This window comes from Chiloscyllium punctatum, chromosome 33, assembly GCF_047496795.1.
Source record: "Chiloscyllium punctatum isolate Juve2018m chromosome 33, sChiPun1.3, whole genome shotgun sequence".
Taxonomy (NCBI): Eukaryota; Metazoa; Chordata; class Chondrichthyes; order Orectolobiformes; family Hemiscylliidae; genus Chiloscyllium; species Chiloscyllium punctatum.
Genome location: NC_092771.1, coordinates 39,060,576 through 39,132,664, shown reverse-complemented (window position 1 = coordinate 39,132,664; position 72,089 = coordinate 39,060,576).

The following is a 72,089-nucleotide window of genomic DNA, read 5'->3' as shown; positions in this document are numbered from 1 at the left end:
CAAGAGATATCTTCTTATAATTTACACACATCTTTCCCAAACCATTAATCAGTCTTCATTATTTATGACTAAGGATGCTGATAGTAACATGGTTTTAAATATAGGCGAGTTTTCTGATAGGTTCCCCACCCCCCACCCCCAAGTCATCATAATAAAAATGTAATTGTGGCTCAGTACATTGTAACAGATCCCCATTCAACTGTTCATGTATTCACTCAGAGACAATGTTTAAAAATTTCCTCTATAAATGCTGTTGACTGTTTTTTGCTGTGATACCCATGTTCCTTGTTGATTTATTTTCTTTGTAATGCTGACACAAATGTCTGAATATTGATGACATGAAAAGTTGCATGGATTATATGTTGTAATTCTACAGAAGAAAAGCTGAGACAGCAAGTACAGATTGCAGGAGTATCTGAGAATGTTGAATGCCCAATAATCACTGTATATCGAATGTATTTTCCAAAACATCATGCAAGCATTCTAATTCTCAGTTCACTGATACTAATTATTATGTAATCAATATCACAGCAAACCCGTTTGGAAATATTGAATCACTTAATATGTCAGTTTTCTACAATAGATTACCAATTCATTGTTCGTCCAACAATCACACAGTAATTCAATTTAGGTTTTGTAACAAATATCGTGAGATTCACATTTCAAATTAAATCATTATTTCTTAGTGCCAATTTTACAAAGAAAAATTGATCTTTTATTCCAGGTCAACACAACCACAAACCAAGCAATGATTCATCATCCAACACTGACAGGAAATATCTATTATCTTCTCATTTGAATGTTCATAGAAATCATTGGATTAATATTCGGCCTTACAAATGAAGATACGTCTGATTGTTTTAGACTCCAATAATTAATGTTCAATTCTACATGTTACGAATTGTAATATGACATTTCTAATAAGTTTAAGTTTACAGTGACTTGTTTTAACATTAATTGTTACTTATATCTAATACTTATTCATTGATCAAATCAGTATAGTCGGCTATAAGTGTGGAACAAAGTCTCAGTGACGGAAGCATATTGCATGGCACTGTTTCCTAATGGTAGCGAATGTTGCTTTTTATTTTAGTGCTGAAATCCTTATTTATTTGCTGCTGAAGGGATGGCCCGCACAGTCTGCCTTGGAATTAAAACACAAAATGGTGGAGGGGAGATAAATAAGACTAACAGTCTGTTTCAGTCATAAGTTAAAAAAAGAACATTTTGTACAATCCTACTCCAAGTCCATAAGTATGCCATTCCAGACAGTGATATTCCAGATAGTGATAAGAGAATGCCAGCATCCAGAAAAATGACCAACCCTGACTTTCATTAATAAAAGAATGATTGCCCCATTGAATGAATAAACACCAACTGCAGGATAGAGCCCAGCTAACTTTCACAGCTGCTATCAGGGAAACAGACAGGCTTTGATTGTCAGAAATAGTTACTATTTTAAAGTTGCTCAGAACATTTAAAAAGTTTCTGATTACATATTCTTGAGAATCGTAAATAAGGCATAGTGAGAGTCCCAAAGCACTGCAGCAATTAATTTTGTCATGTGAGGAAATAAAATGCACAGAGAGATCACAAGGCCTGGAGATTATAGCACCTGTAAAACACCATGAAGCAATAGGAATGTCGGGCTATCCATAGCGATGTTCATTCAAGATTAGTTGTTCTACAGGATCGGGTGTCTGTATAAGGAGGGAAGGACTGTAACCACATTGCATGTGGACATTGTAATACAGAAAGTGTGTAAAATACTGTTATTTACTGTACACGTTACAGTATGTCATGGATCTCCCTTCCTAGATTGGCCTGGGGGGATGATTCCTGCATTAACTGATTGCAGCATGAGTAAACATCTTCCACTTGCCTGGGTTCTGCCAATCTCCTCAGTCTTCATTCCCTGCCAGGGGAAATCACTCCTAATGCTATTGGAGATTTAAATTCAATACAAACACTTATTATCTGTGAAATTATCCCTGGCAGAGCGATATCATTTTCATGTTATTTTTTTTACTTTTTTTGTGTGCAAGAAAACAATGTAGGTACATCAATTTGTTATTTAGTTCAACTTATATTAAATTTTAAATTATTGAAAAGACGATACATGGGGGTGGCGGGGGGAGGAACGATTCTTCAGCTCAAATGTCACATTAAGTTACAATTTCCGTTTTTCAAATCATGTGACCTCCAAAATGATGTTTATTTTAATTTCATTTTGAGATAGTTTCATTTTCTTCCAAAAATAGTTGTCGATGAACAATGATCACACAATTATTAGTCATTTGCTACAAAATGACTTCCTGTACCAAATGTCATTAACTCGATATTTAGTTCATAATAATACTCAATTTCCCAACCTCATTATTTTCTTCCTAGTTCTGACATTTGTCTAAACATTTATCATGATAAAAGTTACATTAATAAAATTGACATGAACCGACCAAAAAAAAGTTGAACTATGTTCAATTGCTGCTGAGATTTTCTAATTATTAAAGCCACGTTTTATATTTTAATTTTCATTTTATTAATCTTAATGAATATACAATCGGCATCAGAGCAAAGTGCATTCAAAATATTAAGTCAATTTATCTATCAGGATTTTAGAAAACATTATCAATTACAATAATTACGCAATACTTTAACTTGGGCTTTATAACAAGCACAATGTGCATTTAATATATTCCATATTTCTTAGTGTGAATGCTACAACATTAAAACCTGTTTAATAAGGCCAATACACCCACAAAAGATCAATAATTGCCATTGCAACATCATTTGTAAATATCTGACTTTTGCTCATTTGAAAGATCACTTTCTTCTCAGCCATTGAAATTCAGAGAACACCAGTTAATTTACACTGCAATATTTCTCTTTATTTCTGAACATTACTCAGTGGAATAGGAAGAGGAGATACCTCATTATTCTTAAATTCATTAATAAAAGTTTTCAAATCGATTTGTTGCCAATTCCTAATAATTGTTCAATTCGGTCAGGGGTGTACATGTGGAACTATGTTTTCATATAATAAATAATGCAAGGACATTGCAACGTACAATCCCTCAATCATTCTGAATATTGCTTTTCGTTTTAAACTTGGAAACACTTTTGAATTGAATTGATTGGAAATCACTTCAATGTTAACATTTGCTGTGGTTTTAATCACAATAACAATTGCATATTTTTCATGTGCAAAATCATTTAAATCCACATGAATTTTTTGAAGCACACAAAAAAGGGTTGGCATCTATCTTATTTCATTTAACAATCACAGGAAATGGTGACTTCTTAGAAAACGTATATTTTCAGAAAGAATGAACGTTGTCTTCAGCTGAATAGGCACATTGATTGACCATCATTGTGTTCCAATTTACGTGTAGATCAAAAACATTTTAATTTGCATTTCAGAAAATGAGAAACTTATTAACATATAGAATAATTAAATTCATTTTTATTTATAATGCACAGTAATCACACAATTCTGTCAAGTTGTCGTTCCACAAGTGATCATAAAAATCATGTTTAATTAAGATATTTGTTAACTCCCATCATTATTTTAAATTTCTACTGAATTTTCAGAAGATTACACACAGTATCCAACCATTTAATTTCAATCCAATTGTCACAATACACATCTGATTAGTTTTCAGCCCTGCCCAGCCTGGTTGGGAATGTTATGAAGGTATGTTGTGCAACTCTGGTCGTGTCTCAGTTACCAGACCGGAGGGTACAATTTCAATTCCCACCTTGTACAGGACTGCGCCAGAGCAGCTCTGAATGTTGATAAGAAAATATCTAAGAATCGAATGAATTGCCTTTCAATTCAACATTAGATATGTTTTCATTTGTTATTCATTCCAATAATCACAGTATACGCTATGTATTTTCTTCAATCCGCTAATATCAATCAATATTCTGTGCAGAATATTTGATAATGTTGCACTCATAAAGATGAAATATGCTAAGTAAAGATATTCCTTGATTTTCTTTTGTTCTGAAGAGCTGAGTTCAGACTGCACGTAGAACTTGATGCTTCAAAGTTATAAATATGAGAAAAAAATCAATTCTTCTTCAGTTAAATAAACAAATGCCACTTCCTACTATATATCAATTTTAGTTATTGATCTGTTTATGAGTTGTCTGAAATTTGTTTTTAGTTTTCAACTCATCTATTTATATTGAATGTAAGATTGAAATGCTGTGAAAATATCCGAGTGCGTTCATTTGAAAATTGAATTTGCATATTTCTCTCTAATCTCATTTATTGCATGATGACTTAACTGTATTTTGTTCAGCAAACCTACTTAATACTAAAAATTGTCTAATCTTAAATAAGATATTTCACACCCAGTTATCAGTTTGTTCCTAATTCATGTGAATATCTAAATTTATTGAAATCAATGTTCACACAAAACAGTGCACATAAAGCGACACAAAGATATTCATCATTATCTGATTACAATTCAGTGGAATAACCTGAGTAAGTATCTGTTTGTTCATATTTCAAATGACAACAGTAAGCATTTGTTTTCTATTCAATGCAGTTAATGCAATTGCTGTGTTATATTTCAGTTCAGTCGTTACTGTTGATTTATATTGTTTAAACCAATAATTCTACTTTATCACGGATATTGACTGTACTACAATAACGTTGAGAAGCAAATTTTTGTCAATCTAACAATCTTTACGCTCCTTTTTTGTTGTGTGAGGAAAAGAGACAATTCAAATTATAACCATTTTTATTACAAATTGAACAAATACTGCATTTTAAATTTCTGAAATTCCTACATTTTTGCAAAAGGGTTAGTCTTCACTGTATATGTCGCATTAAGAAACTGCTATTTCAAATCATGCGTGCTACAAAATGATTATTGTTTTCATTTCATTGTAAGAAAAGAACTGCTTTGACCATGTTGATTTTTTTGTCATTTCTATTCCAACATCATTCATCATTGTACAAGAATGACGTTATTATTAAAATCACTTGTATGCCACATGTCATTGACTACATTGTTTGTTCAGTTTCAAGCTCACTTTCATGAGCTACTAATTCTCTTCGTAATTCTGATAGAGATCTTTCAACAATGATCAAAATATTAACCATGTAAATTGATGTAACATATTTCAACAAGGAATCTTGTGGATGGAAATTCACAATTCTTATATTACGTACATTTTTTACTTAAAAAAGATGTATTTCGCTCAATAATCACTGAATGGCTCATTTTCCTTCAATCTATAAAGCTAGGTACTAAGTTGTATCCCTCAGTTTACTGATCTTAATAAATATCCAATCAACATCACAGCAAAGTGCTTTAGAAATGCTGAATCATTTTGATTCTTCAAAAGACAGTGTTAATTATCAAGTCATTGCCATTACAATAATGGCACAATTATTAAAGAAAGTCTTTCGAACAAGTATAATGAGATTCACATTTAGATTTAATCCATTATTTCTGAGTACTAATAGTACAGTATGAAAATGCATTTATTTTTCAGGTCACCTACCCCACAAAGGAACCAATGACTTCCATTCCAACGTCATTGCAACTATCTGAATTTTGCTCATTTGAATGATGACGGTAATCTCAGCCTTAAAATTCAAGAAAATGTAATTACTTTTCACTGAATTAATTCCAGTTTATTTCCAGACATTGCTCAATGACTTGCAAAAAGAGATTTTTCAATATTCCTTAATGCATTGACAGTCTGATAATTCAATTGTTGCTGAGTTTTAATGACATATAATAATTATTCAATCCAGTAGGTTGCGCAAATGTGGAGTTACGGCACAGTACATGAACCACTGTAAAGAAATTACAGTGCACAATCTCTCAATAATTGTAAATATCAATTTTTATTTTACCTGTTGAAACATAGTTGAATTCAATTAATTATGTTTGACTTCAATGCTCACATTTATTGTGTTTGTAATCATAATACGACTTACAGATGTTTCATGCAACAAAATGAAATGAAAAAGAATTAGCATCTCTTTATTCTTTCATTCAACAATGGCAATAAGTTTTGATTTTTATAATTTTGAACATTTTTGGAAATAAGGGATGTTGTCTTCAGTTGAATGCTTGCGTTGACTCACGAATTCACAGTGTCCGTTACTTATTCTGTGTGGGTTCCTAAGAACAGAAATTAACTAGTTCTGCTGTTTGTAAATTCCTGGAAAATATTTGACAATGTTGTGGTTTTAAAGGTGCCACGGTGATCGTAAGTGATCGTAAGTCATCAGTTATTTTGTTAGAAAGAGCTTGATTCAAGCATTTCGAACACACACACGCACACACACACACACACACACACGCACACACGCACACACAAACAGATTGTTATTCTGCTGTAACAAGTCTCTTTCTACGGCGTTAAGTAAATATATGCCACTTCCAATTATTCATTAGTCAGCTAATGACCTACATTTGTTATTAAAAATTGCAATTCGTCTAAATATTGTTATGACCTTTGATCAAATTAAAATTTTAATTATTTTTCATTCATGAATTGCCGGGATGTTTTTTTTATTTTCCATACACCTAGTCGTATTGAATGTAAAATTGACATGCTTTGACAATATCGGAGAGTGTTCATTTGAAACTTGATTTTTCGCATCTATCACTGATTTTACTTGTTGCATAAGATTACATGGTACCTCAGTGGTTAGCAATGCTGCCTCACAGCGCCAGGGACATCGGTCTGATTCCTTCCTCGGGTGACTGTGGGGAATTTGCAATACAACCCAAGTCTATGTTAATTTGCTTTGGTATCCTTCCACAGTGCAAGGAAGTGCAGGTTAGGTGAGCTGGCCATGCTAAATTGCAAATTGTGTTCAGGGGTATGTTTATTAGTCAGCAGTAAATGTGAAGAAATAGGATCGGGAAAATTGTTTGGGTGGGCTACTATTTAGAGGGTAAGTTTTTTCAAGCAAATGGCCTGTTATCACACTGAGGTCTAAGCCATGTTGGAACTGAAACGGAGGAATTGACAGAGAGGCTACAGAATGACATCGCGTCCATTTGCTTTTCTTTAAATCACTGACGAGCAGGAAAATGTAAACGGGGAGGGCGAGTGGAGAAGTGAGGCAGTTGAAGCTCTGGTGATAGTCCAAAGGATCCTCTGAGAGTGTAATTTCTTTCATTGCTGTTGCTGAATGAATGAGCCACGAATGTGCGAACTGCTCCAAGACATGATTCAGGACCTCTGGTGCCAATTCTCGCACGTTGCATAACGACAGACAGCTTCCAAATGAGGCATTTCAGAGACGACTTTGGGGTACATTTGACAGACAGAGAAGTTCAGGAAATCGTGGTGCACTGTTATACCAGCGCATCAGCTTCTTCCCTGTCTTTGAAACGAGCCGCCTGCGCAAGGAATGCAAATGCGGTAATGCTTTTCGTGGATAGATCAGAACGCCGTAACTACACTATCAAACAGAATGGCATATGATCAGAACCAGTTTGGAGAAAAACTTTACAATGCTTTGCACAGTAATTAAATGGAATTGCATTACATTTCACTACGAGAACAGATTTGTTCAAGCAAATTCGAAGGCAGGTTTGCAGATGGGAAAGCAAGCAAGAAAGCTCCGTTCTTGTCCATGTAAGAGGCTGCAGTTGAACAACAAAGCAGTTTCCACTCAGTTTCGAACTGGGAACTTTCGGGTGTTAGGCGAACGTGATGACCACTTCACTACACAAACAAGCCTGCGGCACCGCTCCTGCAGCTCAGTGGCATCCAGCACTGAAAGTTGAAGCGATTCTACGTTTCACCTTCATGTTTCCAATCGCTCGTTGTTGTCCGGCGTAATTGACATCACGAAAGCGAAAAAAAACGATACGTGAAATTGATGACAAAATATAGACAAGGATGTCGTCAATGTTTGGAACGTAGGGCGAGGTGGAATAGGCTGGGACGACTTTCCCTGCAGCATAACGGCTGCGACATGATCTTATGGAAGGGTTGTAAACTGAGTATTTAAGTGTTTTACCCAAGTTGGGAGTGAGTTGAAAACTCGAGAGCATAGTTTTAAGGTGAGTGGGCTGAAAAAACAAAGGACCTGAGGGACATTTCCCACACAGAAGGTTGTGCGTGTATGGAATGAGCTCCCAGAGGAAGTGGAGGAGGTTCAAAAATTGCAAAGGTAATCGGATGAGTTTCTGGATAGGATGGGTTTAGAGGGAGTGGGACCAAATGCTGGGGAACGGGACTTGTTTAATTTTGGCTATGTGGTGAGCATGGACGAGATACACCAAAGTATCAGTTTCCATGCGGTGTACACCAATAACGTTGTGTTACTTACACCTGCTTTAAAGGATTACTTTTTAGCGGAGCTTGCCGTCGCAGTCTGTGGCACAATCATTTAGTTTGTTCGACTGCTCACGGGAAAGGTAGTATTGTGAAACACTGCAGAAACGAACGACTTCCTTACTTTTGCTCCGACCGAACATACTCTGTGAAATTTTCCCAGACCCTCAGTTGAGGATTTTTGCTGCTGAAATTTACCTCAGAAACCCTATTAAATCGTAATGTATTGAGGGAATCGCAAAACAGAAAGCATTTAACATGGAACACAAACAAAACTAGCATACCTAATGCATTTTCAGACACAGCAAAGCATGAATGCTAAATGTGAGACAGTGCGGGGGCATGAGCTATAAAGTAATCTCACAACTAAGAACAGGGCAATTCCAAACTACTCTTTCAAACATACTGCAGTCTGAGTGCACCACCAATTCCCAGACACGGCTGAAAAGAGAGAAATAAAGAACATAATAAGAATGGGCCATAAAAAGTGAATTTCACCAATCAGTCTCGATTAGATTACCTTTCTCTTCCTCCAGGAACGAATTGAAGGAAATGGGAGAAATTCAATAGCATATGACACAGAAATTCAATGGAACGATTTTCCCATTCGCCAGAAAACCAAATAATGACGAGTCGAGTCAGCACAGTACTTTGTCTGCCAACAGTGATGAAAGAACAGTCTCCAGCAGCTTGTGTTAATACTGACATTTTAGAATATCTTACTTCAAGTCGCCATCGAGCCTTGGTTGTTTGATTTCGCTTTTGCCCGATCGTCCTATCAACTATTGGATAAAAAGATGTCAACTATTAGGTTTCAACCCTTGAAATACCTTTGAGTTTTGGGGTCAGAAGTGTCATTGTAGTGGGCATGGCACAGTACTACATGTGGTGAAAGTGAAACAAATGTTAGAGGATGTTCACCCACAGAGTCCCACTCTGAACAAGTCCAACATCTGCATATTCGCACAGTTCTGGGTGTGAAACTTTAGGAAGTGGGGACGTGAAATGATTGAAAACAGCGCTGAACAGGTTGATGAGAATGGTGTGGTACATGAGGACTGTCAAAAATAAAGATCATTTGGAAGTTGGGACAGGTCTCCTTGGAGAGCAGAACGCCAAAAGCTGGCCTTGTTAAACTTTTCCAAGACATGAGTGGGTTAGACAGAGGGAATAAGGAAGGGGGAATGCTCCCTACCCCTGAAAGGATCGAGAACGATTCGGCAGAGTTTTGAAGACATTAGTAAAAGAAGAAAAATATACATGAGGAGAAATGTTTTCACATAGGGAATGGTAAGGGTCTGACATAGACAAAGACGCAGTTCCAATCGAGTTGTTGAAAAACTAATTCAATGTTGAAAGCAAAAATAAGTCGAGTTACAGGGAGAGGGCAAGAGAATGATACGAAAAACGAAGCACATTTATCTCTGTCGAGAGCCAGCACAGCTAAGGTGTTTTGTTACACATTTGTGATTCTGACTGGAATCACAGTTCGACCAACAGGATGTAGGGTGTTAAAAAACGGTGATATTGGCAAAGCCGGGACACATGACACAACAGAATGTTATCCATCACGTAAATGTCACTGGGAGGATGGCGCTGTCTCAAACTACTGCAGGGTCTCCTGCGGATCAGACACAGGAAATTTCACTATTCGAACCGAGTCAGCCCTCTGAAGGGTAGCCAAGGAGCTGGAGGCTCCAGTTCAGAAATCAATGACTAAAGAAGCTTAGGCTCGAGTCCCCCAAACTGCAATTTCTGTGGCTGCGGCGTGTTCAAATAAAACGCAGGATTGGGAGTTTGCTTTATGGAGACGGGGGTCAGTGTCCATCTTGTCATGATCGTGTTCGCCTCCCACACGGTAAATCGCGGGATCAAGCTGCTTTACGTTCCTGGCAAGTTGAGGTTTAAACAAATTGGGTACGATTCCTGGAGAGTTAACTGTGGTGTGGGAGAGTGCAGATTTTCTCAACGTGTGTGTGCTGTCATGGTAGTGCTTGCCTCCCGCCCGGAAAACCGCAAGCAGCTCTACTGTTGCTTTATGTTCCAGGCAAGTTGAGCCTGTACTGGAACCGAATGGAGAGTGTTCTTTCATCACTGTTGGGAGACAAAGCCTGCGCTGACTCGACTCGTCATTATTTGGTTTTCTGGCGAATGGGAAGATCGTTCCAATAAAGTTCTGTGTCATATTTTATTGAATTTCTCCCATTTCCTTCACTTCGGTCCTGGAGACATCGCAAGGGAAAGGTAATCTAATCGAGACTGTGATTGGTGAAATTCACTTTACATGGCCTATTCTTATTATGTTCTTTCTTTCTCTCTTTACAGCATTGTGTGGGAGGTGGTGGTGCACTCAGGCTGCAGTATGTTTGAAACAGTACTTTGGAATTGCCCTGTTGCTAGTTGTGAGATTACTTTATGGCTCATGCCCCCGGACTGTCTCACATTTAGCATTCATGCTCGCTGTGTCTGAAAATGCATCAGGTTTGCCAGTTTTGTTTGTGTTCCATGTTAAATGCTTTCTGTTTTGCGATTCGCTCAATACATTTCGAGTCAACAGGGTTTCTGAAGTAACTTCCAGCAGCAAAAATCCTCAACTGTGGATCTGAGAAAATTTCACAGAGTATGGTCGGTCGGAGCAAAAGTAAAGAGGTCGTTCGTTTCTGCAGTGTTTCACAATACGACCTTTCCGTGAGCAGTCGAACAGACTAAATGATTGTGTCACAGACTGCGACGGCAAGCTCCGCTGACAAATCATTCTTTAAAGCAGGTGTAAGCAACACAAAGTTATTGGGGTACACCACGTGGAAACAGATACTTTCTTGTATCTCGTCTATGCTCATCACACAGCCAAAATTAAACAAGTCCCGTTTGCAAGCATTTCGCCCCAAATTCTCTAAACCCATCCTATACAGAAACTCATCTGATTACCTTTTCAATTTTCTGAGCCTCCTCCACTTCCTCTGGTAGCTCATTCCATACACGCACAACCTTCTGTGTGGGAAATGTGCCTCAGGTCCTTTGCCAATTTCAGCCCAGTCACCTTAAACCTATGCTCTCGAGTTTTCAACTCACTTCAACTTGGGTAAAACACGTCAATACTCAGTTTACAACCCTTCCATAAGATCATGTCGCAGACATTACGCTGCAGGGAAAGTTGTTCCAGCCTATTCCACCTCACACTACTGTCCAAACATTGACCACATCCTTGTCTATATTTTGTCATCCATTTCACGTGTCTTTTTTTTACGTTTTCAAGATGTCAATTACGCTGGACAACAACGAGCTATTGGAAACAGAAAGGTGAAACGAAGAATGGCTTCAACTTTAAGTGCTGAATGCCACTGAGCTGCCGAACGCACGGTTGAGGCTTTTTTCTGTAGTGTAGTGGTCATCGCGTTCGCCTCACACGCGAAATGTCCACGGTACGAAACTGGGCAGAAACTGCTTTGTTCTTCAACTGCAGTCTTTTACATGAGCAAGTACGGAGCTTTCTTGCTGGCTTTCCCATCTGCAAACCTGCATTCTAATGTGCTTGAATAAATCTGCTCGCGTAGTGAAATGTAATGCAATTCCATTTAATTACTGTGCAAAGCATTGTAAAGTTTATCTCCAAGCTGGTTCTGATCATATGCCATTCTGTTTGAGAGTGTAGTGACTCCCTTCTGATCCTTCCATGAAAAGCAGTACCGCATTTGCATTCTTTGTGCAGGCGGCTCGGTTCAAAGACAGGGAAGAAGCTGATGCGCTGGTATAACAGTGCACCACGATTTCCTGAACTTATCTGTCTGTCAAATGTACCCCAAAGTCGTCTCTGAAAGAGCTCGTTTGGAAACTGTCTGTCGTTATTCAACGTGCGAGAATTGGCACCAGAGGTTCTGAATCATGTTTTGGAGCAGTTCGCACATTAGTTGCTCATTCAATCAGCAACAGAAATGAAAGAAATTACACTCTCAGAGGAACTTTTGGACTTGTGCTGTCATAGCGTCGCTAGTATTAACGTGCGCCCCGAGTTTGAAGCCATGTTGGAACTGAAACGGCGAAATCGACAGAGAGGCTACAGAATGACATCGCATCCATTTGGTTTTCCTTAAATCACTGAGGAGCAGGAAAATGTAAAAGGGAAAGTCGAATGGGGAAGTGTGGCAGTTGCAGCTCTGGTGAAACTCCTTCTTTGTGACTCACTCAGAAACCAGAGACGTGAAGGTAACTCAGAGGCGTGAGAGCTCTTCACATCGTGAACAAAAAAGCACTGAAGTGCAGTGAGCAACTTTTCCGGAGTGGGGTGGGGTGAGGTAATTACCTTTTAACTTCTGTTACTATGCTCAGAAACTGCCTTTTAGATTGAGGTGAACAGAAACTGCATTTCTAATAAGCACCATGGAATTTAGCAAAATGTATTCAGTCGCTTCTCGTCGATTCCCACACAGGTTTCCAACTCAGTTGGTATCCATGTGGCTGATATCCACGAATGAACATCTCTGCAGCAAATTGCACGGTTTAGGTAAAAGGCAAGGAAAGTGTCATCTCGAACTGGCCCCGAGGTCAGACCTTCCTCACAATGTGATCTGTCGTTCTCGGATTGTAGTGCTACCTCCGGTTTTAGGGTGGAGAACATTCTTTGGGACTCTTATTCTGCAAAACAGACACAGTGACTGAAACTATGCTGCACGGTATGATGTGGAACATGGCCTGCTCAGCTTTGTGCATTTTCCCTGTAGTCCGATGTGTTTCATGTTCCGTGTAAACGTGAAAGTCGTCCTGTTTCGAGCAATGGGTGAAATCATTTAGCAAAGCAAGAATCGAAATTGCAGTAATGTCATGGTTATTTGACCAAATCATAACCGAACATATATTCTCACAGATACATTTGGAGCTGAAAAGAGTCTGAGAAGATAGACTCAACTTACCATTGATTTTTGTTTGGATTGATGGGCTATCATTATCTGCTGCGAAATTGATATTGTAGACGGGCACATCCCAGCAGCTGTGCGAGTCGGAGAGTGATCATGGAACCCTTTTCATGTGACTTGGCATCTGTTGTTATGCAGAAGAGCACAATTGGATTTGCAAGAAAATGGGTTTCGCAGCTGGCTGGTAGTGTGACCGAGCGGTCAAAGGCGCTGAATCTCATTTCCAATCTCAAAAGGGGCGTGGTTTCAAATCCCACCGCTGCCTTTTCTGCTGATCAATTCCAACGCTGCAGCATTGGGAAAATGCTGCTTCGGTCCCCACCACATTGATGTTAAAAACTAAAGAAAAATGGGTTTGCTTCCGGGGGAATTAACTGTGGGGTGCGAATAGTGCCGAATATTTCAAAATGTCTCTCTCTGTCATGATCGTGTTCGCCTCCCGCGCAGAAAATCGCAAGCAGCTCTGCTTTTCGAGGCAAGTTGAGCTTGTACTAGAGCCGAATGGCGACTGCTATTTCATCGCTGTTGTGAAACAAAGTCCTGGGGTGACTCGACTTGTTGTTATTTGGTTTTCTGGTCAATGGGATAATCGTTCCAAAGAATTTCGATGTAATATGTTATTGAATTTCTCCCATTTCCTTCATTTCCGTCCTGGAAACATCGGAAGGGAAAGTTAATCTAATCGAGACTGTGATGGTGAAATTCACTTCTTATGGCCCATTCTTATTAGGTTCTTTCTTTCTCTCTTTTCAGCATTGTCTGGGAAGTGGTGGTTCCCTAAGGCTGCAGTATGTTTGAAAGAGCAGTTTGGAATTGTCCTGTTGTTAGTTGTGAGATTACTTTATAACTCATGCCCTCGGACTGTCTCACATTTAACATTCATGCATCTCTGTGTCTGAAAATGCCTTCGGTGTCCCAGTTTTGTTTGCGTTCCGTGTTAAATGTTTTCTGTTTTGCGATTCGCTCAATGCATTACGAGTTAACAGGGTTTCTGAGGTAACTTCCAGCTGCAAAAATCCTTAACTGAGGATCTGGGAAAATTTCACAGAGTATGGTCGGTCGGAGCAAAAGTAAGGAAGTCGTTCGTTTCTGCAGTGTTTCACAATACTACCTTTCCTGTGAGCAGTCGAACAGACTAAATGATTGTGCCACAGAATGCGACGGCAAGCTTCGCTAAAAAGTAATCCTTTAAAGTCGGTGCAAGCAATACAACGTTATTGGGGTATACCGCATGGAAACAGATACTTCGGTGTATCTCGTCCATGCTCACCACATATCCAAAATTAAACAAGTCCCGCTCCCCAGCATTTGGCCTTAAACCCTCAAAACCCATCCTATCCAGAAACTCATCCGATTACCTTTTCAATTTTCTGAGCCTCCTCCACTTCCTCTGGGAGCTCATTCCATACACGCACAACCTTCTGTGTGGGAAATGTGCCTCAGATCCTTTGTCAATTTCAGCCCACTCACCTTAAACCTCAGCTCTCGAGTTTTCAACTCTCTCCAACTTGGGTAAACACGTCAATACTCAGTTTACAACCCTTCCATTAGATCATGTCGCAGCTGTGACGCTGCATGGAAAGTCAACCTAGCCTATCCCATCTCACCCTACGGTCTAAACATTGACAACATCCTTGTCGATATTTTGTCATCAATTTCATGTGTCTTTTTTTGATGTTTTCAAGATGTCATTTACGCTGAACAACAACGAGCTATTGGAAACAGAAAGGTGAAACGTGGAATGGCTTCAACATTCAGTGCAGGGTGCCACTGAGCTGCAGCAAGGGAAGCTACGGCTGGTTTCTGTAGTGTCGTGTTCATCGCGTTCGCCCAACAAGCGAAAGGTCCCCAGTTCGAAACTGGGCAGAAGCTGCTTTGTTTTTCAACTGCAGCCTTTTACATGGACGAGAACGGAGCTTTCTTGCTTGCTTTCCCATCTGCAAACCTGCCTTCGAATTAGCTTGAACAAATCTGCTCTCGTTGTGAAATGTAATGCAATTCCATTTACTGACTGTGCAAAGCATTGTAAAGTTTCTCTCCAAGCTGGTTCTGATCCTTTGCCATTCTGTTTGAGAGTGTAGTTACCCTCTTCTGATCCTTCCACAAAAAGCGGTAAAGCATTTGCATTCCTTGCGCAGGCGGCTCGGTTCACAGAAAGGGAAGAAGCTGATGCGCTGGTGTCACAGCGCACCACGAATTCCTGAACTTATCTGTCTGTCAAATGTACCACAAAGTCGTCTCTGAAAGACCTCACTTGAAAGCTGTCTGTCGTTATTCAACGTGCGAGAATTGACACCAGAGGTCCTCAATCATGTTTTGGAACAGTTCGCACGTTCGTGGCTCATTCAATAAGCAACAGCAATGAAAGCAACAGCAATGAAAGAAATTATACTCTCAGAGGAACCTTTGGACGTTCACCAGAGTTGCAACTGCCTCGATTCCACACTCACTCTTCCCGTTTACATTTTCTTGCTCGTCAGTGATTTAAAGAAACCAAATAGATGCGATGTCATTCTGTAGCCTCTCTGTCGATTTCTCCGTTTCAGTTCCCACATGACTTAGATCTCGTTGCGTACCTTAATACTAGCGACGCTATGAAAGCACCCCTCTTACCTCAGTGCGTGAACAGACCATTTGTTTGAAAAAATGACCTTCCAAAGAGTAACCCATCCAAACACTTTGCCCGGTCATATTTCTTCACATTTTCTGCTGACTAATACACATATCCCTGAACACAATGTGCAATTTAGCATGGCCAGCTCACTGAACCTGCACATCTTTGGATTGTGGGAGGACACCACAGCAAAGTCACATAGACTTGGGGCGAACGTACAAAGTCCACACTGTCACCCGAGCAGGGAATCAAACCAATGTCCCTGGCGCTGTGAGGCAGCATTGCGAACCACTGAGGAACCGTGTAATCTTATGCTATCAGTAAAATCAGTGAACGATTCGAAAAGAAAAGTTTCAAATGAACACTCTCCGATATTGTAGAAGCATGTCAATCTTACATTCAATACGAATAGGTGTGTGGAAAACAAAAAAAAATCAAATTCCCCCAATTCATAAATGAGCAATAATTAGAAATTTAATTTGATCAAAGGTCATAACAATATTTAGACGAATTGCAGTTTTTAAGTACAAATGTAAGTAATGAGCTGACTAATTGGAAGTCGCATATATTAATTTTACGCTGAAGAAAGCAACTTGTTTTTCCCCTTGTTACACAGCAGAATAATAACGTGTGTGTGTGTGTGTTTATTTGTATGCGTGTGTGTGTTCGATATGTTTGAATCAAGCTCTTTCTAACAAAATAACTGATGACTTACGATCACTTAGCCGTGGCACCTTTAAAACCACAACATTCTCAAATATTTTCCAGGAATTTACAAACAGCAGAACTAGTTAATTCCGTTTCATAGGAACCCAACGAGAATAAGTAGTGGACACTGAATTAGTGAGTCAATGCAAACATTCAACTGAAGACAACATCCCTTATTTCTAAAATGTTCAATATTTAAAAAAACAAAATTTATTGCCGTTGTTGAATGAAAGAATAAATAGAAATAAAAAGAAATCTTTGTCATTTGATATTGTTGCATGGAACATCCATAAGTCGTATTGTGATCACAAACACAATAAATGTGAGCAATGAAGTCAAACATAATTAAGTGAATTCAACTATGTTTCAACAAGTAAAATAAAAATTGATATTTACAATGAATGAGAGATTGTGCACTGCAATATTTTTACAGTAGTTCAACTACTGTGCCGTAATTCCACATTTGCACAACCTACTGGATTGAATAATTATTATATATTATTATAAATCAGCAACAATTGAATTATCAAAGTCTGTCAATGCTATACGGAATAATGAATTTTGCAAGTGATTGAGCAATGTCTGGAAATGAACTGGAATTAATTCAGTGAAAAGTAGTTACATTTTCCTGAATTTTACGGCTGAGATTACCGTGATCATTCAAATGAGAAAACATCAGATATTTGCAAGGACGTTGGATGGGAAGTCATTGGTTTCTTTCTGGGGTAGTTGACCTGAAAAATAAATGCATTTTCATACTGTACCATTAGTACTCAGAAATAATGGATTGAATCTAAATGTGAACCTCACTGTACTTGTGCAAAAGACTTTCTTAAATAATTGTGATATTATTGTAATGGCAATGAATTGATAACTAATGATGCCTGTTGAAGAATTAAAATGATTCAAGATTTCAAAAGCACTTTGCCGAGATATTTATTAAGATCAGTAAATTGAGGAATAAAACATAGTACCTAGCTTTATGCATTGAAGAGAAATGAGCCATTCAGTGATTATTGAGCAAACGCTTCTTTTTTGAAGTCAAAAATGTACGTAATACAAGAATTGTGAATTTCCATCCACTGGATTCCTTGTAGAGGGATGTTACATCTATTTATATGATTAATATTATGATCAATGTTCAAAGACTTGTGTCAGAATTAGGAAGAGAATTAGTAGATGATGAAAGTGAACTTGAAACTGAACAAACAATGTAGTCAATGACATGTGGTATAAACGCGATTTTAATAATATTGTCATCATCGAAAAATGATGAATAATGTTGGAATAGAAATGACAAAAAAAAATTCAACATGTTTAAAGCAGTTTTCTTACAATGAAATTAAAACAATAATCATTTTGTAGCACGCATAATTTGAAATAGCAGTTTTTTAATGTGACACATACAGTGAAGAGTAAACGTTTTGCAAAAATGTAGGAATTTCACAAATTTAAAATGCAGTGTTTGTTCAATTTGTGATAAAAATGGTTATAATTTGATTTGTCTCTTGTGCACACACAAGAAAAAAGAGCTTAAAGCATATTAGAATGACAAAAATTTGTTTCCCAATGCTATTGTAGTACAGTCAATATCCGTGATAATCTATTGGTTTAAACAATATAAATCAACATTAACGACTGAACTGAAACATAACACATCAGTTGCATTAACTGCATGCAATAGTAAAAAAATGCTTACTGTTGTCATTTATGCCAGGAACAATAAGATACTTACTCAGGTTATTCCACTGAACAGTAATCAGCTGATGATGAATATCTTTGCGTCGCTTTATGTGCACTGTTTTGTGTGAACATCGATTTCAATAAATTTAAGTAGTTACATGAATTAGGAACAGACTGATAACTGGGTGTGAAAGATCTAATTTAAGATTAGACAATTTTTAGTATTCACTAGATTTGCTGAACAAAACACACTGAAGACATCATGCAATAAATGAGATTAGAGAGAAATATGCAAATTCAATTTTTAAATGAATGCACTCGGATAATTTTACAGCATTTCAATTTTATATTCAATATAAGTAGGTGAATGGAAAACTAAAAACAAATTTCACACAATTCATAAATATATCAATAACAAAAATTGATATATATAATGAAGTGGCATTTGTTTATTTTACTGAAGAAGAACTTTGACTTTTTTTCTCAAATTGATACCTTTGAGGCATCAAGTTCTATGTGCAGTCTCTACTCAGCTCTTCAGAACAAAAGAAAATCAAGGAATATCTTTACTTTGCATATTTCATCTTTGTGAGTGCATCATTATCAAACATTTTGCAAAGAATATTGATTGAATGGAATTAGATACGTTCTGTTATTAGCGAACTGAAGAAAATAAATAGGAGATACTGTGATTATTGGAATGGACAACAAATGGAAGCAAAGCAAATGTTGAATTGAAAGGCAATCATTCGATTCTTAGATATTTTCTAATCAACATTCAGGATTGCTCTGGCACAGGCCTGTGCAAGGTGGGAATTGAAATTGTACCCGCTGATCTGGTAACACAGACACGACCAGAGATGCAAAAGATTCCTTCATAACATTCCCAACCAAGCTGGGCAGGGCTGAAAACTAATCAGATGTTTATTGTGATAATTTGATTGAAATTAAATGGTTGGATACTGTGTGTCATCTACTGAAAATTCAGTAGTAATTTACAATAATGATGGGAGTTAACAAATGTCTTAATTAAACATGATTTTTACGATCACTTGTGGAATGACAAATTGATGGAATTGTGTGAGTATTGTGCATTAAAAATAAAAATGAATAAAATTATTCTATATGGTCATAAGTTTCACATTTTCTGAAATGCAAATTATTTTTTTTGGTCTACACGTACATTGGAACAAAATGATGAGTTGGTCAGTCAATGTGCCTATTCAGCTGAAGAAAAGTTTCATTCCTTCTGAAAATGTACGATTTCTAAGAAGTCACCATTTCCAATGATTGTTTAATGAAATAAGAGAGATGTGTGCTTCAAAATATTCATGGGATTTAAATGATTTTGCACATGAAAAATATTCAACTGCTATTGTGATTAAAAACACAATAAATGTTAACATTGAAGTGATTTCCAATCAAACCAATTCAAAAGCGTTTCCAAGTTTAAAATGAAAAGCAATATTCAGAATGATTGCGAGATTGTACATTGCAATGTCCTTGCATTCGTTATTATATGGAAACGTAGTTCCACATGTACACCCCTAACCGAATTGAACAATTATTAGGTGTTGGCAACAAATCGATTTTAAAAGTTTTATTAATGAGTTTAAGAATAATGAGGTATCTCCTCTTACTATTCAACTGAATAATGTTCAAAAACGCAGAGAAATATTGCAATGTGAATTTACTGGTGGTCTCTGAATTTCAATGGTTGAGAAGATTGTGATGTTTCAAATGAGCAAAAGTCGGATATTTACAAATGATGCTGCAATGGCAATTCTTGATCTTTTGTGGATGTATTGGTCTTATGAAACAGGTTCTCATATTGTAGTACTCACACTGAGAAATATGGAAGATATTAAAGGCACATTGTGCTTTTTATAAAGCCTAAGTTGAAGAATTGCGTAATTATTGTAACTGATAATTGTTTCTAAAATCCTGATAGATAAGGTGACTTAATATTTTGAATGCACTTTGCACTGATGGCGATTGTATATTCATTAAGTTTAATAAACTGAAAATTAAAATATAAAACGTTGCTTTAATAATTTTAAAAAACTCAGCAGCAATTGAACATAGTTCAACATTTTTTTTGGTCGGTTCATGTCTATTTTATTAATGTAACTTTAATCATGATAAATGTTTAGACAAATATAAGAACTAGGAAGAAAATACTTAGGCCGGGAAAGTGAGTATTATTCTGAACAAGACATCGAGTTAATGACATTTGGTACAGGAAGTCATTTTGTAGAAAATGACTAATAATTGTGTGATTATTGTTCCTTGGCAACTAATGTTGGAAGAAAATAAATCTATCTCAAAATGAAATTAAAATTAAATATCATTTTGGATGTCACATGATTTGAAAAACGGAAATTGTCACTTAATGTGACATTTGAGCTGAAGAATCGTTCTTCCCCCACCCCCCACCCGCCGTAGTCTTTTCAATAATTTAAAATATAGTAATAGTAGAACTAAATGACAAATGGATTGTTTTCTTGCACAGAAAAAAAAAATTAACATGGAAATGATATCGCTGTGCAAGTAATAATTCCACAGATAACAAGTGTTTGTATTGAATTTAAAAGTCACCATAGCTGTCGGAGTGATTTCCCCTGACAGGGAATGAAGACTGAGGAGATCGGCAGAACTCAGGCAAGTGGAAGATGGCTACTCATGCTGCAATCAGTTAATGCAGGGATCATCCCCTTAGGCCAATCTCGAAAGGGAGATCCATGACACACTGTAACGTGTACAGTAAAAAACAGCATTTTTACACACTTCCTGTATTACAATGTCCACATGCAATGTGGTTACAGTTCTTCCCTCCTTATATAGACACCTGATCCTGGAGAACACCTAATCTCAGATGGACATCGCTATGGATAGCCCCAGCTTCTTATTTTTTCATGTTGTTATACGGGTGCTATAATCTCCAGGCATTTTATTTCTTAAGATTACAAAATTAATTGCTGCAGTTCTTTGGGCCACTCACTCTGCCTTATTTACGATTCTCAAGATTATGTAATAAGAAACTTTTTAAATGTTCTGAGCAACTTTAAAATAGTAACTATTTCTGACGATAAAAGCCTGTCTGTTTCCCTGATAGCAGCTGTGGAAGTTAGCTAGACTCTGTATGACAGTTGGTGTTTATTCATTCAATGGGGCAATCATTCTTTCATTAAGAAAGTCAATGTTAGTCATTTTTCTTTATGCTGGCATTCTCTTATCACTATCTGGAATATTACTGTCTGGAATGGCATACTTATGGACTTGGAGTAGGATTGTACACAATGTTCTCTTTTTTACTTCAGACTGAAACAGACTGTTAGTCTTATTTATCTCCCCTCCACTATTTAGTGTTTTAATTCCAAGGCAGGCTTCTCGGGGCATCCCGACAGCAGCAAATCAATAAGGATTTCAGCACTAAAATAAAAATCAGCATTCGCTACCATTCGGAACAGTACCATGCAATATGCTTACGTCACTGAGAATTAATTCCACACTTCAAGCCAACTATATTGGATTTGATCAATGATTATATATTAGATATAAGTAACAATTAGTGTTAAAACTGGTTACTGTAAACTTAAAATGATTAGAAATGTCATGTTAGTATCCATAACATGTAGAATTGAACATTAATTATTGGAGTCTAAAACAATCAGACGTATCTTCATTTGCAAGGCCGAATATTAATCCAATGATTTCTGTGAACATTCAAATGAGAAGATATTAGATATTTCCTGTCAGTGTTGGATGAGGAATCATTGCTTGGTTTGTGGTTGCGTTGACCTGGAATAAAAGATTAATTTTTCTTTGTAAAATTGGCACTAAGAAGTAATGATTTAAATTGAAATGTGAATCTCATGATATTTGTTACAAAACCTAAACTGAATTACTGTGTAATTGTTAGACTAACAATGAATTGGTAATCTATTTTAGAACACTAACCCATTAAGTGATTCAATATTACCAAACGGGTTTGCTGTTATTTTGATTACATAATAATTAGTATCAGTGAACTGAGAATTAGAATGCTGGCATGATATTTTGGAAAATACATTCGATATGCAGTCATTATTGATCGTTCAACATTCTCAGAACGCCCTGCAATCTGTACTTGCTGTCTCAGCTTTTCTTCTGTAGAAATACAATATATAATCCAAGCAACTTTTCATGTCATCAATATTCAGACATTTGCGTCAGCATGACAAAGAAAATAAATCAACAAGGAACATGGGTATCATAGCAAAGAACAGTCAACAGCATTTATAGAGGAAATTTTTAAACATTGTCTCTGAGTGATTACATGAAAAAGTTTAATGGGGATCTGTTACAATGTACTGAGCCGCAATTACATTTTCATCATGATGACTGGGGGGGAACGTATCAGAAAACTTGCCTATATTTAAAAAAAAACATGTTACTATCAGCATCCTTATTCGTTAATAATGAAGTCTGATTATTGGGGTGGGAAAGATGTGTGTAAATTATAAGAAGGCATCTCTTGCATATATTTGGAATGGTGTGAAAGTGTGATGCTTGCTGTGGTTATTCATCTTGAGAACAATACAATACTGACAAAAGGTTTTGCACTGAACAGTAATTAGGTGGCTTTGAATCCCATCGTGTGGCTTTATGTGCAGTGATTAATTTAATTCAAGAGCTTTGAGATATTTTCCATGATTTGTAAAATGATTAATAATTTTGTGACAAACATCCACATGTGATCATGAGCTGGATTTAAAGAATCCAATGTGTAAGTGTGAAAACCCTTCATTATTGACATTTCCAAGAGAGGTGTCTAATGCTCAGGCACGGGCTGGAAGTCAATGTGTAAGAAAATCTGATTCATCCTGGAACTGATTGATTCTCGCTGCTGTTTGACTGAGTTTGATTGATTTTGTATTTGTCCCGATTTCACTGCCTGGAGGTGAATTTAGAACATCCAATTTCTGTCCAAGGTTCACTTCACATCACTGGAGAGTTAAAATATTATTCATATTTTGTGATAACAATGATTTTTCAATTAAAGTTTGTGATTTAACAAACAAAACGATTTGATGTTTTCCGGGAATTTATACTGACATTGATTAGATATTTACTCAGATAGATAAACTGAGAATTATAATCTTGTTGCAGGATTGTTGAATTGTTAAACCACAGACTTAAGGGTTTTATTTTGGGAATGATTTGGAGTCACCAGTGTTAAACTGGGCTGTACCAAGTTATAAATCAAACACCAGCAGATTATTACGAACATGTTTATTTTGAAGAACTAGCTTTCAGAGCACTGCTCATTCATCAGGTGGTTGAAGGAGCAGCGCTCAGAAAGACAGTGCTTCCAAATAAACATATTGGACTATACCCTGGTGTTGTGTGATTTTTAACTTTGTTTTTGGAAGGAATGTTTTCTTTATTCAAATATACAGGCTGTTCAAGATTTCTAACTCGCCTTTCGTGATTTTCTTTTCGAGACCACTCATGTATAATTCATCCAATTTTCACTGTAATCAGTATTTCAAATTTCCATCAAATCTAAGATGAAAATGAGGACCAATTAATGAGTACTTCCATTAATGGAAAGCACAATAAATTCACTTTACAGAGGCAAGATTCAAATTTGATCTGAATAAGCAACTAAACATTTTGATTGGAAAACATCTGAAAATGTTTAAATTTAAATTTGAACGAAGTCAAATTACTTCTTTTTGAAATACATGGCCTGAAAACCTCTTTGAAAATATGAACAAATCAAGACTATCAACATGTCTTGCTGTCAGTGTTTCGGCCAATTGTTATAAAGAATAAATACCACTTTCAGCAACAGATATCGTGTGTAATTACTGAACTGAAAAGTAAGAGGTTAGCTCTTGTATTTATTGGCAAGAATGATAACCATATGTTTACTGTGGTTATTGCACTCAGGAACAATAAGATCAAGATCAATAGCCATCAAGATCCATGTGTGTTAGAATCATTGGACACTCGTAATGAAGAATAAATACTGGTTTGAGCAACAAGTATCATGGATAATTACTGAACAGAAATTTCAGAGGACACCCATTGTATTTATTGGCTGGAATGATGACCAGAAGCTTACTGCGATGATTAATCTCAGGAACAATAAGACAATTACTCAGATTATTTCCTGAGCAGTAATTAGATGGTCATGAAGACCATTGTGTGGCTTTATGTATCGTGCTATGTGTGAGCATTGATTTCATTAACATTGTGATATTATACAGTGTGCAGCTGAGGTGAGTTGGCCATGCTAAATTGCCAATAATGTTCATGGATGTTTCAGGTTAGGTGCATTAGATCTTGTTAGAGTGGTGCTGGAAAAGCACAGCATTTCAGGCAGCATCCTAGGAGCAGTGAAATCGACGTTTCGGGCAAAAGCCCTTCATTAGGAATGCTGCCTGTATTCCTGATGAAGAGCTTTTGCCCAAAACGTTGATTTTACTACTGCTCGGATGCTGCCTAAACTGCTGTGCTTTTCCAGCAACACTAATCTAAACTCTGGGTTCCAATAACTGCAGTCATTGTTTCTACCTAGGTTAGGTGCATTCGTCAGGGGAAATGTCGAGTAATAGAGCAAGGGAGTGTCTGGGTGGGTTACTCTTTGGATGGTCAGTGGGGAGTCTTGGGCCAAATGATATGTTTCAACACTGTAGGGATACTATGACTCTTTGATTCTATGATTTTGGATTAAATTGATATGTGAGTGCTAAAGGTACTACTTAAAGTCAACAAAATCTTTTAAGTTTAGCAAGGTACATTGAAGCCATCATGCATGAAGTAAGATAAGTGTGTGTGTGTGTGTGTGTGTGTGTGAGACAAATTAAATGTTCAAGTGAAAACACGCTAATAGTTTCACAGCATATCAATCTTACATTCAATATGGATAGGTGAATGGAAAATAAAAATAAATTTCTGACAATTCATGAATAAGTAATAATAAGAAAATAAATTTGATCAAATCACATACCAGTATTTAGATGAATTGCAATATTTAGTTACAAATGTAGGTGATCAGCTGACCAATGAATAACATGAAGTTGCATTTGGTTATTTTGCTAAAGAGGAATTTCGACTGTTAATATTTTCCTCTTTATAATACCGGAGAATAAGGATTTATGTGCTTGATATGTTTGAACTAGGTTCCTTTCATCAGTAAAACAAATCATGATTACCATGTCTTAGACTCTTCCAATTTTAAGGTTGCAACATCGTCACCTATTTTTGCAAGGAATGTAGAACCAGCAGAATTAGTTTCATCATTTTATTAGTAAACTGAAGAAAATAAATAGGAGATATGGTGATGATTGAAATGCAGAACAGATTGAAGAATATCTAATGTTGTTTTGAAAAGCAGTTCAATCTATACTCAGATATTTTCTAATGAAATTTCCGAGCTGCTCGGAAACATCTCCACTGAAGGTGGAAATTGAAATCATTCCTGCTGATCTTGTCGTAGAGATACTGTCAGAGCTCCACAAGGACCCGTCACAATGTTACCATCCAGAAAGGGCAGGTGTACAACTTACGGCGGCAACTCAAATGAAAATTAATCAGATGTTTCTTGTAATTATTTGCATGGGAATTAATTGCTTATTTCCTGTGTGTAATGAACTGACAAAACGAATTAGCAATTTGCAGTAATGATGTAACAAAGCAATAATGACTTTAATTAAATATGAATCTCGTGATTATTCATGATAAGAAAAAACCTAATCATTTGATCAGTGTACAGTGATGAACGAAACTCAATCAATCAAATAGTTCCGTATGTTCAATGGTGTTTGTCACGGAATGAAAAAAAAATTAATTTGCATTTGCAAGATAGACGATTAGGAAACTAAATGAATTAGTTACTTAATGCGGTTACGCATCTGAAGACAACTTCCCTTCTTTCCAGAAATGTTCAACTTCCCAAAGTTCAAAATATACTCTGACTATTTCATGAAACAATAAAGAGATGTTAGTTCCTTTTGTTATACTTCAAACAGTCACAAGAATTTTAAATGATTTTGTTCCATGAACAGTGATTAACCTGTATTGTGTTTATAAATTCAGTAAATGTTAAAATTGAAGTTAAACATAATGAAATCAATTCAACTGTTTCCCACGGTTATAATAAAAATTGATATTCACAATGCCCACTGCAAAATCTTTACTTTATTTAATTTATAAGCCACAATTTCGTAGTCATACCTTGAACTATATTGAGCAACAAAAAGTTAATAGCAACAATTGAATTGTCAAAATTATATCATTCCACTCAAGAATATTGAGAAATCTCAGTTAATTATTTAACTGAGCAATGTGGAGAAACGACCAGGAATTGTTCTGATGAAAATAATTGCAGTTCTCTGAATGCTTCAGGCTAAGATTACCGCGATCATTCAAATGAGCAATCTTCAGGTATTTATAATGAGGCATCGAATGGGAAGTCACCTGAAAAGTAAATTGATTTATGCATTGGAGTGTTCGTACTAAGAAACAATTGATGCAATTAAAATGCGAATCACACTATATGTGTTAGACAGACTAACTCCAATAATTGTGAAATTATTGTGATGGCAGTGACTGGAAAATTACGTTGTAATCTCAAAAAAATAAATTGATTCAATATTTTAAAAGCACTTTGTTGTGATGATGATTGGATATTCATTAAGTTCGGTAAACTGAGAAATATAATATGGGAGCGAGCTTTATTGATTCAGAAAAATGAGCCATTCAGTGATTATTCAGCAGAATTGCTTTGGGTTCAAAAATGCAGGATGACAAGAATTACATGATTCCATCCATTGGTTTGCTTATTGAGATGTAGCTTTAATTTACAACTTTTTGTTCATGACCAATGTTTACACATTCATGTCAGATGTAGGAAGTAAATAACTAGATAGTTAAAGTGCACATTGAAGTGAACATAAGATACAGGGATCTTCCATAAGTTTGTGATTAATTTACATCGATAAATAACTTGGGAGTAAAATAAATTAGAAATCAACATGTTCAAAGCAGTTTTTTTTCTTATAACAAACTGAAAGAAATCCTTATGCGTTGCACATGGTTTGAAAACACATCAGTCACCAAAACACCAGTCAGAAATAAAATCAAGGTCATAAAAAGCATCGGTTTAAGACAATAACACCCTTATGACGAGTATTCTGCTCAACAGCAATTAAAGGACCTTGAACATCTTCATGTCGTTCTTGCAGCGAAAACTCTTTCATTATTCATAAAGAGTTAATATCGTAAATATTTTGACATTTGTATCAGTACTAGGAAGAAAATGAGAAGCAATTCACACGATTGTTTTCGTGAAAGAAGCTCAAAATAAATTAAATTTACAGTGTCACCTTTCAATATTTTCTCTGAATAAGCAGATAAAGGTTTTTAATGCGCAAAGTCAACATGTTGTCACCTACAGTTGTACTAAGCCGAAATTAATTTATTTTATTTTGCAATACTTCAATTGGCACCTTGATTGGCAAGCTGCTGCATATGTTGACGTTAGCATCATCGGTCATTTTTAATAAAGCATGGTTATTGGTTTTAGCTAAATATTTTGTGTGCAATCACTGAACCAAAATGTAAGAAATCAAAAGCATTAATTGGATGGAACTGCTCACCAAATGTTTATTATGTCTCTTGTTCTCAGGAACGATAAGAGACTTTCTCCGGTTTTTCTCCTGAGCAGTAATTAGATGACCAGGAAGACATTTGTGTGGCTGTAAGTGCCCTATTGTGTGCGCATTGATTTCATTGACATTGAGATATTTTGCTTAAATAGGAAGGGATTAATAATCGCGTTAAAGTTCTTAATTAAAGTCATATTTACTTTTTAAAAATTATGAGAATTCCATTGTGAAACAAAGATTTAGAGATGCCGGTGTTGGACTGGGGTGAGCAAAGTTAAAAATCACGTGACACTTGGTTATAGTCCAACAGGTTTATTGGGAAGCATTAACTTTCAAGGTGCTACCTCTTCATCAGGCGATCTTCATCTCTTCAACTGCTCGGCCAAGAGAATAAGAATTGCTGTACGTGAGGTGTGGATATGCACAATAATGATGTTTTAAATGTTTATTGAAACTCTTCTGCAGAATTAAGTTCACAGAATAAACAATATTTGAACATTCTTGAGCTGACTGGAAGTAAAATCCTGTTGCCCACCATATGAATAATACCCGAATATATTTTGATTAATTAAAATGATTTTCATTACTTAGATACCTTAAAATTTTAAAAACTGCAGTGTCCTCGAATCTAAAATTTAGATATAATGTAATGTGATACATACTTTTATTAATGACCTGAAGATAATAAATTGCATATTGAGAGATTATTGCAATGAAAAACAGACAGAAGCAGATCCAATTTCTGGATTAGTGGTGCTGGAAGAGCACAGCAGTTCAGGCAGCATCCAAGTAGCTTCGAAATCGACGTTTCAGGCAAAAGCCTTTCATCAGGAATAAAGGCAGTGAGCCTGAAGCTTGGAGAGATAAGCTAGAGGAGGGTGGGGGGGGGGGGGAGAAAGTAGCAGAGAGTACAATGGGTGAGTGGGGGAGGGGATGAAAGTGAAAGGTCAAGGAGGAGAGGGTGGAGTGGATAGGTGGAAAAGAAGCTAGGCAGGTAGGACAAGTCTGGACAAGTTATGCGGAGAGTTACTGAGCTGGAAGTTTAGAACTGGTGTGAGGTGGGGGAAGGGGAAATGAGGAAACTGTCGAAGTCCACACTGATGCCCTGGAGTTGAAGTGTTCCGAGGCGGAAGATGAGGCGTTCTTCCTCCAGGCGTCTGGTGGTGAGGGAGGGGCGGTGAAGTCGGCCCAGGAACTCCATGTCCTCGGCATAGTGGAAGGGGGAGTTTAAATGTGAGGCCACGGGGCGGTGTGGTTGATTGTGCGGGTGTCCCGGAATTGTTCCCTAAAGCGCTCTGCTCGGAGGCGCCCAGTCTCCCCAATGTAGAGGAGACCGCATCGGGAGCAACGGATGTAATAAATGATATTAGTGGATGTGCAAGTAAAACTTTGATGGATGTGGAAGGCTCCTTTAAGGCCTTGGATAGAGGTGAGGGAGGAGGTGTGGGCACAGATTTTACAGTTCCTGCGGTGGCAGGGGAAAGTGCCAGGATTGGAGGCTGGTTTGTTAGGGGGCGTGGACCTGACCAGGTAGTCACGGAGGGAACGGTCTTTGCGGAAGGCGGAAAGGGGTGGGGAGGGAAATATATCCCTGGTCGTGGGGTCTGTTTGGAGGTGGCGGAAATGTCGGCGGATGATTTGGTTTATGCGAAGGTTGATAGGGTTGAAGGAGAGCACCAGGGACGTTCTGCCCTTGTTACGGTTGGAGGGGTGGGGTCTGAGGGCGGAGGTGCGGGACGTCGACGAGATGCGTTGGAGGGCATCTTTAACCACGTGGGAAGGGAAATTGCGGTCTCTAAAAAAGGAGGCCATCTGGTGTGTTCTGTGGACAACTGGATTGAAAATCAATACAATCTCTGCCTAGATCTTTTCTAATCACCATTCTAAACTGCTCTGGTGTCTCTCTGTTGCAGATGGGAACTGGACCCACTAATAGGAGTGACACTACTGGAGATCCACAAGTGTCTTTCATTATGTTCCTATCAAGGAAGGGTGGGATTATAATCAATTATGATTACTCAAATGAAAACTAATCAGCATTCATTCCGATAATTGGGCTGGGAATTAATTAGACTGTTTCTGTGTGTAATGGACTGAGAATGAAATGGTAATTCACAATAATGATGGTACTAAGCACATATGCTCTTACTTAAAAATTAAAATCATGGCAATTGAAAGAAAGATAAATACACATATCATGCGTTTATTGTAAATTCATGCAAAATACAACTGTGGAATATGTTTAAAGCAGTTTTTCTTATAATGAAAAGATAACTAGAATGATTAGCAGCAGGATGTAATAGCAAAAAAAAATCATTCAATGTGACTATTCAGCTGCAGGCAGCTCCCCTTCCTTACACACATGTATAACCTCCAACAATTCAAAATTTACTCTGATAAAGAAAAGAACGTGCGCATTTAAATTCCTTTTTCTTGTTGACATAAAAGTCACAAATTTGAAATTTTTTAGCTTTAAAATATTTAACTATTACTGTGATTAGAAATACAATAAATCTTCATGTTGAAGAAAAATATAATCAAATCAAATCAAGTCAATATACACATCGATATTCACAATAATTGGGAGAGTAAACACAAAAATATCTTTCCATCAGTTAATGTACTGAGCCATAATTCCACTGTTATATCCCTTATTGGATTTATCAATTATTAGATATTAACAATAACTAAATTATTAATATGCTGTCAGTGAACTGAATATTAATGAGAAATTTCATTAATGTTTGAACGAGCAATGTGTCGACATAAACAGTAATTGTGAGTGAAATATCTTAGATATCTCTTAATCGATGAGGCTGTGATTATTTTGATTGTTGAAACGAGTCGCATTCAGATATTTATAATGGGCTTTGGCTGGAGAATCAATACTTTTTGGTGTAGACCTGAAAGATTTTGTTATTGTAGTATAGGCAGTAAGAAATAATGGATTAAATTATGATGTGCATCTCACCTTACTGAATATTTTCAAGTTTTCTAACAGGTTTCTGGCCCAATAATCAGTTTAACAAGGGTAACTTTGGGTCTGAACATCAATAACTGCAAACATTTTCAACACATCTCCGTCAAAGTTACTAATCTGATATTTCAGGACAAATATAAAAAAAACCTCCAAATTTAATTGACTATATTTTTAGATTATAGTCAAGTTCGTTCTCTTCTTATTTCCTTCCTATTTCTGACACCAGTGACTAAATATTGATTAGATTAAATGTCATATGAGTTAGACATTAGTTTTCTCTCAAAGATCTGTGCAGCACAGGAATGGGCCATTTGGCCCATAACGTTGTGCTGGACTCATCCCTTCTGCCTACCCTTGGTCCATATCCTTTCAAATGATCGAAATGAACATTAAAGAGCCTTAATGTATCTGCTTCCACCACCAACCCTGGAAGCTCATTCCAGACACCTACCACTCCCTGTGTACAAAACAAATTGTTCCTTACATGCCCCTTGAACTTTCCCCCTTAACCTTAAACACATGTCACACAGTTTTTGATGCTTCAACTCTGTGAAACACTTTCTGACTGTCAAACCTATCTACGTATCGAATGATTGTACAGACTTCCGTCAAGTCTTCCCCCAGTCTCCGCCACTCAAGAAAAACGCAATCTGAGTTTTGCTCGCCTTTCCAATCCAGGCAGCATCCTGGGAAACGCCCTGTGTACCCTCTCCAAAGCATCCATACCCTCCCTCGAACATGGCGAACAAAAGTGAATACAATACTTTAAGTATGACTTAAACAAAGTATTATAAAGTTACAACATGACTTCCTGACTCTTGCAACCAGTTCCCTGACCACTAAACGCAAGCATGCCATTTACTTTCCTAACCACCTAATTAATTGCTTGGTCACTTTCAGGGAGCCATGGTCTTGAACGTCAAGATCCCTTTAAATAATAAAGCCGTTCGAGTCCTGCCATTAACTATCTTCTTTTCCTTAACATTTGAGCTTCCAAAGTAAAACACCTCACACTTGCATGAATTAAACTTCACCTTTAATTACTCTGCCCATATCTGCAATTTATCTTTTTCCTGCTGATTTCTATGACAACTCTCGACGTTGTCCCCAACTGCACTGAACGTTATATCATCTGCAAATTTATTAACTCACCCAATTGGATATTAATCCATGTCACTTTTATATAATTGTATCGCAAATAGAAGGGTTCCAGTACAGATCCCTGTGGAAAAAAGAGAGAAAATGAGGGAAATGCAGAATTCCAGATGAAATGAGGTTTTTTCACTGACAGAACAATTCTGATGAATAATCTAGAAAGTGTGATTTTTTAAAAAATAACCCAATATTTTAATTGTGAGTTTACTGATCTTAATGAATATCCAGTAAAAACTGCTTTGAAAATATTAAATCATTTTAAGTGTTGCATTCTCACATTAAATATTATTTAATTGTCATTTCAATTATCACACCATCATGAGATTTACATTTTAGTTCAATCCATTATTTATTAGAGCCAGTATCATAATGAAATATTAACATTATTTTCAGGTCAAAATCTGCAATCAACCAAAGTTCTCTCACCCAACAATCATTCTAACTGTCTCATTCTCTTTCATTTGAAATCTCGTATTAATGGAAGGATCATTAATCAGTCTTATCAATTAAGAGATGGGTAACTGTTTTTCACATCAATATTTCAGTTTTTTCCTACATATTGCAAAATTACATTGCAATAAGAGTTTTATCATCATTCTTAAATTTGTTATCAGACATTTTAAAACGAATTATGACCAAAATCTAACCGGTAATCATTGTTGAAATCCAATATCTCCAGCTGTAGATGTGGAACTATGTCTCAGTACATCAACTGATATAAAAAAAATTTGCCCTCTACGATTTCTGAATCTTAGCAAAAATAATTTTAAGTGTGGAATCCTTGCTGGATTGAATTGTTTGTGAGAAAAAAGTGCAGTCTGAAGAAAGGTCACTGGGCCCAAATATTAACACTGATTTCTCTCCACAGATGCTGCCACACCTGCTGAGTTATTTTCCAGCAATTACTGATTTTGTTTGTGACTTCCAGCATCCACAGTTTTGTTTACATTCTTGTATTGATTGTATTTCACTTCAATTCGAACATTTCTACATTTCTTATTATTACAATAAGAGGTAAGTATTTTTCATGTTAAGCATTATTTAAATTTCACGTGTTCCTTGTGTAAATAAACCAGAATAAATAAATGTTTGTTCTATGTTTTTACAATAGATCTTGAATTCTTAGAAATCATAATTTTTTGAAAATGAGGAAAGTTTTCTTTCGCTGAGTAGTCACATTGAATGACTAATGCTTTATTTCCAATTCATGTGCATGAAAAAGCAGGTTAATTTTAATTTATGCAGATGAATAACTGCTTCAAACAAATTGACTTAGTTGATTATCATGAGATTTATGTTTATTTAAGACCATTGTTGCTTCGTTCCATCATTGTTAGAAATTACTAATTCTTTTTATCGGTCCATTACACACTGGAACTGTATAATACAATCCTAGTCCAATTATAACAATAAATATCTGAGCAGTTCTCCCTGTGAATAAACTCAGTAAGTATGTGATTATAGTCCTGCCCTTCCTGCATGGGAATATTATGGAGGGTTCTGGTAATGTGTGTACTAGTAGACCAGGAGCCATGGTTTCAATTCCCACCTTCAACAGAGATGTGTCAAAACACCTGATTTGATTAGAAAATATCTGTGTGTATTGAATTGCTTTTCAACCAACATTGTCTCAACTTGTAAACTGTTGTTCATTATCATGATCACAACATCTTGAATTTATTTGCTTCACATCACTGATTAAGGTATGAATGTTATTACGCTGCTTCTAAATGCCTCTCAACTTTTAATAACTTTGCAGTCTTAAAGATTCTACGGTGTAAGTAATATTTAAGGTGAGGGGGAAAGATTTAAAGGGGGTCCGAGGGGCAACGTTTCCACACAGGGTGTTTCACATATTGGGATGAGCTGGTACAATTACAACATCTAAAATACTTTTGGACAGTTTATTGGATAGAAAACGTCCAAAGGGGTATGGGACAAACACAGGGAAATGGGACTAGTTTAGTTTAGGAAACCTGGCCAGAATGCCAAGTTAGGATGAATGGCTTGTTTCCGTGCTGTATCAGTCTAGCATTCTACAATTCAAACTTCACAGTGATTAGCAAAGGAAAGAACAAACGGGTGTTAATTCTATTTTGGGTCCATAAAAATGTGACAAAAATTTTAAATAATTTTGTCACATGAAATAGTTCGCTCTTATTGTGATTAGAAATACAATGAATGTGAGCATTGAAGTAAAATATAATTAAATCAATTCAATTGTGTTTCTATGGTTAAAATAAAAATTGATATTCACAATCATTGTGAGTTTGTACATTGCAATATCTTCACATTACTTCATGTACTGAGCCATTATTACACATTTATACCCCCTACTGAACTGAACAATAATTGGATATTAGCAACACTTAGATTTTTGAAAATCTATTACTATACTTGGAAGCTTAGATTTGCTCCATGACCCTGCAATGTGCAGACATGAACAGGAATTATTGCAGTGAAAAGTAGTTACAGTTCTCTGAATTCATAAGGCTGAGATTACTGCGATTATTCAAATGAGTAAAAGTCAGTTTGCAAAGCATGTTGGATGCAAAATGATTGGTTCCATTGTGGGATAGTTGACCTGAAAACAATAGCATTGTTGCAATGGATTAAATTAAAATATCGATTAAAATAATATATGGATATGACGATACACGTTAGAAAAACAAACAAATTATTCTACAATTATTATAAGGATAATGAATTCCGAATAAAGGTTGTATTCTGAACAAATGAATTGACTCAAGATTTTAAAAGCACTTTGCTCTAGTATTGATTAGACATACATTAAGATCGGTGAATGAAGACTGAAATATAATACCTAGATTGATGGATTGAGGACAATAAATGAGCCATTCAACAGTTATTGGGAAAAAAATATTTTTTTGTCAAAATGCAGACAATACAGAAGTAATGTATTTCATTCAATAGTTTACTTGTAGAAACGTGTAAAATTATGTAATTTTATTCTGATCGATGTTCAAACATTTGTGTCTGAATTTGGAAGAAAATGAAAAGATAATGAAAGTGAATCTGAGAGTGACCACAAGATACGGTCCATGACATTTGATAAAAAAAGGAATTTGCATAATCTCATGACTATTTAATGTTAATATATAATTGACTCCTCAGGTACTGAAGCAGTCCAAGTCCAAGTACAACAAGATCTGGACAATATCCAGGCTTGGGCTTACAGGAGGCAAGTAACATACATGCCACACAAATGCAGGATATCACGTATAAGAAATAACCTAACCCCTGACATTCGTTGGTGTTACCATGACTGAACACCCACAATCAACATTATCCTGTCGATAATCATTGATCAGGAACTGAATTGGTCTCACCACATAAACACAGTGACTACAAGAGTAATTCAACTCCTGGCCCTTAAATTCCTGTCCAAACGCTACCAGGCACAAGTCAGGAGTGTGATGGAATACTCCCCACTTGCCTGGACGAATGCAGCCCTAACAACACTGAAGAAACTTGATACCATCCGGAATAAAGAAGCACGCTTGATTGGCACTGCTGCTACTGAGCATCAGTGGTGGTGAGGGTGGATGCTTATGGATGTCCTAGCTGCAATCTCTGCCTCTTCTTATCAACAAAGATAAAAGACTTTTACATTGCTCAACTTTCTCATCAAAACTGGGTACAGTATTCATCCCAGCCCTCTTTTATACCAACCAGCGGCATTTCCCACCAATGGCAGCTCCTCTTAAAATAATTTGTCAGTAACTTGTAATTAACTGGTTCCTACAATTCCAACTGAAAATGTGTTACTGGAAAAGCGCAGCAGGTCAGGCAGCATCAAAGGAGCAGGAGAATCGACGTTTCGGGCATGAGCCCTTCTGCAGGAAGGTCCTGATGAAGCATTTAAATAAATTTTGAAATGATATTTCTGAACATAATATAGATCAGGTTAAAACTGAAGTAGGTATCTTTCTCAACTTGCTGCAAAGACACAGACAGTAGAATCTGAGGTGATCATGAGTAAGTGGAGGTGAATGTGGGAGACAAGCTGAGACTGTATTGGAGTAGTCATGGTGAGAGGGAACAAATACTTGATGCAGCTGATGGACTGACGCTCACGTGAGCCAAAGGAAACTGAGCAAGTGACCACAGTCTAATAGGACAGAGAAACTGATCCATCAGCCTGAAACTGACTGACCACGTGGCTGTCAGTGACTCCAACACAAGTGAATGGAAACATTGCTCAGAGCCTGTTTCTGTAACATTCAACACAACCAGGAAATGGAAAGTGAATAATGAGCTGAAAAACAAAGCTACTGCTCTGTTAGAGTCAAAATCATTCAATTTTCAGTTATTGAACATTATTGACTCAAAGAATATTCTAACCTGCAGAATCACAGTAAAAGTGGAAAGTAAACAACATTCTTGGCAAAGACATAATGAACCAACTGCTTGTATAAAAACAGCTCAAAACAAAGGGGCTGAATCATCCACAAAGTGACAAACACAGATAGCATCAGTTTATAGATAGAGATTGGAATTATTTAGAAAGACACTTTCCTGCTGACGGTGTGTGGCAGAAACCATTCTCAGTGAGAACTGCCAATGACTTCCTTTGAAAAGAATCTCTGTTTCCCCTCAGAAAAGCAGGTATGTTGCTCACTTACAGACTGACTTACAGACAAAGGAAACCTGATCAGCGACTCGCACGTTAATTAAGCTATTCGTGTCAGTCCATTGCACACAACAAGAGCTTAGACCACAACAGATTCTAGTGAAACCAACAATGCAATGAAAAAGGTGAATAATTTTTATAATCATGCAGCCTCTCTCAATCAAATGATCCCAGTCAACTTCCAAACTTTTTAAACTATTAATACCAATGTATACATATTTATTTCCTTTCCTAATTTTCCTCCAAAAAATACATCTGACTATTCTCTTCAAAATATATTTTAAATGGTCAATTCATAATCACAATTCATTTCCAATTATTCTTAGGGCAAAACAACTTGCAAACTAAAATAGTTTTCACGTCAATAATGACACTGGAAACTTTGTTATGTAGTTTAACCATATTTCCAAATATTGTTTTGGTTCATTATTGCAGTGAAGCTAAAATTAAATTCTATTTATTTTCTCTGATATCCTTCCATTACTTTATTCACTAATAACAATGCCCATGGTCTAATGGGTGACAAGCATTAAAAAAAATTGAATTTTCAATGCAAGAACAGAATCAAATAATCACATATTATTCAGTTCATTCATTGTCATTGATTATCAGGATTACATTCACTGTATGATCACGTTAAATTCACTTAAATAACCACAGTACAATTCTCACCTCTATAGATATGTACAGTGAATGTCAAATTATTCTTATTTCAAGTAAAACCAAATTTACATTTTGCTCTGTTTTATTCCAGGAATGATGGAACATGTTGCATTATTATGAGAAAGAGGAACAAGTGAAGTTGGTGGCTCTCAGACGTGAGGCCTTAAAGCCAAAGGCCAGGTGGTAGTTACAGTGGGGGAGGTACCTATTGACCCGCTGTCCTCAGAAGGTGGTGAGGATGGTGACACTGACTGGAACGGGTTAGATGGCGAAGCGCCCATGTATGGACAGAGGGTCGGCAATGGGTGGGATGACCCACCGCCCTGTAAGGCCCTGAAGGCCGTGTCTATGGCATCACTGAGCATCAAAGCTCAAACTTGGACAGAGTGTAGGGAGCAACAAAGGGAACTGACAGAAACTAAACCTGAACCGTTCGCCCGCTGAACGACAGATGTTGGTGAATTAACACCCAGCCTGATAGAGAAATGGTAATAATGGACCTTATTGGGAGAATATGGATGAATTAGTTGAGGAACAGTCTCACCGATGACGAAGTCAGGTCAAGATCTTTCAGGCCAATGTGCCCTGAAGTGTACAGCAGAACTTGTCGCTGCAATAACGGGGTGAAGGTGAGAGCTGGTCCCCACACGCCACCCCCCCCCCCCCCGCCCCCCACCAGTTCACAGCCGATCAGTGGCTCCAGGCATTTACAGATATTGCAGGGACACACTGGGGAGGGAACAGGCGGAATGGTCTGAAATAGCCTTGGTTACTCAGGGAACCAAGGGTAATATAGAGCATCATACAGAGAGGAAGCCTGAGGTGTATAAGGAATGCGGAGGATTACCAAATCCCAGCCTGTGATGATGAAATCGGTTTGATGTATTGAAAGGATGACATTGGACCCTATTTAACTGTAGTTATAAACTTGGGACTCCCAGTGGGACATAATTCTAACCACATTCTGAATTGGGCCATGAGAACTGAGACAAACGCAGAAACACAGGGAAATAGCAGCAATACAGGGAGGGTAACCAGACCGGCAATGTTACAAGTGAAGCAGGAAAGGGCACATAGCCAAGGAACGTAGGCAGAGAGAGGGAGGTAGATGTTCACAATGTGTGTGGCCTGTGTTCACGTAGGCACATGCATCGCCCATGAATATTCATTGATGCTGTGTTTGCTGTATTAAGAAATATTAATACAGGAACAACTATATCAGTTACTGATATGGATTTGCCCCCACCCTCTCAATTACTAAAATGAAAACAGTTGGAGAGGGAATCGAGGAAGCTGGATGAAATAAACCTGTCCCGATGCAGATCACCGATGTGGTTAAATATATCCAGATATGGGAGTGTGAAACTGAGGAAGGGACCATTCTGGGAGTTGCCAGTTTAGAACAGTTCGGAGCAACTATTGATGTCGAGACACAAACTGTAATATGGGAACAACCTGGCCAGCCCCGTGACAGGAAGCAAAGGAGAGGTGACATCTCCATAATAGTTACCTTGCAGGGAGACTGGAACAGTCAGGGAATCTGGGGAGTGAAAGCTAGGACCCACTCAATGGTGTGAGTAACTCAAACAGGAATTTGGGTTATTATCTGTAGATCCTGTAAAGAGGATCCTGTAGATCCTCTCTCCCCACACAAACAGAATCCCATCAAAGCTGGGGCTGATGAGGCAGTAATTGTGACAGTAACAGATTGATAGAAGCAGGGATTAGTCAGATCCACAGTATCCCAGGCTCTTTCACAAAAGCTGGACGGCTCATTCCACCTCACAATTGATCATAACTCTCTAAGTAAATCGGCCACTAAAGGGTATCCTGCAGTAGCGAACCACACCACTGCATTAATGGATTGAAATCGCAATGGGATATAGTCTCAGCCCTTGATATTGGGAATGGGGTCTGGTCCATGCCTATGGATCTAGAATGGCAGAATAAGCTGGTGTTTAAACAGTACATCTGGATCAAGTTACCTCCGGGATCCCATAATATTCCAGTATAACCCACTGATGTATGGCTGATGGAGTTAGTCACATGGATCTTACCAACACCTCATCACCTCAGTCGGTGAGAAAGAACATATCCAGATATTAAACAGAGGTCAGGCAGGTTGGCCTAAAATGTAACCCACAGAGAGTGGGAATGTAGGAAGGGACGTACTTGGGACATCATATCACGGAGATCAAATCAGGAAGGGAGAGGGGACAGTCCCAGCAAAACTAAGTTCCATGATTTTAAAACTATCCACCCACACACCGTGAAGGGGGTCAGGCAAACTTTAGGATTGTTTAATTATTGGAGGCCGTTTGTGGAGAATTCTCCAGAATTGGCAGAACCATCATAAACCCTGACAGAAGCACTGACATGAGCCAGGGGTCAGGGAGTCAGCATATACACAGACATTCAGTATGCCTTTGGTATTGCTCATGACCATGTGTTGGCCTGGGCTCGGTGAGGGAACATCACCCTGTCTGGGGGCACATAGACCATGAATTACAGATCAGAGAATTAGTGGAAGCAGCTAACTTTCCCAGTGAAAGAGCAATAATGAAGATTAGAGCTCACAGGAAAGTAGAAACCCCACACCAACAGGGCAGTGAGTATGTGGGTAAGGCAGGTGAAATACTGACTGGAACAGTGCGGACTTTTGGGGAAGTGGCAGAGGCAGTAGCTGCAGAAGTGAGAAAGGAAAGTTTGAAGACATTCCCAGAAATAGTCCCACAACTGGATAAACAGGAATGAGAAAAGAGTGGGGCAGTCATAGGACAAGACAGAGTCTGGATGATCCAGCAGTGCCACCACACTGTAAAAGACAAACATTATTAAAAACATATCATGGGCTGGCCCATATTGGGCAGGATACAATGCAATATCAGATGACCCACTACAGGGGTGGCCTGGAACAGGGAGAGATACAGCAAGGTTTTGTTGAAGGTGTGTAGTCTGTACACAATGTGAGCCAGGGAAAGAAAATCAGGATAAAATAGAGGCAGCGGCAGCGACTCAGGGGGTCATGGGAACAAATACTGATCGATTTTACCCACACCCCCATTCCAATCCCATGGAAGGAAATCTTGCTGGGTCTTAATAAACAGGTTTACTCAGTGGGTGGAAGCATTCCCCTGCAGATTCTGACCAAGGGAATGCAGTTAAACAGCAATTTTGTTTGTCCCATTTAATAATGAACAGAAATCCCATACCCCATACCACCCCCAGAGGTCAGGTACAGTAGAAGGAATGAAGCAGACACTGAAATCTAGTCTGACTAAAGCCCTGACAGAGACAGGCAGGGATGGATTAGTGTACTCCCCACAATCCTAATGAAACTAAGGTTCATGATAAATATATTTAGAAATATATTCATACATTTATAAATATGTTTGTAAACATTTTATAAATCTATAAATACCTAACACCTGTTAGCTATTTCTGCATTTTTGAATTCTTGTTTCAAAGTGTTGTGCTTTTGACCTGTGTTCAGGTTTTGATGTATTTGTAAAACAAAGGATCCCAATTCAGGAAAGATATTAAGCTTATAAAGAACACACATCCTGTTTTATTTATTCATTCTTGACATCCTTTGTTGCTTACTCTCGCATTTATTGCCGTTCCTTAAAGGCCAGGACAAGGTGACAGTGAGGTGCCATCGTGAACTACTGTCATCCTTGGGGAATAGACAAACCTACATTGCTGTGAAGCAATTCCAGTATTTTCACCCAGTGAAATCCAAGTCAGGATATTGTGCAACTTAGAAGGAAATTCAGAGGATGATATCCCAATAGTCTGGCTGCCATTGTCCTCCCAGGTGGTACAGATTATAGTTTTGTGAATTGCTTTTGAAACAGTGTGGGGAAGTTGCTGCAATGCATCGTGTTTTTCATACAAACTTTTACCACTGTCCACCAACGATGAGTGAAGTGAATGTAGCAGGTGGCTGATGGAGTAAGACTCACAGGCCGTGCAGTGTATAAGGAAGCCATTTGACCATTGTGTCTGCATCAGCTGTCACCCTGTGCAAACTCCTACCTCCTCTCTCTTAATCCGTACATTGTTCACTGTAAAGAAACAGTCTAATTCCCTGAGTGAATATCTAGATTCATGTACCCAGATTATAGGGTCTGCTTTGTGTTGGATGGAGTTGAGTTTCTTTAGTGTTTTGGAGCTGCACTCATTTAGGAAATATTCCATCACATTCCAGACTCATGACTTGTGAATAGTGCGAAAGGACTGAGGAAAACTGTTAGTTTGTCATCGAACATGTTTGTTTGAAATCATAAACTTCCTGCGACTGCGTGCTTCCATCCACTTTACCTGACGAAGGAGCAGCACTATGGAAAATTGTGACTTCAAATAAACCCGTTGGATTATAATCTGCTATCGTCTGTGTTTTAATATTGTCCAGCCCTGACCAACACTGGCATCTCCGCAATCAGACATTGTGGAGTCACTGCAGATTCCCGAGCCTCTGACCCCTTGTAATGACAGAGTTGAGATGGCTGGTCTGGTTCAGGTTACGAATAATGTAAACAACAAGATGTTGACAGTGGATGATTCAATGATGACAATGCCCTTGAATGTCAATTCGAGACGATTAGATTCTCTCCTGTTGTAAATGAACATTGCCTGGCAATTAAGCGCAATCAGTCCCAGGTTAAATCTTGTGACGATCTTGCTCCACATGGATATATATCATTTCGGTGACTGAAGAGTAATAAATTGTGCTGGGCATTGTACAATAATCAGAAAATGTCCCCATTCCCAACCTTCTGATGTTGACAAGTTCATTGATGATGCAGCTGAAGATGTTTGTGTCTAAGACACCATCCTGAGGGATCCCTGCAGTGATCTTGCAGGGCTGAGATGATTGGACTCCAGTAACCACAATTATCAAGCTTCGTGTTAAAGTTGGATGCAACTATTGACACTAATTGCAATTTGGCTCTTTGATGCAATACTCCTTCGAGTGCTGCCTTGATATCACAGGCAGTTACTTCCCAGCTCTGTCCAAGTGTGACAAAACTGCAGTGAGTTGAGATCAGTTTCGACATTGTGCATCCTTTCCTGCAGCCAGAGGAACGTGAAGTCAAAATCGGCTGTGACAAGTCAGTGAATACCCAGTTCAGATAAGAAGACAAGTCTCTCCCATATTCCTCGCGTTTCCAGGATTTCCCACCTTTGCCAGTGCATTTTTCTTCTGATAACACTGAATCATTGTCCACGTGACCGGTCTCTGCCCAATGGGAACAATGATTTTTCCCTGCATGTTCAAAATTCAGTTTACTATTAACTAGCTGACTGTCAGATTCTAATCTGCTGTTTGTTTGCAGTTGGGAAACACAAACCAAATCATCGATCCCCTATGTACAGAACGAGGTCACTCGGCCCGTAAGGTTTGCACCAACCCATTGAACAACATCCCAAACCGACACACAGCCCCCTACCCTCTTCCCATAACCCTGCATTTTCCCCTGACTACTCCACCTAACCTTCCCATCTTCGGACTGCGGAAGGAAACCCACACAGACACGGGAAGAATGTGCAAACTCCACACAGACAATGGTGGGTGGAATTGAACTGGGATTCCTGGTGCTGTGAGGTAGCATTGCAAACTGCTGATGGAGTAACCCCGAACCCCTGCCAGTATCCTATGCAGTTTGTTAATCAGACATCAAAAATACCATCAAATGAATGTGGGAGAACAGACAAAAGCCCAAAGTCATTTTGTGAAATGGAGCTGAATGAAACTGGAAATGTGTGGGGCTGGTTGGAGCAGGAAGTCCTCATGAAAGCTCCTGTATTGTCATTAAAACTCCACCTATCCATTCAATCCCATTAGCTGCAAGACCAACAACACGCCACTTGCACTCCCAAATGCCGGAGGACCAGCTCCATCCTCATATGCTCCCATTGGATGGGGGACCTGCCACACACCTTCACACCTCCCACCACACCACGCATTCACTCCCAAAACCTAGAGGACCAGGGCCCACCAGCTCAGTGCTCCAGGCCCACTCTTCATGCACTTTCATTGGCTGGAGGACCAGATCGCAACCCCTAGGGTTGTTTTGACCACAAAGTGCTGAACTGACTTCTGTAAAAACAAGGATTGCAGATGCTGGAAACCAGAGTCTAGAATGGGGTGGTGCTGGATAAGCACAGCAGGTCAGCAGCATCTGAGCAGCAGGAATATCTACGTTTTGGGCAAAGGTAGTTCATCTGGAATAGAAGCAGGGTGCCTGCAGAGTGGAGAGATAAATGAGAGGAGGGGTGGGTTGGAGAGAAAGTAGCACAGAGTACAATAGGTGAATGGGTGTGGAGATGGAGGTGATAGGTCAGAGAAGAGGGTGGAGTGGATAGGTGACAAGGAAGATAGGCAGGTAGGAGGTGTCATGAGGGCAGTGCTGAGCTGGAAGGTTGGAGCTGGGGTGAGGTGGGGGAAGGGGAAATGAGGAAACTGGTGAAATCCACATTGATACCATGGGGTTTAAATGTTCGGAGGTAGAAAATGAGGCGTTCTTCCTCCAGGCATCGGGTGATGAGCGAGTGGCGGTGGAGGAGGGCCAGGACCTCCATATCCATGGCAGAGTGGGAGGGGAGTTAAATGTTGGGCCACAAGGCGGTGGGGTTCATTGGTGTGGGTGCCCCGGAGATGATGCCTAAAGCACTCTACTAGGAGGCATCCAGTCTCCCCAATGTAGAGGACACCACATCAGGAGCAACCGATACAATAAATGATATTGGTGGATGTGCAAGTAAAACCTTTGAAGGACGTGGAAGGCTCCGTCGGGGCCTTGGATGGAGGTGAGGAGGGTGGTCTGGGCGCAGGTTTTGCAATTCCTGTGGTGGCAGGAGTCGGTGCCAGGAAGGGACGATTGGTTGTTGGGGGCGTGGACCTGACCAGGTAGTCATGAAGGGAACGGTCTTTGCGGAAAGTGGAAATGGATGGGAAGGAAATATATCCTTGGTGGTGGGGTCCATTTTGAGGTGGCACAAATGTCTTCGGATGATGTGGTTTTTGCGAAGGTTGGTAGGGTGGAAGGTGAGCACCAGGGGGGCTCTGTCCTTGTTAAATTTGGAGGGTTGGGGTGTGAGGGCGGAGGTGCGGGACATGGATGAGTTGCGTTGGAGGGCATCTTTAACCACGTGGAAAGGGAAATTGTGGTCTCTAAAGAAGGAGGCCCATCTGGTGTGTTCGGTGGTGGAACTGGCCCTCCTGGGAGCAGATATGGCGGGGGCAGAGGACCTGGGAATTCGGGATGGCATTTTTGCTGGAGGTAGGGTGGGAAGAGGTGTAATCCAGGTAGCTGTGGGAGTCGGTGGGTTTGTAAAAATTGTCAGTGTCAAGTCGGTTGTCATGAATGGAGATGGAGAGGTGCACCAAGGGGAGGGAGGTGTCTGAGATGGTCCTGGTGAATTTAAGATCGGGGTGGAATGTGTTGGTGAAGGTGATGAACTGCTCTTCCTCCTCGCGGGAGCATGAGGTGGCTCCAATGCAGTCATCAATGTAACGGAGGAAGAAGTGGGAATTGGTGCAAGTGTAATTACGGAAGACGGACTGTTCTACGTAGCCAACAAAGAGACAGGCATAGCTGGGGCCCATACGTGCTCCTATGGCTACCCCTTTGGTCTGGAGGAAGTGGGAGAATTCAAAGATGAAATTGTGAAGTGTGAGGACCAGTTCAGCCGAACTAATGAGTGTCAGTGGAAGGGTACTGTTGGGGACGTTGGGAGAGGAAGAAACGGAGGGCTTGGAGGCCTTGTTCGTGGTGGATGGAGGTGTAGATGTATTGAATATCCATGGTTAAAATGAGGCATTGGGGACTGAGGAAACGGAAGATTTGGAGGAGGTGAAGGGCGTGGGTGGTGTCTCGAATATATGTGGGGAGTTAATGGACTGGGGTGATAGGACAGTGTCAAGGTAGGTGGAGATGAGTTCGGTGGGGTAAGAGCATGCTGAGACAATGTGTCGGCCAGGGTGGTCAGGCTTGTGGATCTTGGGAAGGAGGTAGAATCGGGCAGTGCGGGGTTCCCGTACAATGAGGTTAGAAGCTGTGGGTGGGAGATCTCGTGAGCTGATAACGTTCTGTATGTTATGGGAGATGACGGTTTGTGATGAGGGGTGTGTCATGGTCGAAGCGGTGGTAGGAGCAGGTGTCTTCGAGTTGGCATCTGGCTTCAGTAGTGTAGACGTCAGTGTGCCAAATTACCACTGCACCCCCTTTATCTGCTGGTTTGACGGTGAGATTTGGATTGGAGCAGAGAGTGTGGAAGGTGAGTATTGTGAGGTTGTGAGTTTGGAGTTGGGGAGGGGTAGACAGGTTCAGGTGGTTAATGTCTGAGCGACAATTGGAAATGAAGAGATCAAGACCAGGTAATAGGCCAACATGAGTTGTCCAGGTGGATGGAGTGTGTCGGAGGCCAGCAAAGGAGTCCTCGGAAGGTGGGCAGGAGTCCCTATTGTAGAAGTGAGCTCGGAAGTGGCGGAATAAGTTTTGGATATCACGGCGTGTATTAAATTAATTGATGCATGACGTGCTCTTGTCATGGAGATAATCCTGATAGACAGCCACCATTCAAAGCCATAAACCACAGAGTACATTTTCCAGTCACGCTGACATTTGAAATATTGATCCACAGATGGAATGCAGACCTTTCCTTCCACATGAAAAGGCCAATGATATTCAAATGGCACAAGAATTAAGATCAGATGTAAGGTTTTGAGACAGCGGGAGATGAGCAAGTGTTTCTGCTCACTCTATTGGCTGGAAATATGCAGAACATGCTGCCTATTATGATGGTGCAATAATTGATTAAAAACAATTATATCAGATCTGAGAGAAATAAACTTGCAGAGTGTAGGGGACATATGGGGAATGAGAATATGGGATTCTGCTACAGAGATCCAGCTTGGATTTGATGGGTCTCTTTCTGTGGTACAATGCATTTTATTTGTACTTGCTTAACTTGCTCTGGTCACTTGCCTTCAGGGGTTAGATTATCATTGAGATAAATCTGCTCAGTGTTCCTACTCAGACCAACACAGGCTGTCTTTCCACAGCAGGGGATGATGTTTATTGCTTTATGCTGGGTTGTTGAGGGGGGCGGGGGCCCAGATAGGGTACAAAGATCTGAACACCTGCTCCAGGGTGGTCTAACCATGATTGTTAATATCTGAGAACATTTAGACCGACCCCAATACATGAAATGCTTTCTGACAGACTGAGGAAATAAACTAAGTTACTTTCACAAACAGCAGGGCAATGATATCCATATTCTGGTACACGGAGTGACTGCACAATGTCTGTTTGGGATTTAAAAACCCTTCCCATTTCATAGAGACATGCCTTGGACTGTCCCAATCCTGGGAAGGGCTGTGTCAAAGGATTCAGACAAAACCACATCCAGCTCTGACAGTCACTCTGTTTATCAGTGTCAAAAAGTGTGGTGCTGGAAAAGCACAGCAAGTCAGGCAGCATGTGAGGAGCAGGAGAGTTGACGTTTCAGGCATAAACCCATCATCAGGAATGTGGGGAGGAGGGTCCCACGGTGGCTAAGAAATAATTGGGTTGCAGGGTTTATTGGAACCTAATTATCAAAAGGTTTTCAACAGGAAACAGCAGCATTCAGACTGGGCAGTAACACACCTGCACGGTGTGTGTAACAGTCTGCCAGCATTTATCTGAAATGGCAAAACACCAGTGCAGCCACACCAGGGAGAGACTGTGGAAATATGGGGAATGTCAGAAGGGAATTCTTTACCTATTCCACCTGGAAATGGGCCAAACCAATTAGACTGGGGAGAAGCTGTTCACCTGCTCTGTGTGTGGGGGAAGTGATTCACTCAGGCATCCATCCTGCTGGAACACCAGTCGATTTACTCATAGCCACAGTTGAAGGTTTTTTTTTCTCTTGTTCACACTAAGGAATGAACAATGGTTTTGGCAGTTATAATGTTAATAAAGTTTTGCACATAGAGAACTTAGTTTTGGAAATGTTCACAACATTGTTGAACATGTACAGATTCACACTGGGTACAGATTTTTATTTTCCTTTGTTCATTCACAGGGTGAGGGTGTCGCTGGCCCGGCAGCATTTACTGCCCGTCCCTAATTGCCCAGGGGGCAGGTAAGAGTCAACCACATTGCTGTGGGTCTGAAGTCACAATGTAGGCCAGGTAAAGATGGCAGCTTCCTTCCTGAAAGGGCATTAGTGAACCAGATGGGTTTTTCTGACAATCGATTAATGGTCATTATTAGATTCTTAAATTCCAGAGCTTTTTTATTGAATTCAAATTCCCCCGTCTGCTGCAGCAAGCTTTGGACCCAGGTCTCCAGAACGTTATCTGGGGTTTTAGATTAACTGTCCAGTGAGAATACCACTCGGCCTTTACTTCCCCACATCGCTGTCCATCTGCACAGAGTAAACAGTGATTTTCTGGTTAATCACACATACGTTTGCTCAATAATTGCAGGAGTTGGATGTTGATGGGCTATTGCCATCCATCTCTGAACCATGTATTCTGGGGTTTGTTTCTGATGATGATTGGAAACACCATCAGCCTTGTTATCTTTTGGGGATAAAAACAGTTTCATTTAGCATTCTGTTAAATTCATGGCAATCAAGCAGATCCCATAACTCTCAAGCAGATTAGTTCCTGTAGAAGGACTATCCATCGCCCCAACCTCCTCCATCCTCACCCCCAACAGTACAGTAATCTCACAGAGTCTCTTTATGACTATGAAGGAGACAATCTGATCAGCTGCTTCTTTCCCTACTCCTATGTCAAGTGGCTCTTAAACTCCCCTTGCTGCAGTTGTGATCCTGCATCATTGTACAGTGTTGCTCGTATTTCCTGTTTTGGCCTATCAGTGTTCATGATACTGCATGTAGCTTCTTGTAAAGGACCTACAGTGTAAGAGTTCAGTTCCTTCCTTCCAACAACAACAGTAGAGTTGTATTCCAACAAAGCTTACTGAATCACGGCCCAGCATGCCCCCAATTTACCTCTTACCATCAAACCACAGGATCAGCTCTCGTTCAACTGAGAGAATTCAGGAGGGCATGCCAGTAACAGCAGCATGAATACCTAAAAATGAGGTGTTAACCTGATGAAGTTACCAAAGAAGACTACTTGTGTGCCAACAGCATAAGCAGCAAGTGATACACAGAGTGAAGCAATCCGGGAAACAACAGAACAGATATAAGATCTGCAGTCCAGCCACATCCAGTTGTGAATGAAGTCAGAGCACAGCTGGAGTTCTGAGGACAGTTCTCTTCAAATATTAACCAACAAGAATGTCAGACACATGGTGGGGAATCCCAGTCTCATGGAGTGCACATCCTGTTCCATGTGGGAAAACCAGGACACTTCTTGTGTCAGCAACAACCACAAGAACACGGAGGTCAGCAACACTAGTGTGACCACGGCCAATATACTGCACTCAGTTCTGTTCCCCACATTCCAGGCTGATGTGTTCTCATCAGAGAGGATTGATCAGAATGTTTCTCCAATTGGAGAATTTCTGCTCTGAAGAAGGCTGGATAGGCTGGGGATGATTTCGAAGGAGGATGAGCTGAGCTTTTATTGAAGTGATAAGATGTTGAGGAATCCAGATCGATTGGATAGGAAGGAGCTATCCATTAACAGATGTATCAGTAACTGGAGGTTTTAGGTTGTAAATAATTCTCAGAAAGAAGGGGAGGGGAGAATGTATTTCACTCAGAGATGGTGGGGAGCAGAAACTCACTGATGGGGTGGTAGAGGCAGTAACAAGCAACACATTAGTATAAAAGGACATGGATGTAACTGAATTGCTGGCACATGCAGGGCCAAGGATGATGGTCTACAGAATGGGATCATTATGATTTATTTGACATTTCTCCAGAATATTAAACTCCAGTCCAATTTGAGAATTTATGAACATCATCAGACCTGAGCTCCAAATGACAGAATAAATTTATCAGCAAGGTACAGCACATATTAAGGCCACTTGGCCCATCCTGCATGTGTTGGCTGTGATAGAACTACCCAGGCTTTACAGCGTTCTGTACTCACCAATGAGAGCAACAATCTCAGACTGTGAACTCTGCCTTCTATGTCGTTATAATCTGTTTTTATAATGTATATCTTTGACAGCTGCACACTTTGTTTCCTTGTTACTTTCCCAGCCCTAACTCCATTCCACGTGGCCTTGAGGGACTATCATTTCTGCTGTTTAACCTCTCCTGCCTTCCCCCGTGTGACAGACTGACTTTTTCTCCTTGTCGCACCCCACCTTCCTCACAACCTGTTACATTTCTGATGGTTCCCAGATCTCTGTAACTTTCACTGTGTCCCCTGGGTCAGTGGCTCGAGTTTGGAATTCTCTTCTTCTAGAGATAATTGGAAATCTTTCTGGTTGCAGTTTCCCCCAGATTTTATTTCCTAAAATGCAGCACTTGCGTCAGAGAAAAGTATTTGTGAGCCTTCATCCAGAATTCAAGCATTTGGATGTAATCTGTGACCCTCCCACAGATGCGCAGCGTTACTAGATTGGCCATGCTAACATGGGCTGTGGTGTGCAAGTTAGGTGGGTTGAGTTAACCATGGCTAATGTGGGGTGATGTGGGTAGGGCGGGAGAGCAGGTCATTGCAGACTCGATTGGCCGAATTGTCTTGTTCTGCACCCACGGGATTCTGTGTCTCGAACTAGTTGTGATTGTCGTCACGTTTTCCTCATGCCAGGTTCATTCAGCTCAGGTACACATTCTGCTTTGGTGTTTCTGTGGGTGCTCACTCAATCCTTTCCTTCTGTTTTATATCAATTTCAAACTGTACGTGAGTGTGAGAATGAATTTGTAAATACAAATACTCCAACCAAACCCCCTCACAGGTCAGGACCTGTTTCTGCTGCTGGCATCACTCACAAGGGACAGGAAAATAAAGCTTCAGTCACAAACCTTATAGGAACACAGAGGTTCTAATCACCAGGAAAGGCTAAACAGCTTAAAACTCTTTTCTCAAGAAAAGAGGAGACTGAGAGACAAGCTGTCACAAGTAGGAAGATTTGTGCCTGTGTTTTCAGAGAGTTGAGATTGAAATCATTGGGTTGAAGCATGTTTCATTGCCCCAGGTCATCAAAGGTGCTATCTAAATGTGCATCTTTCTTTCTGCCTATCTGTCTGAGTTAACAATCAGATGGACAGGTCAGTATCTGAGTGTCTTCCCAAATCCCCAATTGAATCTGCCTGCCCCCACAGTCTCAGGTGCCTCACCATTCACTCGGTCACGGAGAAACTCTGCCGTTGCAATGACAACTGTCTTTGCTGTCAGCTCTCCTCTTGCTTCCGCCTAATCCCCACTTCCCTTCATTAAATCCCAGCTGTCTCTAGTCCACCCACATGGGCATGTTGAAGATCATGACAAGAGAATGGATTGAAACCGAGAGTTCAATAACCAGAATGAGAGAGGAAGGAGGAAATAAACGGGGTTTGTGGATCCCAGGGGATACAGACTCCAGGTTGAGTCCTTTGTGGGCATTCCCGCAGTATTACGAGACAGCATTCCATGATGAGAGTTAAACCCGGGTGGCAAGACAGGGAGCCACTGAACATGAGCAGGTTTAGTTCAAACACAGGAGGTTTGTTCAGTCAGTAACAGTGTGTTAGACATGGAGGTGAAGTGAGCAGTTAGGGGAGATCTTGCCACAAGGTGCAGATGGACAACTTTCATTGGAACAGGAGGCGGCCATTCAGCCCCTCAACCTTGCTTTGCCATTCAATAGATCATGGCTGATTTGTGGCTTAACTTGCAATTTTCGAAACTCTCCAAACTCATCAACAAACTCCTCTGCAACAGACAAGATTAATATTGAAAAACCCAACATTTGCAAATGCTGGGAAATCAGGAACCAAAAGAGACATTGCTGAAAAAATTCAGCAGATCTGGCAGCATCTGTGAAGACTAAACCGTTGGGTCTAGTGACCGGTCAGGGGACCAGCGGAAGCTGACCATTCTGCCTTTTCTGTAACACTGTCTGGAACAGTTTCTGGTGCAAGGGGAATGAGACTGTCAATAGCAACTGAGAAAACAGGAGGACGTGCTCAATCAGAATAAAACCCATTTTGCTCTTTCACTTTTAAATCAACTGCAAACATTATTCATTATCATTTCAGAATAGTATAATAAGCCAGAAATCAATTCTTCGTGTCATTGGGTCTGGGAAACTGTATTAATTCTGACCTGGTCCAGCCTACATGTGAATCCAGACACTGAATAATGGGGTTGACTCTGAACCATCTCTTGGGCAGTTAGAATGAATGACAAATGCTGCCCCAGAAAGTGATGCCATGATCCCATGAACAAACAAAGCGAATCTGATCGCTGTGGTTAGTTGTGAACTCGCTGGTATTATTGGAAGAGGAGGAATGGGAAGATTTATTGGGTAAAGGCAGAAGAATAGCATTCAGTGAGGTGATCCTTTGGAGAGCTGATCAGCCAATCAGCCTCCTTTCGTGCAGTAATAATTCAGTGAATATTTCATTCTGAGCGCTCTAAGGAAATATCCGGGCAGGGTTTATAAAGAGGTCAGATTGAATGAGTGTCTCGGTGAACACAAGTGACACACAGGGACAGAGAGGTTTTGGGATGAATTAACATTACAGCAGTTAAAAATTGCAGTGATCAAGAGAGTGGAATTAGAGCAGCAAATAAATCTTAAACATTTATGCAGCTAAAGGGGATGCTGGGTGAAGATACCGTAGTTAGTGTTTATTTTACTCCAGGCACACCAGCCTAGGAGCACATCCTTCCTGTATCTATCCTCTCGAGCTCTTGAAGATTTTTGTTCATTTGAAGTGTTTCATGTTTAGATACTCTAGAGAAGATAGCTTCAAGCTCCTCAATCGCTCCTGCCAGGGCAATGCTGCTGTTAGAATTCAATTCACTGGTGCATGTTACTGGCTGCTTCATGGACTGGAACTAGCAATTGAGACTGAAAGGTTCCTGTAAAAAATATCTTCAATGGTATTACCAGATGTGAGTGGTTTTAGGAAAATGACCTTGACTTACGGGCATTGAGTGTCAGAGCACTTCCTGTTGTGGGGCATCCTGCTTAGATTCAATCCATTGATAACTATTAGAACTGACTTGCACTGGCTCCGTCAAAGTGGTCAGGGCATTATGGCTGTCATCGAAGCTGGTAACAAACTTCCCATGGGTTAAAAAACGTAAATGATAGAGTAGGTACGAGGTCTGATGGCACTGTTGGAGTATTGATGTTGTTGTTAATCACATTAACTCGGCAGGAGTTGACTGAATTTATATTATCTCTTTCTGAATCTCAGGATGTCTCTCTGGGCAGTACGTCTCCACAAACAGCACTGTGACAATGAGCAGGGATCATCTGTTTTGATTTAAATTGTGACTGTAGCACTGCTGCTTCACAGCACCAGGTACAAGGTTGGAGGCCAGCCTTGGTCAACTGCCTGTGTGGAGTTTGCACATTCCCCTATGATTGTGTGGGACCAGTCCAGGTGCACTGGTTTCCCCCCACAGTTCAAAGATTGGTGGGTTAGGTGGATCAGTTGTGCGAAATTGTCCACAGTGTCCAGGATTGTGCAGACTCAGTGGATCAGCCATGGGAAATGCAGTGTTACAGGGAAGGAGTGCTCCAGGTGGGATGCTACTTGGATGGTTGGGGGGATTTGATTAACCAAAGCTCTCCTACCACACTGTTGGGATTCTATTCTATGACTGAGGATAAAGGCTATCCTATGATTGAGGATAAAGGCTATTCTATGATTGAGGATAAAGCAGGGTGTTCTTGGAGAAGGAGCATGTGGTATGTATCAATGCTCTCGATGCCTTTCGGTAGAGGTGGGCATCGCAGGGGATGCAGTGCTTCATCTCCACTGCTGCCCCCTCACCCCTAACTCTACTTTGATTTGGTCCCTTCCCACTCTGTCATTTGTATTGGTTTGCTTTACCCGTAATGGGCTTTGTTTGTAAATATTCAATTGGTTACACGGGTGATTTACTGCTGGTGATTATATATTAACAAAACCCAAACTGGTGTAATGATGAACGTGGGAAGGTTGCTCAGCTGTATGTGATAACATGTCTGGGTAGGAGAAATGGGGGGAAAAAGAACACTTCACAGCTCACAGAAGGAGAAATGAAAAGCAGTTAAATCAAACCAAAGGTTCAGACAGGGAGGGAATATTTCCCTGGAGTTTGAGTAACTGGAAAGTGATGGTGTCCGGGAATAGACAGGATTTTGTTTTACAGGGCGTTTGAAATATTTAAAAACTTATATTCAGATCGTTTCATTTCTTTTGTTTTAGTTTTATTTATTTTGGAATACATAGCTACAATATTTTAAAACCAAATTCACAAACCTTGTGTTAAAGACAAATGTTAAATAAAATCCATCAAACCATCCCTTACTGAAAACTGATGTGGAGGTGCAATCTCCTGGAGAATCACCCCTGTCCTGCTTACTTCTTCCAACCCGGGCTCCATGGCTATATACATATCTGGGAGATAGCAGCAGCAGGCCATTCCGCCTTTCAATCCTGCTCCCGCATTCAATGGGAAACAGCTGACCATCCAGCTAAATCTCCTGTTCCTGCTGTGTTCCAATCCCCTTTCATGACTTTACATCAAAGAACTATATCTAAGCCCTCATTAAGCTTCACTGCCTTTTGCTCCAGTGATGTTGTTGTGTTACTGTGTGGGTGTAGGCCGGGGTAATGTGATGGTGCTGCCTCCTGGAGGATGTACTCAGCGTCCCTCATCATCCTGCAGTAACATCAGTTGGGTTTCAGCAACTAGATATAGAAACCATTTCAAGGATATGGTCATCACTGGCTCAGCCAGCATTTATTCCCCATCTCTCGTTACACATGAGAAGATGGTAGTGAGCTGCTGCCTTGTACCATTCACAGTCCATTTGACGCAGATAGACAGACATTGCCGTGAGGAGAGTGTTGCAGGATTTTGGCCGAGTGATTCTCCATCTTTGTTTCTTCAAACACTGGGTAACTTAATCACAATCTGCACATAATTTTGAGATTTCAGTCTGCAAATCTTCACCATGTAGCACCCTATATAAAGGAATATGTACAAATTAGAAATTCAGAGCAGACAATTCTAGTTTCTCTGGAATATCTTTTTCCCCTTCCTTCCTCCAAAGCTGTAACCCTCCAGCCCATTTACTCTCTCTCACCATTCTGACTCTACTACCCTTTAATGTACACCCTCCACATTCTCATGAAGTTGTTGATAAACAGATCTATGCCACCACTTCTCGTCCCTGTTTAGACTCTGCACCCTTTCTGGGTTCACTTCCTTTCCCTTCTGTTGCTGCAAGTCAATAATGTAACAGCAGAATGAAACAAAAGGAAACAGAAAGGGAGGTGGCAGATCCTGGACAGAAGAAGAACCTTCAGTCTGGGAGAATGGGTCAGATGCTTCTTTGTTTCTCATTGGTCGATTCCAGTGTTATGACAAGTTGGGAATGTAACTTGGTCCCATGTGGGTGTGGTGACACTTTGACCCTCCAACAGATCAACACTACAAGCAAATACGTTCCTCCTCCAGAAAATTATAGTGTGAAATACTTTCCACTAGTTACCCCAAAGCACATGTTCCAAAACTCACCCACATTCTGTACTTGTGCAGTGCCAGGTTTCACCACGTGTGGTCTCTGCCTCTGAATTTGGGAGTTGCAGTCCTCATGCAGTCACTGGACCCTGTCTTTAGAAAGTGAATGAAAAGTGTGGCATGGAGGATGTTGTGTATCAGATCCCCATTCAGACACACGGGACATGAGGGCTGTCACTGGGATTTACTGAGACATCCGCTTAGACCACCTGATTTATGACGTAAGGAACATAGATTCAGCCAATTGGGGGATAGGGAGGTTAATAAGGCGCAGTAGGTTTTAAGCAGAGGTGGCACAGTGGTTAGCACTGCTGCCTCACAGTGTCAGCGACCTTAGGCGACTGCGTGGAGTTTACACATTCTCCCCATGTTTGCATGGTTTCGTGCAGTTCTCCAGTTTCATCACACAGTCCAAAGATGTGCAGGTTAGATGGTTTGCCCATGCTAAATTGCTGACAGTGTCCATGCACGTGCCATTCAGACAATTAGCCATGGGAAATGCAATGTAACAGTGAATGAGTGGGTCTGAATGGAATGCTCATCATAGGGTTGGTGTGGACTCGATGGATGAAAACTCTGTTTCATCACTATAGGGACTCTATTCTATTCTCATAAGGAAGTATGTACTTGTCTCGATGTGTTGTGAATCTGTGGAATTCCCTATTCAAAATGCGGTGGATGCCAGGACAATGAGCCAATGTAATGAAGAGATACAGATTTTGAATTTGCAATGAGATGAATTGTGAGAGAGCAGGCGGGAAAATCCAGCTGAGCCCGAGGTGAGGTCAATCATCACCTATTAAATAGTGGAGCTGGTTCGAAGGGCTGCATTGCCTCTCCTGTGCCCAGTGCTTATCTTCTTATGGTAATAACTGAAAAACTGAATCCAAAAATCACCACCTTCACCGAAGGAGATTTTCAGAAAATGACAGATAGTCAGGTAGATTAGCATTCCAATCTTAGATAGTGAGGAAGCGTGTAGGAGATAATGATTTTGCAATTTTAAACTGAGGGGAGACAGTGATTTATGGTTTTTGATTGCGTCGTACATTCGCAGCGTCCAGAGTACACTGTTGTGAGTATCTATCCTGTACTTTATTACAAAGCCAAGGTCGCTGACAATGAAAACCAAAACAACCAGGAAACATCGCCTTCCCTTGTAATCGGATAAAAGAATTCTAATAAGTCTGGTTCAACTTAGAACACAGATTCAAAGCTGGAAGATTAGATCCAATCCCAAGATCCTGTGCTTAAACAAAAGGAGACTACAATAGTTTGAGGCAGAAGTTGGCTAATGTAGACTGGAAACAAAGACTTTATGGTGGGAAAGTTGACGGACAGAGCGGGAATATCAAAGCATTTTTTGAAGTGCTCAGCAAAAGTATATATCAAGGAAAAGGAAGGACTGTAGGAAAAGGAATAATCTGCCGTGGGTGGATCAGGAAATAAGAGAGTCTATCAAACTGAAATAGAAAGCATACAAATTGCCAAAGTCCATGGAGATTAGAAAAACTTTAAAGATCAATAGAATGCGAGATGGGATGGGGGGAGAATAGTGATTAGTAGTTATCCCCAGGGTCAGAATATCAATTTACACTGCCAGAGGGGAACCTATTGTGTGGGGAACAAATGGCCTCTGTAATGTTGAAGCACTTTACTGTTACCATTGAGATAATCCTGATCAAGTTAAAAATCACAGCACACTCCAAAAGCTTGTACTTCCAAATAATCCTGTTGGACTATAACCTGATGTTGTGTGGCTTTTAACATTGTCCACCCCAACACTGGCTCCTCCACATCAGAATCCTGACAGATACCCCACTGAAATTGAAGCGCCTGTAACATTCTTGAGGGAGCCACAGGGGCGTGGGGGAGGGGTGTGTGGTTGAACCACAAAGTGCTGAACTGAACTAGAATTTCTAACTGCCGTTGCAGTGGAGATATAACTATAAGACCATAAGACATAGGGGTGGAAGTAAGGCCATTCGGCCCATCGAGTCCGCTCCGCCATTCAATCATGGCTGCTGGGCACTTCAACTCCACCGCATTCTCAAAATTGCCTTTAATTCCCCGAGACAACAAGAATCTATCAATCTCTGCCTTGAAAACATTTAACGTCCCGGCCTCCACTGCACTCTGCGGCAATGAATTCCACAGGCCGACCACTCTCTGGCTGAAGAAATGTCTCCGCATTTCAGTTCTGAATTTACCCCCTCTAATTCTAAGGCTGTGTCCACGGGTCCTAGTCTCCTCACCTAACGGAAACAATTTCCTAGCATCCACCCTTTCCAAGCCATGTATTATCTTGTACGTCTCTATTAAGTCTCCCCTTAATCTTCTAAACTCCAATGAATACAATCCCAGGATCCTCAGCCGTTCCTCATATGTTAGACCTACCATTCCAGGGATCATCCGTGTGAATCTCCGCTGGACACGTTCCAGTGCCAGTATGTCCTTCCTGAGGTGTGGGGACCAAAACTGGACACAGTACTCCAAATGGGGCCTAACCAGAGCTTTATAAAGTCTCAGTAGCACAATGGTGTTTTTATATTCCAACCCTCTTGAGATAAGTGACAACATTGCATTCGCATTCTTTATCACAGACTCAACCTGCATGTTGACCTTTAGAGAATCCTCGACTAGAACTCCCAGATCCCTTTGTACTTTGTCTTTACGAATTTTCTCACTGTTTAGAAAGTAGTCTGTGCTTTTATTCTTTTTGCGAAAGTGGAAGACCTCACATTTGTTCATTGAGAGACAGTCTCTATTCAAAGTCACAAACCATAAACCACAAACCACAAACCACAAAGAATGGGACCGGCACATCGGAGAGGCGGGGAGATACCTGATGCTGCCTGGAGGTGTTTTATCCAGGTAACTGCCATGTCTCATCAATAAAGACTCAAAGAAGTTCTCTCAGAGTTCCGTGCCTAGTTATTCCTATCCTGCAGGGTACAGGAAGATGAGTACACAGCAGTCAGTCTTCACATTGGAGGATAGGAAGAACATGCCAGTAATTGAAGAGGAGACTGAGGAAGGTGAGGACCCAGATAATAACCATTACCGTGAAAGAGTTAGACCTGGGCAAGTTAATGGAGCTAAAGGTAGACAAGTCTCATTGCCCTGATGGAAAACATCCCAGGATACTAACAGAGTTAGTGGGAGAAATAGCAAATGCACTTAGAATAATAGAATTCGACAGCAGAGACAGGCCATTTGGCCCAAACTGGTCCATGCCGACCAGAATGTCCATCCACGCTAACCCCATTTCCCTGAACTTGGCCCATTAGCTTCTGACCCTTTCCTATCCATGTTTTTGTCTAAATGTCTTTAACCTCTTGTGTGTGTTCCTGCCTAAACGACTTCCACTGGCAGCTCATTCCATATACGTACCACCCTCTGTGTAAAACAGATACCCCTCAGCTTCCCTTTTGTTCTTTCTCCTCTAACCTTAAACTGATCCAATCAAGCCGTCCAATCCTCGAGTTCCTGGGAAAAAGACTGAGTGCATTCACCTTATCCATGCCTCTCATGGTCTTATACACTTCTAGAAAAAAAAACCCTCAGTTTCTTCTGCTCTAAACATAAAATCCTCGCTTGTCCAACCTCTCCCTATAACTCAGACCCCTGAGCCCTGGCAACATCCTTGTAAATTGTTCTGCATTTTTTACAGTTTATTAACTGAAACCTACATTACATTCATCATATTTCCAGTGTTTTCCCACGTTGCTGGAACCGACGTGACAATTCCAATGGATTACAATCCATGATCGAGAATGAACTCCTTTACAACAATCCCGTTTTCATAGTGTTTCCCACGGTGCAGGTATCCTTGTGTCTTTCTGGTTGCATGGTTAATTAAAGACTTGTCCTTCTACAAAGCAAAGTTGTGGCTTAATTGTTCCTGGGAAATGTGCCATGATTTTTCAGACTTTCAAAAACAAATGAAATCTCTCCACACTCACCACGCTGACATGGACTTGGCTGTGTCTCAGTACTTTTGCAGTCACATTCAGATTTGAAATATTCGCCCACGGACAGAATGCACACGTTTCCTTCCAAATGAAAAGGCCAATGATATTCGGATCGGCACGGATCAAGTAACCATCAAATCTGAACATGAAGTTCAATTTCAATTTCTCGTCCGCAAATCCACCGTTTCAGTACCAAACAGAGCACACAAGTTGCCACTGTTAATACAGGATGGAAATTCATAAGACAATTGTTGTATTAAACTGTAGTTTCCTTGTTCCCCCAAAGCTTTAAACCTCAGTCTCACAATTTCTTTCTTCTGTCAACTCAAATCCAAACCAATCCCCCCACTCCTTTCCTCCACACCCAGTTCTCTCACACTCTCTCTTCGAATTCAGTTTCCTAGCTCCTGATGAGAACCATCCTGCATACACTGCTTCCTGCACGCTCTGATCAAGACCCATCTTACTAAAATGAGCCAAATTAGAATTCTAATTGCAGGCCCATCCTTGTCCCTTTCCATAACAACCCTGAATCTTCACAAAAGAGTTCTGATAACTTTCTGCAAAACGCTGCACCACTGATAGTCTGATCACATGTCAGGGTAGCATGAAAGGGGCCACTCCTCTGGGTCCTGCTCCCAGAGGGATGAAGCTGCGAATGATAGATTAATTCCTCACACCCACAACCTCCTTCCCAGGCACGACCTATACTGATCATACTCCCACAATTGGCCAGCACTGCGCCCGTGCACTGGTCTCCCCTCCTACAGCACGTGCTCCCGATCATATAGGAGTATGGGTGATTGACAGCAGCTGCTGCCCAATATATCAGAATCCCTTTGGCCAAACACGTTCATACCGACCCATTCCCCCTAACTAATGTAACTAACACTATGGGCAATTTAGAATGGCCAATTCACCTGTCCTGCACATCTTTGGATGGTGGGAGGAAACTGGAGCACCCGCAGGAAACCCGCTCAGACATGGGGAGAATGCGCAAACTCCACACAGACAGTCGCCATGGCCGCAATCGAACCCAGGTATCTGGTGCTGTGAGGCAGCAGTGCTAACCACTGAGCCGTCTCTAGAGACGAGAGGGGGCAGGGCTGGAAGACTGGCACAATGGGGTTGTCAACAATGAATGAATGTGGAGGATATTGGGGGATGGACAGGTCAGTGAGGGACAGGAGCAGTGCAGCAGCAGAAGGGGATCCTGAGCAATGGGAGATTCTGACAGGAGAGAAACTACAGGAAGGTTCTGTTTGGAGGCTCAGGCTGGGACAGCTGGGAGACAGCATGACCTGGTGGCTTGGGCATGTTCACTAATCAGCCTTTTCAAAGATGCTGTTACTCAAATATGTGCCTGATCCTCCTAGTCCAGAGGTAAGGACACTTACACTATATCCTGGTGGGCATGGGATACAGTGACAGCCTTTTAAAAGGAACTCACCTGTGTTGGTGACATTAACAAGACTCAATACAGACTCACTGACAAAATGCTGGCGTACTTAAACTTCATCCAGAATATTAACACCTATAACTGGGCAACGCAGACCCCAATGTACAGAGTTAAATCCTGGATACCAATCACAGCTTTGTGCATGGGAAATTATATCTTATGAATTTGACTCCGTTTTTTTGAAGAAGTAACAAAGAGGATTGCTGAGGTCAGAGCATGGACATGATCTCCATGGTCTTCAGTAACGTGTTTGACAAGGTTCCTCATGGGAGACTGGTCAGCAAGGTTAGATCGCATGGAGTACAGAACTGGCCCAAAGGTAGAAGGCAGAGGGTGCTTTTCAGGCTGGAGGCCTGTGACCAGTGGAGTCTCACAAGGATCGGTGCTGGATCCACTACTTTTCGCCATTTATATCCATGATTTGGATGTGAACATAAGAGGTATTGTAAGTAAGTTTGCAGATGACACCAAAATGGGAGGTGTAGTAGACAGTGAAAAAGATTACCTCAGAGTACAAGAGGATCTGGATCAGATGGGTGAATGGGCTGAGGAATTCAGTTTAGAAAAATGCAAGCTGCTGCATTTTGGAAAAGCAAACTTTAGCAGGACTTATACAATTAATAGTAAGTTCCTGGGGAGTGCTGCTCAACAAAGAGTCCTTGGAGCGCAGGTCCATAGTTCCTTGACAGTAGAGTAGCAAGTAGATAGGATAGTGAAGGCGGCAGTTGGTCTGCTTGTCTTTACTGGTCGGACCATTGAGTATAGGGGTTGGGAGGTCATATTGCAGCTGTACAGGACATTTTAAAAGTTGCTGAATCAATATTTCATCGAATTCTGTTCTCCTTCGTATCAGATGGATGTTCTTAAACTTTAAAGAGATCAGAAAATAATTATAGCATGTTGCCAGGGTTGGATAGGCTGTTTTCACTGGAGCATCAGAGGCTGAATGGTGACCTGAAAGAGATTTTTAAAATCAGTTTGGCCATTGATAATGTAAATAGACAAGATATTTGCCCTGCACTGTGGAAGTACAGAACTAGGGGACTGGGAGGAAAGGTAGGTAGGTCGACAGGGGGTGGGTGAATCGAGAGGGGTGGGACTGAAATGGGTGGAGAAAGAGAAGGGGGAATAGAGAGGGGTGGCACAGAGACGGGTGAGGACAGAAAGTGGGATTATAGAGGAGGCGAACAGACAGGGCGGCGGCGACTGACAGAAAGGGCGAACAGACCGGGGGGGGCGGAACCAATAAAGGAGGGAAGAGACGGGGGTGTGGACAGGCCGACAGGGGGGCGCAGACAGAGTGGGGGAGACGGCGGGGGAGGGGGAGCAGACAGAGCGGAGGAAGACGGGGAGAAGATGGAGAGTTATTTTATAGATCTAATATTCAACCCTGTTCCTGTTTTCTCCTACTCACCTTAATTCCCTCTGAAGGGCTCAGAGCAACTGCATAGTTCTTGGAAAGTAGAGTTTCACGGAGATCAGTTGCTGAACGTGTCATTTGGGACACTAACATTGAATGGAATGTGCTAATCAATAAATGGACTCTGGTTTGATTCTACTGTCTGTGTGGTGTTTGCACATTCTCCCTGTGTGTCTGCGTGGGCTTCCTCTGGGTGCTCTTAATTTCCTCTCACAAATCCAAAGACATGCAGGTTAGCTGGATTAGCTTTGGGTATTGTTAGGTTACAGAGTTAGGGTGGAATGCTGTTCAGATGGTTGGTATGGTCTCATGGGCCGAAAGGCCTGCTTCCACACTGTAGGGATTCTGTCACTGAGTATCGGGATTAGGAGGTCACGTTGTGGCTGAGTAGGGCATTGGTGAGGCCAGTTTTAGAATACTGCATTCAATTGTGGTCTCCCTGATTTCAGAAAGATGGTACCAGAATAGGAAACAACCTCTTAATGACAAGTTCCTGGGAAGTGTTGACAGACAAACAGACCGTGCAGTGTGGGTTGATAGTTCCTTGAAAGTGTGGTTGAAGGTAGACAGGTCGGTAAAGGTGGTGTGCGGTATGCTAGCTGTTATTGGGCAGTGCATTGAGGATAGGAGTTGGGACATCATGTTTCGGTTACACAGTTTATTGGCTCGCCCAATTTTGGAATCCCCAGACTGCTTTCAATTCCAGTCTCCCGGCTATAGGAAAGATCTTTGGGAACTTGCAAGAGTTCAGAAAAGTTTTAATAGGGTGTTGCCAGTATTAGAAAATTTGAACCATAGGGAGAGGCTGAATAGGCTGAGGCTATTTCCCTGCAGCACTGGACACTTTAGGTGGCTTTATTGAACTTTATAAAATTATGAGGAGCAATGATAAGGTGTCTAGTCATGGTTTCTTTTTATCCCCCAGAGTAGGGGAGTCCAAACAAATGCGAATCTTTTTTCCAAGCTGGAAATGACAAATTCTAGAAGAGAGACGGCAAGTTTAAAGGATATGAAAACCGAAGCAACTGAAGACGCTGTAAACCAGGAAGAGAAACAGGAGTTTCTGGAAAAGCTCAGCAGGTCGAGCAGCATCTGTGAAAAGAAATTAGAGTTAACGTATCTAAGGAAGGGTGACCAGACCGAAAACTTGAACTGATTTTTCTTCACAGATGCTGCATGACCTGCTGAGCATTTCCAACAATATCTGTGCAAGTTTAAAGGGAGTTGTTTGAAGTATATAACTGAGAGTAACTTTATAAAGTGCGAGTGAGACCACATCTGGAGTAATGACAGAAGTTTTGGTCCCTTTATTTAAGGAAATACATCATTTCATCTGAGGCATTTCACAGAAAATTGTCTGGGATGATCCCTGGTTTGCAGGGATTATCTTTTAAGGAAAGGCTGAAGATGTTGGGACCCTACTCACCAGATTTGGGAAGAATGAGAGGGGATCTCATTGTAACATGTAGGATTCTCAAGGAGTTTGACAGGGTAAATACTGAGAGGATATTTCCCATGATGAGGGAGTCTGGAACCAGATTCTGGGTCAGTCACGGAATCACGGGTTCTGTTTTGGATTCGTCAAGTTTAAGGCAACACCGACACAGGTAAGGGGTTTCAGTGGCAATGGAGCTGGGGTGAGGTGGAGACAAGCAACATTTAAGAGATTGGGATTCCTGGTGTTTGTGATTGTGTCGATGTCTGATCAGAAGGTCACCTTGGGGTCAGATATGAGAACAAATTTGTCAAGAGTATGGCTCTGTCTCAGACAGTTCCCAGGGATAGGGAGGGGCTCAGCAGTAAGGGAGAGTAATTTGTAATAGCAACTGAAGGCAAAGGGTTTCCGTTGCAGGAAGTTGCAGCCAATCGCGTAGTGGGAGTGTGATGAGCAGTTTGATAATTGAGTAATGGAGAGGGATGATGGGAGGGAGAGCTGGACATTGTCAGTGTACATGTGAAAGCTAACACGGTGCTTTTGGACGATGTCACCTCCTGGCAATGTGTAGGTGAGAAACAGGAGGGACCGAGGAGAGATCCTTAAGGGACACCAAATACAAGGAATTGAGAAAGGAAAGGGAGAGTTGGGAAGGAGCAGGTTTTTCCAACAATGGTGGGGTCAAATATTAGTTTGTAGCAGAATAGGAGAGTAGGACATAACCAGAAAAGACAGACAGAACAAGTAACAATATCTGTGATTTGGTGAGGGGGAGTGATGAGGAGGAGGAGCAGCCCAACTCCAAAAGCACAATTTCTACATTAGTGACGTCACCCAACTCCATCATCGTCTCAGCTCATTTACTGAAATACTCATCCATCCCTGTGTTATCTCCAGACTTCATTATCCAAGCACACTCCTGGCCAGCCTCCCACATTCAATTTACATGCAATCTCAAGAGTATCTAAAACCCTACTGCCCAAGTGCTCACTTGTACGAAAACTTGTTGATCCGTCAAAAGGATCCTATTAACAAGCAACAATTTAAAATTCTCACCCTTGATGTAATTCCTGGCTGTGAACATCCCTGTCTCCCTGCACCACACAACCTGTGGGACCTCAACATCTCATTTTCTTTCAGACTCCCAACGATGTGTTTATTCATTGTTTCACCTGTCTAGCTGTTTCTACTGCTGCCAAGGCAACATAGTCTGGAATTCCCACTCTAACCCTCTCAGACCTGCTTTCTTCCTTTAAGATATTCCTGAAAACCTGCTAATTTGGCAATTATTTTGATCACCTGACCTAATCTGTGCCTTTATGTCAGAAGTTCTCCATAGTATTTCTGTGGAATTATAAACATGATAAAAAAAACAAACTGTTGTTGATTTGCACACACATTGTCAACTCTTCACTGTCGCTGAGTGAATACTCTATAACAGCTCTTACTGAAACACATTGTGGGAGCACCTTCACCACACAACCTGCAGCTATACAAGGAAGTCAAACATCACCATCTCCACAGGCAATGGGGCTTTGGCACTGATCAATAGCACCTGTGGAGGGAGAAACACACAGTTGATATTTCAGGGAGTGAAAAATGCATTATAGGAGGGAAAATGGTGCAGAATTTGGATTTTCAAATTTGTGTTTTACAATCTGCAATAAGTTCTGTAAAACCTCTCATCCCATACCATGAAAATTTCCTCCTCTTCCCGGTCAATATGTCTTTCCTTTCCCCTGCCCTTCACCTTCACACATTTCTGATGCCTTGGCCACAACAACACTGTGCTGTCCGGGAAGTTTATCACGTGGTTGAGTATTGTCCCGCCCCTCATTCACTCCAATTGGTTGAAGGACCAACTAGCACCTCTAGCCCCCGTTCCCCCACTCTTATTGGTCCTGCGCTGACATCAATAATCCGAGGCCCACTGTGGGCTGGAGCATGCTCAGTGCTTCTTGCTTTTGCTGCTGTTCATCAGGTATGAGAGAGAGAGAGAGAGGACTCAGCCCTGTTTCTCCTGATGTCAGACAACAACAACAACTACCTGCATTGTATGGAGCCTTTCACATTGACAAATATCCTAAAATGCTTCACGAATGATGGAAACGTTGATTAAAGAGAACGATTTTTAGATACATCTTTAAGGCAGACAGAGGGGGTTCGGGAGGATATTCCAAAGGTTTGTGTCATCGGCAGTTCCAATCTTGGAGTGATATAGGTGGGCAACAGCTTAAAATGGAAACAGTTAGTGGCTAACCATAGGTTAACAACCTCATGTTGTCGCCCCCTACCCCACACACCAGTCGTTGTTCTCACAGCCTGCCATGACACACTACCTGTGGTTAGCCACGAAAAGTCTCCATTAACAGCTAATCACCCTCCCCCAGCCAGATCGTTATCTACTCCTTTATCAAAGCGTTCTTTTCACTCTATCCTTTACTCCTTTTATCCTCCCCCCAAGACTAAGTTCTGCACATAAACTGACTTTTTTTCTCAGTAACATCTGTTCTGTGTAAGGGACACCGGATCTGAAACGTTAACTCTGATTTCTCATCGCAGATACTGCCAGACCTACTGAGCTTTTCCAGAACCTCCTGGTTGTTGTTTCTGATTTACATCTTCCGTGGTTCTTTTGGTTTTAATTTACCGGGAGTTTGTAATTCAGGTCCAACAGCCTCTGTCCCAGTCTCTGCTGTCTCTCCCAACCCCACCCAGTGACACTGCACCTGCACAGCTCATGGGCATGTGTTGTCTTTCTGGCCACACCCCTCATTCAATCCCATTGGCTGCAGGACCACACAACTCTCCTCCCATTGATCTGGAGCTGCCGTAAATCAGCCTGGCCCCATTGTGATGAGAGTGGAGGGATAATCCCTCTTTCTGCCCTGAGATGAGCGTCATCATTCACAGTGAATGGGCAGTATCACAGAGCACAGGGCCTGGGGGCTATTCAGCCCATTTGGGCTGTACTCACTCCCTCTGGAGATGCGGCAAATCTGTCCCAAGTCCCCTCCCATGTGCCCATAGCCCCCCAAATCTTTCCTTAAAAAGTAAAATTCCAAGTCTGTTTCAGAATACCTGCTGAATCTGTATCGTTCAGACTGTTCCAGATGCACAGAACTTACTGAGTAAAATAGTGTTCACATTTTCACCTTGCATTATTTGCCAATTACTTGAAAGCAGTTATTAAAAATTGTGACAGTGTTAACAATTCCTCTCTCCCTCTCTGCAAATTCAAGACCTTGGAACCAAATCTGCACCAGATCGAAATCACTGCCTCACCTTCTCAGCTCCAAGGATAATTATCTGTGCTTCAGCTAGCTCTCCGCAAAATAGAGGAATGTATCTTAATTTATTAAGATCAAAGAAACAAACCTTCAGTCCAATTCGTCCGTGCCAACAAGGAATCACAAACTAATGGATTCCCATTTACCATCTCTTGGCCTGTATCCTTCAAAACCCTGAGGTAAAAACAATGACAGCAGATGCTGGAAAGCAAGTACGGGATTAGTGGTGCTGGAGTGATGCTGCCTGAACTGCTGTGCTCTTCCAGCACGAGTAATCCTTCAAACTCCTTCCTACTCATGTACCCAATTGGAAGGCTTTTAAATGTTGTGATTTTATCAGCCTCCACTAATTCATCTGGTAGCCCCTCCCATACACACACCACACTCAGCTTGAAAGGGTTGCCTCTTAGATCCCTTTTAAATCTTTGCCCTCTCAATTTAAACCTATGTGCTCCATTTTTGGATCCACCTAATCTGAGGAAAAAGGACGCCAGCGACTCACCTTACACACGCCCCTCGTGATTTTATAAATCTCCATGAAGTCACCTCTCAGTCTTTGACTCTCCAGAGAAAATAGCCCCAGCCTATTCAGCATCTCCCTGTAACCCAAATCCTCCAATCCTGGCAACGTTTTTGTAAATCTTGTCCAAACTTTTCAAGTTTCACAACAGCCTTCCCAGAACAGGGAAATTCAAACTGAAAACAGAATTCCATAAGTGGCTAAATCAATGTCGTGTCCAGCCACAATATGACATCCAAGCTTATGTATTTAATGCATTGACCAAGAACGGAGTGCGTTAATGGAGTCCAATTTGCCAACGGTTCACCCTTATCCCTCTAAAACCTTCCTCTTCATGTACCCAATCAGATGCCTTTTAAATGCTGCAATTGTACTAGCCTCCACCCCTTCCTCTGGCAGATCATTCCATCCTTGCAATGCCCTCAACATTAATAAGATCCCCCTTAGATCCCTTTTAAATCTTTTCTCTCTCACCTTATGCCTGTACCCTCGAGTTCTGGACCCACCGAACTTAGGAAAAAGTCTCTGACTGCTCACCTTATCCATGCCCTTCATGATTTTATAAGATCACCTCTCAGCCTCCAACTCTCCAGGGAAAATAGTCCCAGCCTATTCAGCCTTTCCCAATAGCTCAAACCATCCAAACCTGGAAAAATCCTTGCAAATGTTTTCTGAACCCTTTCAAGTTTCCGAACATTATTCCAAGAACAGGGAGATTGGAACTGAAAACAGAATTCCAGAAGGGCCTGAATCAGTGCCCTGTCCAGCCACAATATGACGTCACAACAGCTGCATTCAATGTATTGACCAATAACGGGCAGCGTACCAAACACTGCTCACTACCCCGCCTACCGGTGACTCTACTTTCAAGGAACTATGAACTTGCACTCCAAGGTCTCTTTGTTCAGCAACGTTCCCCAGGACTTTAACATGAAGTGTATCAGTCCTGCCCTGATTTGCCTTTCCAAAATACAACAGCTCACATTTATCTAAATTGAACTCCGTCTGCCATTTCTTGCTCCAATGGCACATCTGACCAAAATCCTGCTGTATTCTGAACTAACGTTCTTCACTATCCACTTCATCTCCAATTTGGGTGTCTTCTGTAAACGACTGACCATACCTCATATATTCAGATCCAAGTCATTTATTTAAGGGCCCAATATCCATCCTTGCAGCACATTGCTGCTCACAGGCCTCCAGTCCGCAAAGCAACTCTCCATCATCCTGTTTCCTAGCTTCAAGGTAGTTTTGTAATGGCTTGCTCTCCCTGCATTCCACGTTATCTAACCATGCTAACCAGTCTGCTTTGTGGAACCTTGTTGAATGTCCATATAAACAACGTTCACCGCCTGGCTTAATCAATTTTCTTTGTCACTTCAAAACACTCACTCAAGTTAGTGAGACACAATTGTGCATGTACAAAGCCACATTGACTTTCCCTGATCATTCCTTACCTTTCCAAATAGATGGATATCCTGTCCCTCAGAATCCCTTCCAACAACTTGCCTGCCACTGACTTCAGGCTCACTGTTTTCTTGTTTCATTGCCTCTCCTTACCACCTTTTTTAAAATAATGGCACCTCACCTGTCGCTATCAACGATACAAATATCTCAGGAGAGGCCCAAAAATCACTTCCCTAGATTTCCAGAAAGTTCCAGGATACACCTGATCAGGTTCCAGGGCTTTATCCACCTTGATGCGATTTAAGACATCCAGAACCACCTGCTCTGTAACATGGACACTTTTCAAGTTATCACTGTTCATTTCTCCAAACTCTCGAGCATCCATATACTTCTCCAGTAAAAAGGAAGTGAAATATTTGCATATCTTTCGCACCCCTTGTGGTTCCATAGACAGCCTTGTTGACCTTTAAGGGGTCCTATTCTCTGGTCCAGTTAATCTTTTGTCTGTGATATATTTGTTTAATCCCTTTGGATTCTATTCCAGGACATCCCAGAAAGGCCGACTTCAAGGACCGTAATTTTCCTCTGACTTGATCAACAATGCCCTCCAACACATACCCTCCACTTCCTGCACCTCCACCTTTACCCCACACCTCCAGCCACAATAAAGAATATAACCCTGCGGTCTTCACCTTCCACCCCACGAATCTCCAGATAGAGCGCATTAACCTCTTATTTCTGTGACATAAATTCAGACCCCACCACCAGAGACATATTTCCCTCCCCAACCCTATCTGCGTTCCGCAGAGACCATTCCCTCTGCACCTCCCATGTTCGGTCCACACCCTCCCACCAACCCACGCTCCACACCCTTGACCCTCCCTTGCCGCCATGGGAGATGTAAAACATGCGGCCACACCTCCCTCTGACCTCTATCCAAGACCCGAAAAGGTTCTTTTCACATCAGGCAGAGATTTGCCTGCACATCCCAAAACCTCATATACTGCATCTCGACACTATGGGAAATTTAACTTGGTTCATCCAACTAACCTGCACATCTTTGGACTGTGGGAGCAAACTCGAACACCCGAAGGAAACCCTTACTGACACTGGAGAGAATGTGCCAACTCCAACACAGACAGTTGCCCGAGGCTGGAATCAAACCCAGTCCCTGGTGCGGAGGAAGCAGCGCTAACTAATGAGTCACAATACTGTCGGATATTTGGTGCTGATGCGCTGCCCCACTAATACCTCAGTCACTCACCCTGCCTCATTTCCGAAGTGGCAGTGATGACGGAGTGAAATTATCGCTGGACAGTTTATCCAGAGACCCAGATAACGTTCTGGGGAAGCGGGTTTGAATCCCATCATGGCAGATTTTGGAACATGAATTCAATAAATTTCTGGAAAAAATAATCTAGTGACGACAAGGAATCCATTGTCAATTGTTGGAAAAACCAATGTGGTTCACTAATGACCTTTAGGGAAGGAAAATGCCATCCTTACCTGGTCTGGTCTGCATGGGACTCCAGACCTATTGCAACGTGGTTGACTCTTAACTGCCCTCTGGGTAAACGTAGAAATAAATGCTGGCCGAACCAGTGACAGCCTCATCCTGTGAATGAATAAAGAAAACAGGTCAGGTTTTGTTCCTTCTCTAGTAGGTACATCTAACAAACTGAATCTGAAATGATCTCGTACACACTGAACAAAAACCTTTCCATCCAAGCCCTTAACACTGCAGCACTCCGAGGCTATGTTGGTAAAGTTAAAACCACTTATCATTGTATCCATATTATTCTTCCAAGTAATTGAGGTCTCCTGGTAAAATTGTGTCTCAATTCCCCGCTGACTATTGGGAGAGAGTCTATAATACAATCCCAGTAAGATGGTCATCCCTTTCTTATTTCTCAGTACCAACCAAATAACTTGCCTGGATGTACTCCCAGGAATATCCTCCCGAAGCCCAGCCATAATGTTATCCCTAATCAAAAACACTTCTCTCCCTGCTCTGTTGGCCCCTTTCTATCCTTGCTATAGCATCTATATCCTGGAACATTAAGCTGCTAGTCCTATCCATCTGAGTGATGCCTCTGTAATTGCTATAATATCCCAGTCACATGTTCAAAACCATATCCTGAGCCTGACCTGTAAGGCCTCTTGCACTTAAATAAATGCAGTGCAACCGGTCCGTCGCACCTCATTCTGTGACTTGCTCTTGCCTGCCTTGACAGTCTGAGTGGTGAACAGGACCAGCTGCAGACTCAACTCTTTTCTCACTCTGTTTAGGATTACCCCGACTCCCTCACAGGTTTAATGCCTCCCGAGTGGCACGAGCAAATCTCCCTGCTCGTCAGGACCCCATGCTTTCCCCTTCCTATGCCATTGGTACCAATGTATAATGACCTCCTGCTGGTTGTTTTCCCTTTTAGAACATAGAACATAGAACACAGAACAATAAAGCACAGAACAGGCCCTTCGGCCCACGATGTTGTGCCGAACTTCTATCCTAGATTAAGCACCCATTCATGTACCTATCCAAATGCCACTTAAAGGTCGCCAATGATTCTGACTCTACCACTCCCACGGGCAGCGCATTCCATGCCCCCACCACTCTCTGGGTAAAGAACCCACCCCTGACATCTCCCCTATACCTTCCACCCTTCACCTTAAATTTATGTCCCCTTGTAACACTCTGTTGTACCCGGGGAAAAAGTTTCTGACTGTCTACTCTATCTATTCCTCTGATCATCTTATAAACCTCGATCAAGTCACCCCTCATCCTTCGCCGTTCCAACGAGAAAAGGCCGAGAACTCTCAACCTATCCTCGTACGACCTACTCTCCATTGCAGGCAACATCCTGGTAAATCTTCTCTACACCCTCTCCAAAGCTTCCACATCTTTCCTAAAGTGAGGCGACCAGAACTGCACACAGTACTCCAACTGTGGCCTAACCAAAGTCCTGTACAGCTGCAACATCACTTCACGACTCTTGAATTCAATCCCTCTGCTAATGAACGATAATACTCCATAGGCCTTCTTACAAACTCTATCCACCTGAGTGGCAACCTTCAAAGATCTATGTACATAGACCCCAAGATTCCTCTGTTCCTCCACCTGACTAAGAACCCTACCATTAACCCTGTATTCCGCATTCTTATTTGTTCTTCCAAAATGGACAACCTCACACTTGGCAGGGTTGAACTCCATCTGTCACTCCTCAGCCCAGCTCTGCATCATATCTAAGTCCCTCTGCAGCCGACAACAGCCCTCCTCACTGTCCACAACTCGACCTATCTTCGTATCATCTGCAAATTTACTGTCCCACCCTTCGACTCCCTCATCTAAGTCATTAATAAAAATTACAAACAGCAGAGGACCCAGAACTGATCCCTGCGGAACTCCACTTGTAACTGGGCTCCAGGCTGAATATTTACCATCTACCACCACTCTCTGCCTTCGACCGGTTAGCCAGTTTTCTATCCAATTGGCCAAATCTCCCTCTTTACCATGCCTCCTGACTTTCCGCACAAGCCTACCATGGGGAACCTTATCAAATGCCTTACTAAAATCCAT